Source organism: Rosa chinensis, chromosome 6, assembly GCF_002994745.2.
Source record: "Rosa chinensis cultivar Old Blush chromosome 6, RchiOBHm-V2, whole genome shotgun sequence".
NCBI classification, from domain to species: Eukaryota; Viridiplantae; Streptophyta; class Magnoliopsida; order Rosales; family Rosaceae; genus Rosa; species Rosa chinensis.
This window is the reverse complement of record NC_037093.1, coordinates 42,600,950-42,671,827: the sequence shown is the minus strand read 5'-3', so window position 1 is coordinate 42,671,827 and position 70,878 is coordinate 42,600,950. Positions and strand designations below refer to the sequence as shown.

The following is a 70,878-nucleotide window of genomic DNA, read 5'->3' as shown; positions in this document are numbered from 1 at the left end:
TATTAAAATGTTACAACATTCCCCCACTCATTTTAATATTTTAAAAACAAATATAAACCAAAGTTACCGGCCAAAGACGAACCATTATGCATCATGAAGGTGTGCTCTGCATTGAACCTTCACTTAGTGAAACAGCAATTCCTACTCCAGAGTTGATAGTGGTCTCAGACTTGAACTACAACTGCTTAAGGGAAAATAAGAACTACTGCTCACACATAATAATTCAGGTGTTAATTTGAGCTTTATTAGCCAGCACGTTACGGCCTTGTGCTTATCCCGGTTTTCATGAGTATATTTCAAGAATAAGCCCAATTCTTATAGAGAGCGGCCCCACTCTCACACTCATATAGGTAAAATCCGTCAAGGATGCTCTTGTAACTATGACATCCCACTCATATGAGCTACAAATTTTATTAAGAGTTTTAAGTGAACGCAACCTTCATATACGTTACAAGATTAATGCACTTACATCATAGGGATGAGTAAGAAAATATAGTGCATTTTTCTTACGGCCACCTTATGATTCGTTTTTCCCACTGAACCCAGTTTTTAGGATCTCTAATCACCGGGTTGGGTGTCCTCATATATGGCTCATGATGATATGGGCTTCATTCCCATCCCCCTCGATGTATTCCAGACATTTTCTCTTGCCAAGCCCTTAGTTAAAGGATCTGCAAGATTATCACATGATTTAACATAATTCACATTAATAATTCCATCACTCAAATATGATCTCACAGTACTGTGCTTTCTTCTTATAGGTCTGGATTTACCGTTATAATAACGGTTATTTACTCTACCAATAGCTGCAGTGCTATCACAATGAATCAATATAGGTGGTATAGGTTTTTCTCACAAGGGAATTTCATGCAATAAATCTCTCAACCAATTTGCTTCTTCACTTACTGAAGCTAGAGCAATAAGTTCAGCTTCCATGGTTGAATTAGAGATTATTGTTTGCTTCTTTGATTTCCAACAAATAGCACATCCACCTAATGAAAAAATATAACCAGTGGTAGAGAGAGAATCACCTGACAGAGTATTCCAATCGGCATCACAAAAGCCTTCAAGTACAGCAGGATATTTTTTATAAAATAATCCATAATTTTTAGTACCAAGCAAATATTTCATAACACGCTCAATTGCATGCCAATGTTCTTTACCTGGTTTACTTGTGAACCTGCTAAGTACTCCAACTGCATATGCAATATCAGGTCTAGTGCAGTCAGTTGCATAGCGCAAACTGCCAATTATGCTAGCATATTCCTTTTGATTAATCACATCATTTTCATTTTCAACAGGAAATAAGTGAACACTTGAATCAAAAGGAGTAGACACATGCTTGTGGCCAACATAATCATATTTCTTCAAAATTTTCTCAATATAATGTGACTGATCAAGAAAAATACCATCACATGTTTTTGTTATTTTCATGCCCAAAATAACATTAGCCTCACCAAGATCTTTCATATCAAAATTGCTCTTAAGCATAGTTTTTGTCTCATCAATTACATGCAAATTTGAGCCAAAAATTAACAGATCATCCACATAGAGACTAATAATAACATGTGAATTTTTCCAAGATTTATAATATATGCACTTGTCACATTCATTTGATTTATAACCATTTTCAATCATGCAGGAATCAAATTTTTCATGCCACTGTTTAGGAGCCTGCTTTAAACCATAAAGGGATTTAGATAACTTACATACCTTGTGCTCTTGACCAGGTGTTATAAAACCTTCTGGTTGGTCCATATAGATCTCTTCATCTAAATCACCATTTAGAAAAGCTGTTTTCACATCCATTTAATGAATAATCAAATCATGAATTGCAGCAATAGCAATCAATAATCTAATGGATGTAATCCTTGTAACCGGAGAAAAAGTATCAAAAAAGTCTAGATCATGTTTTTGCTTAAAGCCTTTAGCAACAAGTCTAGCTTTATATTTGTCTACACTTCCATCCGGTTTGAGCTTTTTTCTAAGGACCCATTTACACCCAATGGTTTTAAAACCTGTTGGTAAATCTACTAATTTCCAAATATTATTAGAAATTAGAGACTCCATTTCATCATTTACAGCCTCTTTCCAAAAAATTGCATCTGGTGATGATAAAGCTTCATGTAAAGAAATAGGATTTTCCTCAATATTATAAACATAACAGTCAGGGCCAAAATCTTTTTCAACTCTAGCTCTCTTACTTCTTCTAGGTTCATTTTCATTAGTTTCTTGTATATGCAAATTAGAAGAAGAAGAACTAGGTTGTGAAAAAATATTTTCTCTAGATTCTTGACCCCCACTATTTTTTGATTTAAAAGGAAATTTTTCTTCATGAAAAATTGCATCACCAGATTCAATCACAACATGATTTTCAACATCAAGAAATCTATAGGCTGTACTATTTAAAGCATATCTAACGAAAACACAAGTAGTAGCTCTAGCACCCAATTTTGGTCTTTTAGGGTCAATTAACCTCACAAAGGCTAGACAACCCCAAACTCTAAGATAACCCAAATTTGGTTTATGCCCCTTCCACACCTCAAATGGTGTAATTTTTGTATTTTTATGTGGCTCTCTATTCAACACATAACAAGCAGTTAAAACTGCTTCACCCCAAAGATTAGAGGGAGCACCTGAATCAATCAACATGGCATTTGTTAACTCAATCAAAGTTCTATTTTTTCTTTCTGCCACACCATTAGATGCAGGTGAATAAGGTGGAGTAACTTCATGAATCACTCCTAAAGATTGAACAAAAGAATTGAATTCAGAAGAATCATATTCTCTCCCTCTATCACTTCGGAGTCTTTTAATTTTTCTACCGAATTGATTTTCAACCTCAAGGAGGAACTCTTTAAATTTGGCAAAAGCATCACTTTTATTTTTCAACAAATAGACATGAGCATATTTAGAACAATCATCAATAAAAGTGATAAAATACATGTTACCTCCACAAGTTAAAATTCCCTCAAATTCACACAAGTCTGTATGAATTAATTCCAATAGCTCGGTATTCCTTTCAACATTTTTTTGAGGCCTTCTAGTAATTTTTGCTTTACTGCAAGTCTCACATTTTTCAAAATCTTTTTGCACTGAAGGAATTAAACCCAAGCTACTCATGATTCCCAAATATCTACTATTTATATGACATAAATGTGCATGCCAAAAATTCAAAGAAGAGAGCATATAAACTGAAGTAGATGCTTTATTATTGTTCTCAACATTCAATTTGAACATGCCATCACAAGCATAACCTTTGCCCACAAATACACCTTTTTTGGTGATCACATATTGGTCAGATTCCATAGTTTGTTTAAAACCAGCCTTATTAAAAAGATAACTAGACATCAAATTTTTTCTCATGGAGGGTGTATGCAACACATCTTTCAAAGTTAGCACCCTACCAGAAGTAAATTTGAGTTCCACCTCACCAGTTCCAAGCACATGAGTAGTATGTGAATCTCCAAGCATAACTGTTTTGGGCTCCTTAAAAGGAGTGTATTTCTTGAACCAATCTTTATCATAGCAGATATGCCTATTAGCACCACAATCTGCCCACCATCCTTCAACACTTTGAACCATATTTACATCAGTTATCATTGCCACATATGGTTCTTCAGTGACGTGAGCTTGAGGAACAGACTCACGTTTTCGGTAATTGCAATTTCGAGCAATATGCCCACTTTTGCCACAAACATAACAACAAGTATATTGTTGCTTATTTTCTGAAGGAGGATATTGGTTCTTATTCACATAGCTTGATTTGCCTTTATTCTGTTGGTGAGGTTTACCAACTTTTTTTCATATTTTTCTTCTTTGCCTGCATATGAGAATTTTTATGAAAATGACCATTGGGCATATTATTATTGGAAGATACTAAATTTACCTTGGAGGTGTCATTGTTTGTATCTTGCATAAGAACATCTTGACCTCTTGCTTCCTCCTCAACTCGGATGCAAGTCGTCAAGGTCTCCAAGAAAATCTCCTTTTGTTTGTAACGCATGGATTTTTGGAACTCTCTCCATGTTGATCTACAAAACGTCTCAACATTTCTTTGAATAACAGTGAGTAGTTCATTATAATCATAAACATTACATGAGAAATAAGTCAAGAGATAAAAAAGAATAGTTATACTCATCTTTCTCAAGTTGAGATTTCCCATATTGTCAAACGGTTTCTCTTGTGCATGCTCCATGTTGTTGAATCTCCTTAAAATTGTTGGTGAAATTACAATAAAATTATAATTTCTATATGAGAAACTCGTTGACAAAAGGCTGAGGCTCGGGTATCTCACTCTCTTTAAGGAGATTCAAGCCCTCTGCGGAACAATGCCGGTGCACCAGAAATCTCTTGACTTGTCCCCTCCAGGATACAACAGCCCAACAACAAGTTGTGTGGCTCACACCAATCTGCACAAATTGGAGGAACCCAAAGCTCCACCAAAAGAACACCTTTCTTTAGCCAAAAAACACACAAGACACTTTGGGGGATTTTGGAAAGAAAATTGATGGGCGAATAGTAGTGTTTCGTAACAATATTACGTAAAAGCAATGATGTGTTTGAGCATGCAACTAATGGTGCTATTTATAGGCTCTTAGGACACTCCCTACAATTAATAGGGTAGTAACCAAATGCCATAGGTTACAAAAATTAAAACCCAAAATAAAACACCATGAGTTACAAAATAAAATTCAAAATAAATTCTGAATCTAAACACACAAATAAATTTATAAATTAAACGCAAAATAAATTCACCCAAATTTAATTTCAATAATAAATAAAATATTAAAATGTTACAACATGTTGTACCGACATTGCGTACGTAATTGTTCTTGTATATATGTATTGTTTTGCCCGTATTTGGGGTGAAGGATAGTAAAGTTAACTGAACGTGGTCTTTTTTTTTTTTTTTAATGGTATCTCCTGCGCCCTCATGAACCTTGGACATTCTTTGTGGTTGAGCTTATCCAGAAATCCAAAACTTGCATCATTGACTGTCCTAAATTGACATTTGATTTGCTATTAGTAATCGTACCTCATGAGTCGAATGACACGGTGCAATTTTGAACACTATAGTTCACCACCGTAAGAAATGTCTCAAATTCTATTTGACAAGGTAACTTCTCTTGAAAATGTCTATGATCATTTGATGCAGTGGTATTGGTGCTTACTTTGTAATTGTAAATTATTTTTTTTTTTTGAAAAGGAATGAATTTTATTACTAAGTACAATTTGAATCATACATAAGGGCATCCAGTATAAACTCTCGAGCATTAACAAACCACTCAAGATATACATTAGAATCGAAACTATGATTAGCAAGCCTATGAGCTACTGTATTTGCTTGCCTAGGAGCAAAGATGACTCTAACTCCTACATTAGATTTCAGCAAGTCTTTGATATCAAGAATCAGGGCACTCAAAGGAGATAACGCACATTGCAAAGTATTAAGAGCCTGGTCAGCCAATAAACAATCACTTTCCACCACAGCATGAGAAATTTGCATTGCCTGTAGTAATTCCAGACCATTCTTCATAGCCAGAAGCTCTATATGAAGAGGAGAACTGACAAATTCATCATGTGTGAGAAAGCAGCAAGGAACTGCCCTTGGAGTTACAAAGCACACCCTCTGTACCTCCGAACTGGACATTGGTCAAAAAAGCACGGTCAACATTTAATTTAAGTACATAATCTTTAGGGACCTGCCATCGTTTACAACTCTTTTGACTAGCCGAAGCAGAACTATTGTTAGGCTTATTAGCCTGTAATGTTCCTCGTACCAAGCCATAGACAAGAAGAACAAACTTGGTCTACATTTAGACTGCCCTCTCCAAAGTTTTGTCATTTCGATTGTTCCAAAGGTTCCATAACAAGATGAGAAATTTATCAAACAAACTGGGAGTTAAAGAAGTAGCCTTCTCCAATAATCACTGTTTCCAAGACATACTTGAAGAAGAAAAGGAAAACCCGAGGGGGGGGGGGGGGGGGGGGGGGGGCGTCACCCAAGATCTCTCTAGCAATACCACATTTGCAAAATAAATGCTCAATGGTTTCAAACTTTGTAATTGTGAATAGAAAATTAGGAGTTCGTCTTATAGATTCATTCTTATCCATCCTGTTGTAATACTATCGGTTTGTTTGCAGAAATTTTTTTTTTTTAACAAAAAGTAAAAAAAAAAAAAACAAACAAACTATTGATAATGTAAGCCAGCATTTCAAATTTTCAGGTCAATGAATTTACAGGAAAATCAAAACTATCCCACATTGGGCACCCCGGTACCGGTACTACTCCCCTTGTCCTCAAACTCCTTGATCAAATCGGGGTCGACATTCTCCTCGGGCTCCCACGTGGCCTCATCTATATCCGTCCATTTGACCAAGTACTCCATCTTCCGATCGTCCCCGACTCTCTTCCCCATCACTCCCTCAGCCACAGCGTATTCCAACCCCGCCTCAAAGTCCCTCACCAAGTCCTCCCCAATGAACCGCGCGTTGACCCACTCGTTATCTCCACCGTCCTTCCATTTGACCAAATATTCGACGGCATCCCCCTTCCCTCTCTTCTCCAACAACTGGTGCACCTCCGCGTACTCGAACACCGCCCCCTCCAGCTCCCTAATCACGCTCTCCAACCCCAACCTCCTCGCGAACTGAACCGGGTTCCCCTTGGGAGTCGTGCTCAGTACCTCCTTGGCCAAATCCAACGGCTTCCGTCCTCTGTCGTCCTCCACCTCCGGGTCCGCCCCCAGCTCCACCAATAGCTTCACGACACCTGGCCTCACGTACCCGGCCGCCATGTGCAAGGCCGCTAACCCGCCGACGTTGTCCCTGTGATCGAGGTCCGCTCCGGCCTCCGCCAGCAGCCGGACGCACGGCTCGGATCCCAGACCGGCGACGAACAGAAGAGCCGTGCGGCCGTCGGAGTCGACGGCGTCAACGTCGCGGTCGTCTTCGGCTTCCAGGAGCTCCCTGAGAGCGGCGTCGTCGGCCTTTTTGGCAGCGGTCCACCAGGGGCTGTCGTACTCGGCAACCACGTCTTTGGCTATGGAGTCGGAGGAGACCCAGGAAGGGGCGTGCCCGTCTTTCCACTGGATCAAGTACTGCATTCCGGTGCCACCCTCCACCGCTCTGCTGCCGATTATCTTGTCGACTTCTCCGTACGACTCGTCGGCGGAGTCTGATGAGAGCGGTTTCTGCGTTTCGAGGAATTGGTTTTGTTGGTTTTGGATGACGGAGATGGATGATTTGGGGGCGGGTCTGAGTCTGAGGCGGATGATGAGGTGGGGTTGGGAAGGGAAAGAGGAGGCGGTGAGGTTGGGGGAGAGTTTGAGGCCGCCGGAGATGGAGTACTGGTTGACGAAGAGGGCTTCCATGGAGTCCGGTGGGTTACTGAGCTTTCATCGAGAGAGAGAGAGAGAGTGAAGAGGAGAGAGTGTGGGAGAAAGAAATCGGTTAAGGATAAGAAATCCCATCCAATCCATTTCATCTTGGGGAAATCTTGTTTGTTTTCGCGCGAGTGGGACATGCATTGGGCCTATTTGAATCACAATCACACTTTCGAGTTTTCAACTTTGGGCCTGTATAAGTTTATGATCTGCATGCTTCTAACGTCGAGCTAGCTACATATGGTTTATCCTTTTTTTTTTTTTTTGAAATAATGGTTTATCCTTATCAGGTCCTAGTCTCAAATTTACCTCCTGCATGCTTCATTCAACCATGCATATTTATTAGGGAACATGTACATTCGCCTTGATTTCAGCTACACTAATTTCACTTACTCAAATAAATTATAAACTTTTCCCCTTACCTATAAGATTACTCATTTTATCCCCTAATACTCAATTATGTTGTTTTATTTATTTTTAAGACTATTTTGCCTTTTCTATGTCACATAAAGAGAGTGGAAGAACCTACTGCAAAACTCGGATCGATCGGCGTCTAAAGGTTGCAACTTTCTTCTTGTCCAGCGGCGCTCATGGTCGGCGTTGGTTCGCCTCGCCGGTTAGGGGCTGCTGCCGGATGGGAATTTGAATACTACATGCCTGGGGGCTCCTTGGAGAGAGTTTGAATCGGGTTTTGGCATGGAGGGGTTTGGCGACAAGTCTCGAACGCCATCTTCCTTGCTGTGGTTGTGTGTACAAGCGTGTCTTCCAGAATCTGGGAGGGCTGATGCTTGCTGGATCAGAGGGCATAACAGCATGGTGAAGCTGGTTCGTGGAGGCGCGGCTTGACGTGGGGATTGAGACTGTGTTGAGGTTTGAGGCGCGGCGACTTGAAGCGCTACTGCTTGAGGCGAGGCGATGATTGTCGCGGTGGAGTGGGGAGACGGCTTTGGGACAAGGCGGAGGAACCGTTGGAGCTGCATATGAATTGTGCATCCGGCCAGTGGGGTGGAAAATGAAGTTGGGGCTGGGTCAAGCCACTCTTTCCTGGGCCTAAGTTCGGGCTCTCTTCTTGGGCCTGCCTTCTTGGGCTGGGTGATGTGGGCTGGGGTTTGCTGCCCTAGTCCTTTTTATGTTTTCAGTTAGTCTTTTACAATAATTCCCTTTGTTTAGGGAACTCTATTTCCTTTGTTTTTAGGGCAACTATAAGTTTTTATCTTTAGACTTGCTTATTTACTATGTTATTTCATACTCTGTAGACGTGCTTAACTAAGTGAGCATGGGTACCGTTAAATGATCAGATCTAATCTATGTATCGCTGTGGTTCGCCGCAAACTCTTTATCTACCCAGAGATGGTAAAGGGAGGATATGTAATGGTCTTTTCTAGCCTGAGTATTAATATATATATATATTGACATGATATTCTTCAAAAAAAAATATATAAAAAATAAAGAGAGTGGAAGAGAGATAAGTTATCAGAGACTTTACCAAACTCCAGACTCTGATCATCGAACTCCGGCTACCGGTCACCAGAGTCAGATCACGTTCGCGGTACTTCACCAAAGGTCTCCAAAAACATCGTCGGAGATCATATAGGTCACAAGAGATTTTTATTATTCCCAATAAACTTTTATTGCTCACCAATAAAACCCAATAAATTTTTATTTCCCTCCAATAAAAGTTAAAAGTTTTTTTTTATTGGGGGTGCAATAAAAACTTATTGAATTTTACTGAGGGGCCATAAAATTTAATTAGGGGGAAATATGACTGATCTCCCTAAAATTAGACATTTTATTAACCTCAAATAAAAATTTTATTGCCCCCTAATAAAAATTTATTGCCCCCAATAAAAGTTTAAGTGATGATCAATTTCAGTGAAAAATAAAGAGGTTCTAGATTTTGAAAGTTTGAAGAAGTTTATTGACCCCAATAAAAGTTTTATTGAGGGCCATCAATGTCAAACGAGATCTCCGTAAGTACATATTGTGTGTGCAAACCATCAAACAAAACGTGCCACCACAATTTAATGATCAAAAACACATTCCCACAACAAGTAGGGGTCGTCCACGGGCCGGGCTGGGCCTTACAATATTTTGACATAATGACAGGCCCCTTCATTATAAATTTCAAGATCCAAGTCTGTCCATATAAACAGGGCTTTTTCGGGCAAGGGTGGTAGCCCTCGTTTATCCTGGCCGGGCCGAGCCAAGCCTATGTACTCTAGTTTCAAATAATTTAATCTACAATTAACTTTTTACCTAAGTAAGTTAATTAAATGACGTAGTCGGATTGATAACTAGGTTTACCAGCAATAAACCTAAAACAAAGATTCTGGAGTCCACCAGAGATAAAAGAGAAAACTCTCAATTTTGATTGATAATATGATAAAAGATAGTTCTGCAGCCGTTTAAGGTTGCTTATATATGAGAAAAGAAACCCTAGGGCGACTAACAATGAAACCCTAAAGCCCATAGATTAAAACAAAACAAATCCAAAATAAACTAGAAAACCTAAAATAAAAAGAATGTAAAACTAGCCTAAAAATATTAAATCACGAATCGGATAATTAAGACGATACATTTTGGCCTAAATCTAATAGGGCTCACCAAAGTGAGTCTTGAAGATCCCGTCGTTCCCATTCTGGAAAGGTATCATGCGTCTCAAACGGACATTCTGGCCAAAAGTTAGTCAAATCTGATTCAAAATCAAAACCTGACTTTTCGCACGAGAAACCCGAAAGTCCAAAACCAAATCTTCTTGAATATTCCAGCAGCTAGTAACCTGATTACGCGTGAGTTACCTATTTTCCAATCACTTTTCTTGATTCTATGCCGCTTCTTTACTTTTATCGTTTTTCGGCTAAACTGGGTCCATTCTTGTCCTACATCATCCTCCTCCACCATGAAAGAACTCGTCCTCGAGTTCCTCTTGAATAAAGGACAAGAATAGGGAGACAAAAGACCTGAGAAAAAAATTAGACAATTGAACCTGTAGATTATTGGCCGGATCTTCTGCATATTCTGATGGCACAATCATGAACCCAACGCCAAAGATGAGTTTGTCATATGCATTTTGGCTTTCATAGGCAACCTTAGTATATTCTTCTCGGCTCTCAAGGTTGCATTCTTGAATGACATCTGGTTCTGAATGATTTATTTCAGGCTCCAAAACTTCTTCATTATTAATAACCATGTCAACACGAGCAATTTCATATTTAATCTCTTCTTCGTCATGGATGATTTCCTGTGGGGCTTCTTCTGTTGAAAATTTTTTTATCTTCTCTTCAGTTAAACTATTACTCTCAACGGGCAAAGCAAACTCTTTGGACTTTAACTTCTTCTCAAAAACCTTAGGAGGATAATTCTTGAAACAAAAATCTCTAGGCAAAAATTTTTCGTTAAGAAGACCTTTCATCTTCCTCCATGTTCGAACATGCTCTTTTCCTTGCCTCTAAAGAGAACTCTGCAATTGATCCCACCAATATGCAGCATCTTTTTTTAGCTTCCGAGAAACCATCTTAGCCTGCTTGTGCTTTGGAACCTCCATGATCTCAAAGAATCTATCCACTTCAACCTGCCAATCCAGAAAATCCTCCACACTCATGTGACCAGAAAACTAAGGAATATCAACCTTGACCTTGTAATCCTGATAAGCTTGTCCTTGTTGTTCAGGTTGCACAATTTCTTCTTCAGAACCAGATTCTGAAGTATTAACAACAACTTCACCACGTGGAGCCCTAACTCACTGGCCTCCTTCCCCGCCTCTATTCCGATTATTGTTGTTCCTCTCACCCAACAATCCACGAATTTCTCCAATTTGATTGTTCATGGAATTGATGGCAGCGGCAAACGCTGAGCTTCAATATATGATTTCGTAACCTCACCCATTTCGTACCTGCTCTAATACCATCTGACGCAGTCAGATTGATAATTAGGTTTACCAGCAATAAACCTAAAACAAAGATTCTAGAGTCCACCAGAGATAAAAGAGAAAACTCTCAATTTTGATTGATAATATGATAAAAGATAGTTCTGCAGCCGTTTAAGGTTGCTTATATATGAGAAAAGAAACCCTAGGGCGACTAACAATGAAACCCTAAAGCCCATGGATTAAAACAAAACAAATCCAAAATAAACTAGAAAACCTAAAATAAAAAGAATGTAAAACTAGCCTAAAAATATTAAATCACGAATCGGATAATTAAGACGATACATTTTGGCCTAAATCTGATAGGGCTCACTAAGGTGAGTCTTGAAGATCTCGTCGTTCCCATTCTAGAAAGGTATCATGCGTCTCAAACGGACATTCTGGTCAAAAGTTAGTCAAATCTGATTCAAAATCAAAACCTGACTTTTTGCATGAGAAACCCGAAAAGTCTAAAACCAAATCTTCTTGAATATTCCAGTGGCTAGTAACCTGATTACGCATGAGTTACCTATTTTCCAATCACTTTTCTTGATTCTATGCCGCTTCTTTACTTTTATGGTTTTTCGGCTAAACTAGGTCCATTTTCGTCCTACATCATTAAAACATTCTCAAAAAAAAAAGGTAAGTTAATTAGGGTTCTTGAAGTATAGCTTGCAGTATTTAATTTCGGATATATATGGAGGGGGGGGGGTGTACTCCGTTCTTGATATACATACCCAATGTTCTAAAAAACGGCCTAGGCGGCAAGGAACCGCTCCGATTTTGGCCTAGGCATTTCCCTTAGGCGCTGGGCTACTAGGCGGGCTAGGCGGCGGTGCTAGGCTGGGACTAGGCGGGTTAGGCGGTTCTAGGCGGAGCCTAGGCGGTCATAAACCCTAATTTATTCTATATTTTGACTATTTTTATATTTATAATTAATTTTTAGACTTTAAATATTGTCATTTATATTATTATATGTCATTAAAATAATTTAAAAATTTAAAAAAAAAAACCGCCTAGTCCCCGACTAGCACCTAGCGTTTTTTAGAACCTTGTACATACCAAGAAACTTAATTTCATCTAGGATAAAGAAAACCCTTTTTTCTGCTAAGATGATTCCATGTTGAACTATCAACTTAACGACATCATAAAGGTGTTTCATATGGATGTCATTAATATAGACAACACAAAATTAAGCTACATGTTCGAAGATGTTATCCATCTTTTTTTGGAAGATTGAAGGGGCTTGTTTAAGCCAAAAGGCATTACTAACCATTCGTAATGACCTTGTGGTTTCCCAAATGTAGTGAAAGGAACAATATCTGGATGCATTTTAACTTGCTAAAATCCACCTTTGCATTGAATTTTGAAAAGACTTTAACTCCTTTGTTCTGATTAATGAAGACTCTTACTTTTGCTATTTGGTAACTGTCTTTAACAGTTTTCTTATTGACATCCCTATAGTCAATCACCATTCTTACTTTTCCTCATTTTTAGCATGATTTCTCACATAGAATGCTGGAGCATGATGAGGACTAGTAGATGACCTTATTAAAGTTCTTTTTCATATAATTTTCTATATCTTTCCTAAACTCTTTTTTATCTTCTTCTTTGTATTGAGAAATAGTTTTGACATGACATATAGCATTCATGTCATGTAATCTTAATTTACAGATCACTGGGTCTTTTTCTCAAAATTTTTGAGAGTCGACATCAATATTTTGTTTGAGCATTTTCTTTATTTTTTCCATCGTAGGATTTTCTGGGTTTCAAGCTTGTTTTGAAAGTGCTTGAGGTTATGCTCATGGATAAAACTAGGTTCTTCATCATCACTAGTTTCTTCGAAGATTCTTCAGTGAGCAGTTATTCTTGTTTTTTGAGTATTTCTTCCCGGTTTTTATATTACAACACAGGTTCAAATCTAGACTGATAGTCACCACTATTTCCCTGCAACTTCTGATATTAAGTGGTAAAGTTTGGACCGACCACACTCTTTGCTTGTGTTAGTCTGCCTGCCCAAAACATTTTATCACATTTCTTAAAGCCTATGGCTTCTTCATCTTGAATGACTCTTTGCTGGAGAACGAAATCATTTCGCAGCAGAAAATCTGCTTCTTGGCCTTCTACATGCCAAAGTGTTCTGATGACAAACGTTCCACCACCTATAGTGATTTTGACATCTTTAGATACATTTTTCATGGTAAACTAGCTTCCATCGAATTGAATACCAGTAGCTATTCTTTTAGTATCTTTCTTCCATAAGTATTCTAGAATTGCAAATGTTTTTAGCTTGATCCACTATCTACAGAGGACTGTAGATGTTTTTTTTTGTGATCAGAAAATTTTAATCCAATCCCTATGTAGTTACTGAATCTACTAGTAGAGATGATTTTTGATTGTTGAAGTTTTTCCTGAACTTCTTCATTTTGTACGTATAAATGGTCTACATTCTTCTATCATGCTTGGATTATTTTCTAGTTGTTCTATTTCTTTTTCTTCATCTATTTTTTCTTTTTTTGTTTTCGGAGAAGGTTTTGCTTGTTCCGTGGTATCTTGAGCTAGAATTTCATTTCTTTATTTGATTTCAGAGAAATATTCTTAATATTCTTGCTCTACAATTTGGGTTATTGCTCCTTTTTTTTTTTTTCTTCTAAAAGGGTTATTGCTCCTTTTTTTTTTTCTTCTAACTTCAGCTGTGAAGCATTCCTTGTGATATGGTCATTTTTGACTCTTCACAAAACATATGAAGATCATTCTTTTCATGACATTGGCAGTAGTAGTCATAAACGAAAGTTCCTAGGTTAACTTGTCGATCATTTCTTCAACCAATCCATTGTTTCCATGAGGAATTCTCTTTGTTATATTATTATTCAAGAATATGATCTTACTATGCTCCGTCAAATTTTTGTTAAAGGTAAAATAAAAAAAATGTGATAATATAAAAATAACCGTAGGATCGGTGGCTAACCGGTCACTACTTGATCAAATTATTCCAAAAGTGATATCACATGTGAAGCACATGACCTATGCGTGTGCTATGGAGATCTGTATACTAAAATTTTCCTACGTTAAATGGTTGTTTGTCCATCCTAATCGATCACATCTTCCGCAAAATATTTTCCATGTTCTTGTGTTCTAGAACAAAGACTCTCATGCATGTGATCAGAATACTTTTCCGCCCAATAATTTTATACAAAAAAAACCTTTGACATTTCCATGCATTATTATTACTACATGCACATATGTATATATACACTAGCCATGCATTTAACCAGATAAAATAGCTGTCCGCTCATAGTCAACTATATATATCCATGCACTCATAACAAAACTGGACTATTTGATTTCATAAATTAACGCCATGACTTTGCATGACTGCCAAATTTAATCCCATTACAAATTTCCAGCCCAACACAGTCTTCCACTTTCATTAAGCGAAATCCTAACGAAGCTTCATACACGGTGGTTGTTCCTTTCACAAGCAAAAAAACCAAAAAGGATAAGAGAATGATCAATGATGGTTAAGAATGTCGCGCACGCTTACAGCCAAATACGAGCAAAGCAATTATTGTTTGCGCGTACGTAAATCGCTCTCCCTTATTAGTAATCACTAATACTACTAATAAACCTGTCTTTCTCATTATTCTATTTCGGTCTTTTCTTGGTGCCCACTGAGACTAGAAACAACCTTGCCCTTAATTATTGTTTCATGCACCGAAAAAAAGGCCGCGAACTTTCCTTGAAAAAAAAAAGAAAAAAAAATACAAGTCTACTTGACAATAAAAAATTTCAATCGTAAAGTACAACACTGTAAGACAATAATACTTATTATCTTCCACTGTATTTTCTTGGTTTAGGCTTTTTGGTTTTGATTCGGCGTCTATTCACAGCTATTAGATTACTTAGCAGCTATGTGACTTATATTATTACTGTATACACATAATTGGGGAAATTTCATTAACATAAAATGTATAAAAATCAAAATATCCCATAATTCCATCTGAAACCATTTTTTTTGTCATTTTCTTTCGCCCACCATTACTTCATTTTTTGTCACCGAAAAAATGCCGCAAACTTTCCTTTGAGAAAATATTAATAAATAAATAAAAGTGGCGTGTTTGGTTGGTTAGGAAATAAAACGAAGTGCACATGAAAAAACCGTGTGTCGCGTCAGAAATCACGGATCCTACCCCACTCGCTTCATCCAGCCATGCATTAGTTTGCAAATGCTTTACGCGGTTAGCGCGCCACCAACTTAAGGGCACTCTCGTCATTACTCAGCCCCCACCTGCATTTCCATTCGCTCACATCCTCTGCCCTCATGCGGGGGCGACCGCAGAGGAAACCGAGAACCTCCAATTGCTCACTGACAAGTGGACAGCCCACCGCTAATCAGAGTCCATTACTGCACTCGTTCACTTTAAATACGAGTCCTGGTCAGTTACCTCTCCCCACACCCAAACTCATTATTCATCTGTAACTCTCTCGAAAGAGAAAGAGGGAAGAGACGCTTCTTCACTACTGTTCCTTTCCCCTCGTGTTTAATCTTGTCGTCGGCTTTTCTCCACCGAAACATTAGCTACATTCCGTTCGTCGGTCATGGGTTTTACGTGGCATTTCGGTGCCGTCGTTCTGGTTCTGGCTCTTGTCACACTTGTGAATTGTGAAGACCCTTACAGGTTCTTCGAGTGGAATGTGACCTACGGTGACATTTACCCTCTCGGCGTTAAGCAACGGGTTCGTATTCGACTGATTATTAGTGTGGAGATATTGCGATGCTTTGATCGTTCGTCTTGTGTGATTTCTGGACTGAAAATGAAAATTTTATGGGATTTTTGGTTTGTTTTGCAGGGTATTCTTATAAATGGGCAGTTTCCGGGGCCGGAAATCTACTCCGTCACCAATGACAACCTCATTATCAACGTTTACAACAGCTTGCCGGAGCCTTTCCTCATTACATGGTCGGTTTTTTTTTTTTTCTTTTCCCAACCTTTTACTTTTCTCGTCCTTTTTTTCTCCGGTCACCATTTTCATCACGTTCTTTTTATTTAAAGAAACATGTTTGCTTAATTAAACAACGAATGACATCTGTTAGAAAAATAAATTAAGGATTTTAATGCTAATTAACTCTGCATTCCTTCACATAATTAAAGATAAATTATAACCATTTGTAGATTGCTCTACAAGGAAAAGCACTGTGTATATTTATTACTGCATGATTTATTTCCTTAAAAGTTAAAAGTTACATGGTGATTAATTTTCTTAATTTCCGCATATAATATGACGTACATAAACAAATAGAGGCATACATTATGATTTTTGTTAAAATAAGAGAGTGCTTACGTTGAATGTGACTAGATTTTTGGTGTTATTAATATAATGATTTGGTACATTCCAATTTAGACGGCTTTCCAATTAGAATAGGTTGCCTGCATTATATGGTGAGACTCCAGACAGCTCATAAGCATCAAAACACGAAATTTCTTACATGTGAATTGGTCGGCAAGTGTGAAAAATTGTTGCCGAATAGTTTGGTGCCAAAAGGAATAAATCATCACGCGCATCCAAGATCTGTATGACCAATTCAGCAATAGAAGTAACTAATTTTCATCCAAAATTTGCTTGGGGTAAAGAAAAAAGTGCTTTAATTACTTCCAAATCTGTCCAATTTCAGAATTTCGTACTAAGGTCAAGTCAAAATTAAGTCTCATAATCGTTACAGCTTGGATATATACAACTCCTTTTTGTCTGGCCTATGTTTTTTATTTTATTTTTTCTCCTTTTTGTCTGGCCTATGTTGGATCTTCTTTAATAGGATGTGAAATTGGGTTATGAATTTTGGTCAATGTATTCTAAATGATATGAAGTGACGTGAAACGAGTTTTAAGAGTGATCTTGTTATATATGTTGTTTTAGAATGAGCCTGGTTATATTTTCGACTCTATATATTACATTTTTGAGTTGGTTCAGCAAATAACATTTAGAATTATTGGACGAGTGCGGCCGTGTTCAATTATCTTTTTATATTCAATTTTTGATACTTAGGTTTTGATACGAAACTAATTAAATTTGAATATGGGGAAAACAAAACAGGAATGGAGTTCAACAGAGGAGAAATTCATACCAAGATGGAGTGTATGGGACAACATGCCCCATCCCACCAGGCAAGAACTTCACCTACACACTCCAAATGAAGGATCAAATTGGCAGTTTCTTCTACTTCCCATCTCTTGCATTTCACAAGGCTGCTGGTGGCTTTGGAGCCATTAAAATCCTCAGCAGGCCTAGAATCCCAGTTCCATTCCCAGAACCAGCTAATGATTACTCTGTTCTAATTGGAGATTGGTACAATATTGATCACAAGGTAACAACTTCTCTATGCTATCAGTTTCTAATGCTTCTAATTATGTACACTGATAAAACTGTTTTAACGACATTTTAATTTCTCGAATCAATAGAGGTGGAAAACCCACTTGTTTAAGTAGGTTTCACCCTCTGTTAGTAGCCTACTTCACAAATGTGATCCATGTAAAATTTCTTCTGTAGTTAATTAACGACTTATATGTTTGTTTGGAACATTGCAGAGACTACAAGCTGTTCTTGATTATGGTCATCGGCTTCCCAGCCCACACGGTCTATTAATCAATGGCCGTGGAGGCAATGACACATGGTTCACAGTTGAACAAGGTATATTTCTAGACCATGCGACTAGCTAGAGTCACCACATTACATAATGAAATTTTGTTCACGGTATAGACTAACGATGCTCCTTTTATCCAAATTTTAGCTCACTTCATTTTATTCCTGCAGGTAAAACTTACAGGCTTAGGATATCAAATGTGGGTATGCAGAACTCACTCAACTTCCGGATCCAAGGTCACCGAATGAAGTTGGTTGAAGTTGAAGGAACTCACACTGTCCAGACCACCTATGATTCCCTTGATATCCACGTTGGCCAATCATACTCTGTACTGATCACAGCGGATCAGGCCCCTCAGGACTACTACATTGTCACCTCAACCCGTTTCACCTCCCAAGTCCTCACCTCCACTGCCGTCCTTCACTACAGCAACTCAGGGCGTCAAGTTTCAGGCCCCATTCCCGGTGGGCCTACCACCCAAACCGGCTGGTCCCTTAGCCAGGCTCGTAGCATTAGGTAAATGTTTCCTCCAGTTAATCTAATTTATCCAAGTAATGCTACATGTACTATAATTTTTTGTCACATAACTAAGTAGAAGCATATGGGTCAATTCTGGGCTCTTCTATTCGTGAGTAAGGTGATGCATAAAATCAGATACTTTCATGATAGTGTCTTTTTCTTTGCATTACATGGCAATTGAGAGTTGTCCGTGCAATGTCGCATTTTTGAGTAACAGAATAGTCGAGTTAGACAAGGTTAATATCAAAATTTAGTAACATGCTACAACTTTTGATCGGATTGTTCTTTCACCTGACATTCCCACCAAAAGTTTTTCTCTATCTGGACTCTGGAGCAATGCAACGGTTTTTTATTTTGTTCAAAATGTTGTTCACCAATCAATCTGACCCTTATCTCTATGTATTATGCATTTCAGGACAAACCTAACAGCTAGTGGACCTAGACCAAACCCACAAGGCTCATACCACTATGGTCTTGTAAATGTGAGCAGAACCATCAGACTATCGAGCTCAGCCCGTCAAGTAAATGGGAAACAGAGATATGGAGTGAATGGTGTGTCGTTCATCCCTGCTGACACTCCACTAAAGCTTGCAGACCACTTCAAGATTGATGGAGTTTTCAAAGTTGGAAGCATTCCAGATAATCCCTCCAGCAAGAACTTGCACCTTGACACTGCAGTTATGGGTGCTGACTTTAGAGCCTTTGTGGAAATTGTGTTTGAGAACAATGAGAACATTCTTCAGAGTTGGCACCTTGATGGATACTACTTCTGGGTAGTTGGGTAAGTATCTCAATGATATATATACCATCAGTAATTTATTTTCAAAAAATAAAAAAAATTCCCATTTACGCAATCCCATTTTTAAAAATGGAATAGCATCTATGTCCTTCAGTACTATTACTCACATTTTTTCTTGAATTTCCAGAATGGATGGAGGACAATGGACACCAGCTAGTAGAAAGCAGTACAATCTTATAGATGCAGTTTCAAGACACACCACACAGGTCAGTTCTCCGCCTAGTTATTAAGATTATAACCGGCAGATACAAAAAAATTTAGTTACGCATGCGACGCATCACTGTGTTCATCTAGTACTGATGTTTATGAAATTTTGGTTGATGCAACAGGTGTATCCCAAGTCATGGACTGCAGTTTATGTAGCATTGGACAATGTGGGTATGTGGAACGTGAGGAGTCAGTTTTGGACTCGACAATACCTTGGACAACAATTTTACCTACGAGTTTACTCACCGGTGGAGTCTATTAGAGATGAGTACCCTATTCCAAGGAATGCTTTTCTTTGTGGCCGAGCTGCTGGCAGAACATCTAGATAGTTATAAACAAGCTAGCTGCTGCATGCAGAAGACTATCATATTCGACATTAACCATTCAAATTGAGTGTCATTCTTTTGTAAGAAACATTTTACAGTTTGGCAATAAGGTGAAGCAATATTCAGTTAGTTCTGTGGAATGTAATTGAGCAATTAGAAGCAAAGGTGCATAAAAGTGTTGTAGAATTTTTTAAATCAATGAAGAGAATAAAAGAAAGATTAGTTGTTGAAACTAATTGTTTATTGGGACCTAACTACAAAGGTGAACTAGAAAAATAACTCCAGTAGGACAAATAAACCGGCCAATGGTCTCCTTGTTTCTGTCATATATAAGAACAAATGTGGCTTAGATTATGTATAATTACAAACTTATGACGCGTACGTAATTTAACTTGCTTAAGGCGCAGTTTTGGAGTCAGAAATTTGTAATTGGGGGGCTGGATAAATGAAAAAGAAGTACATGGGCGTGCCCTCAGTATTCTCTAAGAGGCAGCAAATACTTTCTCTCTGTCCTTGGAAGAAAAAACTTGAGAATACTACCAATTTCAAAATGGTTAGTTGGCTCGAAACTGATGGAATGAAACAAAGTTATTGAGGTTACTATCTATTTGTGTCTTGCTTCTGTAATAGGCGATCAGTAAATGTGAAACATAATCTTAATTTATTGAAAATCGTTGAATCAGTAAGAGTGCATCCTAGTTCCTATCATCTATTCTAACAATGCTATTCTAGATTTTGGTCAATGGTCCAAAGATAATAACTAGGACAAATGGACAATCCGCCTAGTGAACCCCTTACATTTGTAAGTGTATATTCTTTCTAGGAAGTGATCGGCCGCCTCACCAGGACTATGTATTGTTCTAAGGCATTCATTATCAATCGTCAATCCCATTTGAAGCTTTTCTTGAAACACATAATTTGTATACCAATATTTTTTTTTTTTTGTCCGATTAATAATTTTATCATGGAGAACAAATGATTTCTTCCTCTAATCCTATCCTTGTTTATGGCTGTTCTTAGTTTAGCAGCAGCAGCTAAGCCTGTTGAAGGAATATCGATTTAGTGTGCCTTATCAAACTAGGAGTAGCAATAGGAGAGAAGGTTCTAGATTTCCCAATCCTACACGGATTGGTATTCCTTGTAACATTAGAACTAGCACTTTGTAATCCCTATATATAGGGCTCCTATTCTCAATAATAAGAACACAATTCTCTCATCAATCTCTCTCAATTCTATTATCCTTAAACACGTTATCAGCACGACTCTAACCACAAAACAGAAAACCAAAACTCATTCACAAAGCAGCCCCTAGCCCGAGCTAGCCGAGCCTTCGCTGCAGCCCGCACGCCCGTGCGCTTGCAACCTTGCACAGCAGCCCCTGCTGCCCCCTTCCTGCAGCCCTGCGTTCCAGCCTGCTGTCATCAAAGCATCACTGCTGCGCAAACAAGCCAACGCACACCCACTGCATCTTTTTCCCGTTCCTGTGCACATCCGTCTTCTTGAAAGCCTCGAAACGTCTAGTTCGGAAGCTCAGATCGAAAAACTTTCTTCATCAAAGTTGTTCGTCTCTGTCTCTTCCATCTAACCTCCTAATTTCAGCCTTATCGGAGTCATATTGAGATCTGTACACCAATCGAGGTACAAGCTGTTCAGAACAGAATCTACTCGGATTGCTTCGCTCCATCACGCCTGCATCGACACGCGCGTGATCCAAATACAAGTAAGTATTCAAAAGAGTAAGTTTTGAAGTTCCTATAATTCGAAATTTAAATATTTCTTCTTTTCTCGGGGACTTGAAAACCTCCCTTCTTCTACATCCCACCTTTCTTATAACGTGGGTTCGATTCTTGAGAAAGCGGAATCGTGGGGATTCACGCAATTAACGAACTAAGAGCGTTCGTAAGACTTCGGACTAAGAGTGTCCGTAAGCATCGATTTAACGAACTAAGAGTGTTCGTAAGCTATGGACTAAGAGCGTTCGTGAGCATAGATTTTGACCATTTAAACATCATTGTTTCGGTCTAATCCAATTATTCTTGGAAATCGATTTCTTGGTAGCATAGCTCGGAAATCTTATTTAGTTTTCGTGGAAGCATTGACTCCGAAACTAACTTGTTTTTGTTTCATCTTTCAGGATGTCAAACACAAACAAACTCGATTTTGTTCCATTGGATTATGCAGGCAAAAGGTACTTAATTTGGGTCACTGATGTCGAGATCCACCTCATTGCCCGTGATTTATTGCATACAATCCAAGAGCTTTGTCCTATAGAAACAGCTCCAGACCCTCAAACTGAGAAAGATAATTCCAAGGCACTTGCCTTTATGAAACGTCACATGGATAGTGACCTACAGTTTGAGTTCATAAATGAGGATAGCGCCATAAAGCTTTGGCATGCGCTTCGCGAACGATATGGCAATGTTCGTGACTCCATACTTCCGAATACAGAAGCAGAATGGAAACATCTTCGCTTCTATGAATTTGACACTGTCATGCAATTTTATTCGGAAGCTCTCAGCATCAAAGCAATGATGCGTCTCTGTGGAAAAACAATCACAGAAGACCAATTGATTGAGAAAACCCTCAATACCTTCCCCATCTATGCTATGAGGTCCTCTGACTTATTCCGGACTCATGTAAATGCAAGACGTACATGAGATGATGGATAGAAATTCTATGGCGATTGATGATGCATTTGCATATCATATTGCAAAAGGAATTATAGAATATGATGATATCGAACCTCGCTCTGTTGAAGAATGTCAACAAAGAGCGGATTGGCCTAAATGGAAAGATGCAATCCAGGTTGAATTGTATTCACTAACAAAGAGACAGGTATTTGGGCCGGTAACGCAGACACCCCCAAGTGTAAAGCCTGTTGGCCATAAATGGGTCTTTGTTAGAAAGCGTAATGAGAAAAACGAGGTTGTTAGATACAAAGCCCGCCTTGTGGCGCAAGGTTTCTCACAACGCCCTGGAATTGACTACGAGGAGACATATTCTCCCGTAATGGACGTTATAACGTTCCGCTACCTTGTCAGTTTGGTAGTTTCCGAAAAACTTGACATGCAGCTTATGGATGTGGTTACAGCATATCTCTATGGGGATCTAGATTCAGAGATATATATGAAGGTTCCAGATGGACTTCAATTACCCAAATCAAGTGGCTCTAAACCACGGAGCGCGTTTTCAATAAGATTAAAACGCTCACTATATGGATTAAAACAATCCGGACGGATGTGGTATAACCGTCTAAGTGACTACTTGATTGGGAAGGGATATATTAACAATGAAATATGCCCATGCGTGTTCATTAAAAGAACAAGTTCCGGATTTGCAATCGTAGCAGTTTATGTCGATGACATGAACCTAATTGGAACTCTAGATGAGTTGAAGGAAACTGCTAAATACTTGAAATCCGAATTTGAGATGAAAGATCTTGGGAAAACACGGTTTTGTCTCGGTTTAGAACTCGAGCACCGTAGTGATGGAATCTTGATCCATCAGTCTGCATATACTCAGAAAATCCTAAGGCGCTTTAATGAAGATAAAGCAAAGCCTACGAGTACTCCCATGATCGACCGTAGTCTTGAGCCCGGAAAATATCCGTTTCGTCCAAGGGATGAGGACGAAGAACCATTAGAGGCCGAGGTGCCCTATTTGAGTGCAATAGGCGCATTATTGTACTTAGCTTAATGCACAAGACCGGATATCTCATTCGCAGTGAACTTGTTAGCTCGACATAGCTCTGCGCCAACACGCCGCCATTGGATTGGTATAAAGACAATCTTTCGATACCTAAGAGGTACGATTGATATGGGCCTATTCTATCCCTACAGAGAGAAAAGGAATGACTTAAAATTGGGATTGGACCCCAAAAGGCAAAACGCCCCCGTCCATGGAATGGCCGCCGGCCATGTTACCGCCGCCGGCGCCGCCACCGCTCATGGTGGCCGGCATTCTCCTATCTCCCTCCATCAAAATGACAATGATGTCTTGATGGGTTTTGCTGATGCAGGGTACCTCTCTGACCCTCACAAAGGTCGCTCCCAAACTGGTTATGTCTTTACCATGGGAAGCACTGCGATATCTTGGAGGTCTACAAAACAGACCCTTGTTGCTACTTCCTCAAATCATGCAGAGATTATTGCTCTACATGAAGCTGTACGTGAATGTGTATGGCTAAGGTCTGTAATTCAACACATTCAAGGAAGTTGTGGTTTGAAGTCTACCACAAATGAACCTACATGCATTTATGAGGATAATGCAGCTTGTATTGAACAAATGAAGTTAGGTTTCATCAAGGGCGACAACACCAAGCATATATCGCCTAAGTTCTTTTATAATCAGCAACAACAATCACTTCTAAAGATTGAAGTGAATCAAATCCGATCAGAGGATAATGTAGCGGACTTATTCACTAAGTCGTTACCTAAATCCACCTTCGAGAAACATGTGAAGAGCATCGGATTGAGAAAGTTATCCGAACTCCCACGATTATAGCAATCAGGGGGAGATATCGACATCAGGGGGAGTTATGATGTCTACATGTTCGATCTCGTAGAGTGAAGGACGTGTTGTGCTCTTTTTGTCCTTCGACCAGGGTTATTTTTATCCCACAGGGTTTTTGTTACCTGGCAAGGTTTTTAACGAGGCAACGGATGAAGCGTCACCACCAAGTTTGAAGCGGCACAAGGGGGAGTGTTGAAGGAATATCGATTTAGTGTGCCTTATCAAACTAGGAGTAGCAATAGGAGAGAAGGTTCTAGATTTCCCAATCCTACACGGATTGGTATTCCTTGTAACATTAGAACTAGCACTTTGTAATCCCTATATATAGGGCTCCTATTCTCAATAATAAGAACACAATTCTCTCATCAATCTCTCTCAATTCTATTATCCTTAAACAAAGCCAGTATTATTGCCACCAATTTTCATACTAGGTGATTCAACTGCTGATATAGGAACCAATAACTTCTTGCCAGGTAGCAAGGCAAGGGCAGACTTCCCCCACAATGGCATTGACTTTCCTAACTCACCAAGACCCACTGGAAGGTTCAGCAATGGCCTCAACAGTGCTGATTTTCTAGGTCGGTATAAGAAAATTTGGAAGAGCTCACTCTCAAGTTTAGTGTGCCTTATCAAACTAGGAATAGGAATAGGAGAGAAGGTTCTAGATTTCCCAATCCTACACGGATTGGTATTCCTTGTAACATTAGATTATGCACTTTGTAATCCCTATATATAGGGCTCCTATTCTCTATAATAAAACACACTTCTCTCATCAATCTCTCAATACCAATATACTTAAACACGTTATCAGCACGACTCTAGCCATAAAGAAAAAAAAGAAAAAAAAACCCCACAAAACTTCCTTTGCCAAAAATCTGCCGCAAGCTCTTGCCTGCAGCCTTCTGTCTACCTGCGTGCCGACTACCCCAGCAGCCCCTAGCCGAGCCCCCACCGCGTCTGCCCTGCGCTACGCGCCCCTGCGCTCGTCTGCCTGCGCGCCCGTGCGCCTGCAGCCCTGCTGCCTGCCTTCCCTGCGCGCCCGTGCGTCTGCAGCCCCGCGTCGCTGCCCTGCTGCTCCTGCAGCTCTGCCGCACATCTGCTGCCCCGCGCACACCTGCCCCCGCAGCCCGTACGCACACCTGCGTTCGCTGCTGCCTTGCCCGCAACAACTGCTGCCCCGCAACCGGCCTGCCTACTTCGCGCCCGTAGCCCCTGCACCCCCTGCTGCCCCTGCAGCACACCTGCAACTCACTGCCACTGCAGCCCCTGCTGCCGTGCACCACTGCACACCTTTACTCGACTCGCTTCGTTCCATCACGCCTGCATCGACACGCGCGTGATCCAAAACCAAAAAGTAAGTATCCAAAAGAGTAAGTTTTAAAGTTCCTACATTGAAATTCTTTCTTTTTCTCGGGGACTTAAAAACCTCCCTTCTTCTTCATCCCACCTTTCTTATAACGTGGGTTCGATCATTGAAAAGCGGAATCGTGGGGATTCACGCAATTAACGAACTAAGAGCGTTCGTAAGACTTCGGACTAAGAGCGTCCGCAAGCATCGATTTATGACCTAATAAACATCATTGTTTCGGTCTAATCCAATTTTCTTGGAAATCGATTTCTTGGTAGCATAGCTCGGAAATCTTAAATATTTAGTTGTCGTGGAAGTTTTAACTCCGAAACTAATATATTTCTTCTTCTTATTTCAGGATGTCGAAACTTGACTTTCCTGCACTTACCTCAACTGGCTCGGAATATCATAGTTGGGCCACGGATGTTGAGCACCATCTCACTTCAAAAGGGATCCTACCCTTAATTCAAGCTCCTAATCCTACTCTCATATTTGAGCGTACGGCTACGAACAATGCCACCGCCCTCATCTTGATGAGGCGCCACATGGATAAATCACTCCGACTGGAGTACATGGCAATCAAGGATGCTAGAGAATTATGGGTCGCGCTAGAAGAGCGATTTGGAAATATCAAGGATACCCTCCTCCCTGACTTGAAAGTTCAATGGGGCAATCTACGATTCGCCGACTTCAAGTCTGTAGCTGAATATAATTCAGAAGTTCTACGCCTCAAAACCATGTTGGGGTTCTGTGGACAACCCGTCACAGAGCAAGAACTAATTGAGAAAACTCTCTCCACCTTCCCCGTCTCAGCAATTTTGCTCTCAAAGCAATATCGAACGGAATTCGATACTAGACGGATCACGAGATTTCATCAGCTCATTACTATTATGTCTGTAGCTGAAAAGCATGATAATATCCTCGTGAAGAATTATAATTCAAGGCCTATCGGAACTAAGAGCGTTCATGAGGTGAATTATAATAATGCACCCAAAGGAGGGCGCAAGGAGCGGAACCCTAAGAATAAGGGACACAACGGACGTTCTGGTCCATATAACCGCCCTACAAAGGAAGGTACTCGTCAGAATGAAGGACGATCACGTGGCAATACATGGCAACGTGGGAGAGGAGGCCGTGGGGCTCCAGGACATGGAGGAACCACCCAGGGCCGTGGGAATGGCGCCAACTCCTATGGGGGACGCCACCCAAGTGCAAACAATGCACCTCAATTAAAGGGAGGAAATCACAATGACATGTGTCATCGATGTGGATCTAGTGAGCACTGGTTCAAACAATGCAACGCAAGCAAACAATTAGCTGCGCATTACAAGGCATTTAGAGACTTCAGAGAGCATGAAGCCAATTTTGCCGAAAATATAGAAGAAGATGGTGATGATGCCGACGTCAATCTCACCATAGCGGACTTCAAATCTGACAAAGAATTGCACAAGGATGTTGCAGATTTTGATTAGTATAGTCCTTTACTTTTCCAAGAATTATGTAATGGCTATTATGCCTTAAATCAATAAAATGACTTATTGTATTAACTTTTTCCCTCTAGGCGTACTCAAGAGTACTTGTGATGTCTAGGCAAGGTTTGATCTGAGAGAACGGTTTTAAAAGTGAGCAACGCTCCACCAAAATCTCGCCTTACCTTACCTGGTCACAACTAAATTGAAATTACCGAAAGGATTGAGTGACTACGATTTGTCTACGGTTTGATTTTTATATTGGATTAGATTTTGGTCAAGAAACTTTGATGTAATCATTGGCTATTATTAATAAAGTATCGATTTATTTTATTCAAATGTCTTGGACATATTCTAAATTCGAACTTTATTATTTTTCAGTATGTTTCCCGGAGAGCTCGAATGCCTCGTGGATAGTGCTACTACACATACCATCCTTCGAAACAGGCAGCTATTCCTATGGATGGCGCCTACTCGATCTTCTGTGACTACGATGGCTGGACCATCTCAATTGATTCATGGTCGAGGACCAGCTCAATTTATGTTGCCTAATGGCACTACCTTGAATGTCACCGAAGCTCTTTATGCTCCTAGGGCAGGAAGAACCCTATTGAGCTTCAAAGATATAAGAGCCAATGGTTTTCATGTGGAAACACATTGTGAGAATGGACAAGAGTTCCTTTGCATCACCTCTAATGACTACGGACATAAACGAGTATTAGAGAAACTTATGTGTCGCTCTAGTGGGTTGTATGCAACCACTATTCGAGTCATTGAATCCAACCATGTCATGAGAGATGATTTATGGGATTCCGACACGTATAGGCTTTGGCACGACCGTTTGGGACACCCAGGTCGTGACATGATGATCCGTATATTAAAGACTTCACACGGACATCCCTTTTTCAGAACGAAAAGAAGTAAAACTCGGTTTTTGGACACCGAAGGAGCCCCTGCGCCTTACGGCGCCGTTCACCCCCAAATCCGGCCATCCTTGGCCGGCGCCGCCTTCCCCCTGCGGCCTCAGGGTGGCATTGACGCCACCAAGGGTCCTTTGTCTCCAACTTTTACTTCTAAAGTCACTTGTGACTTTGTGGCTCAACCAAAATCCTCATTGGTTGTTTCTAAAGCCCATCATTCGTTCTGCAAAGCCTGCTCTTTAGCAAAGTTAGGATCAAGACCATCCTATGCAAAGGACACCAAGGAAAATATACCATTCTTGCAAAGAATTCAAGGTGATATTTGTGGACCTATTCAACCACCATGCGGACCATTTAGATATTTTATGGTGTTGGTTGATGCATCGACACGCTGGTCACATGTCATGCTATTGTCCACAAGGAACGCTGCATTTGCTAAACTCCTAGCACAAATAATTAAGTTACGGGCTCACCACCCTGATCATCCCATTAAGTCTATAAGATTAGACAATGCTGGGGAGTTTACATCAAAGACTTTTGATGATTATTGCATGTCCATTGGGATTGATGTTGAACATCCTGTTCCTCATGTTCATACCCAAAATGGTCTCGCAGAAGCCACCATTAAACGACTTCAAATGGTTGCTCGAGCATTGGTGATGCGCACCAATCTCCCTATTTCTGCTTGGGGCTATGCAATATTGCATGCAGCCGTGCTTATTCGTCTGAGGCCCACTGCCACTCAACCCTTCTCTGCGTCCCAGATGGTTACTGGGTATGAGCCTGATGTCTCACACTTACGCATATTTGGGTGTGCAGTCTATGTGCCTATTGCGCCGCCACAGCGCACCAAAATGGGTCCTCAAAGACGATTAGGCCTTTATGTTGGATATGATTCTCCAACGATTATCCGCTACATAGAACCCTTGACAGGCGATCTCTTTACCGCTAGATTTGCGGATTGTCACTTCGATGAGACAGTCTTCCCATCGTTAGGGGGAGATAAGAACATCAATGTTCAACAGGAACGACCGGAATTGTCGTGGTCTGTCCCCACTCTGTCTCATCTTGATCCCCGAACCGCACAGTCTGAAATTGAAGTGCGGAGAATTCTCGATCTTCAGAACGTAGCAGAATCGATGCCTGATGCGTTTTCTGATATCGCTAAAGTGACGAGATCACACATACCTGCTGCAAACGTGCCTGCAAGGATTGATGTCCCTAAAACTAGAGGACATGACGCTAACTCAAGAGGATTTGAGCATGGCGCCAACGTCCCCTCTCACAGTGATGGTGACGTTGTGGCTAGGCCCATGGCTCCTGCCAGGAAGCGCGGGAGGCCTATAGGTTCGATGGATTCTCGCCCAAGAAAGAAAGCGAGTTTGGCACAGAATAATCCATTAATCATCGATATAAATAATCCATCTCATGAGAATATTCCGGATTATGGTTATGTCCAAGAGACATCATTGGGGGACGCTCCAATGTCAGAACCAACTCCAGAAAATAGAGAGATCTCCATAAATTACACTAGTGTACATGAGATGATGGATAGAAATTCTATGGCGATTGATGATGCATTTGCATATCATATTGCAAAAGGAATTATAGAATATGATGATATCGAACCTCGCTCTGTTGAAGAATGTCAACGAAGAGCAGATTGGCCTAAATGGAAAGATGCGATCCAGGTTGAATTGGATTCACTAACAAAGAGACAGGTATTTGGGCCTGTAACGCAGACACCCCCAAGTGTAAAGCCTGTTGGCCATAAATGGGTCTTTGTTAGAAAGCGTAATGAGAAAAATGAGGTGGTAAGATATAAAGCCCGCCTTGTGGCGCAAGGTTTCTCACAACGCCCTGGAATTGACTACGAAGAGACATATTCTCCCGTAATGGACGTTATAACGTTCCGCTACCTTGTCAGTTTGGTAGTTTCCGAAAAACTTGACATGCAGCTTATGGATGTGGTTACAGCATATCTCTATGGGGATCTAGATTCAGAGATATATATGAAGGTTCCAGATGGACTTCAACTACCCAAATCAAGTGGCTCTAAACCACGGAGCGCGTTTTCAATAAGATTAAAACGCTCACTATATGGATTAAAACAATCTGGACGGATGTGGTATAACCGTCTAAGTGACTACTTGATTGGGAAGGGATATATTAACAATGAAATATGCCCATGCGTGTTCATTAAAAGAACAAGTTCCGGATTTGCAATCGTAGCAGTTTATGTCGATGACATGAACCTAATTGGAACTCTAGATGAGTTGAAGGAAACTGCTAAATACTTGAAATCCGAATTTGAGATGAAAGATCTTGGGAAAACACGGTTTTGTCTCGGTTTAGAACTCGAGCACCGTAGTGATGGGATTTTGATCCATCAGTCTGCATATACTCAGAAAATTCTAAGGCGCTTTAATGATGATAAAGCAAAGCCTGCGAGTACTCCCATGATCGGCCGTAGTCTTGAGCCCGGAAAAGATCCGTTTCGTCCAAGGGATGAGGACGAAGAACCCCTAGAGGCCGAAGTGCCCTATTTGAGTGCAATAGGCGCATTATTGTACTTAGCTCAATGCACAAGACCGGATATCTCATTCGCAGTGAACTTGTTAGCTCGACATAGCTCTGCGCCAACACGCCGCCATTGGATTAGTATAAAGACAATCTTTCGATACCTAAGAGGTACGATTGATATGGGCTTATTCTATCCCTACAGAGAGAAAAGGAATGACGGAAATTTGGGATTGGACCCCAAAAGGCAAAACGCCCCCGTCCATGGAATGGCCGCCGGCCATGTTGCCGCCGCCGGCGCCGCCACCGCTCATGGTGGCCGGCGTTCTCCTATCTCCCTCCATCAAAACGACAATGATGTCTTGATGGGTTTTGCTGATGCAGGGTACCTCTCTGACCCTCACAAAGGTCGCTCCCAAACTGGTTATGTCTTTACCATGGGAAGCACTGCTATATCTTGGAGGTCTACAAAACAGACCCTTGTTGCTACTTCCTCAAATCATGCAGAGATTATTGCTCTACATGAAGCTGTACGTGAATGTGTATGGCTAAGGTCTGTAATTCGACACATTCAAGGAAGTTGTGGTTTGAAGTCTACCACAGATGAACCTACATGCATTTATGAGGATAATGCAGCTTGTATTGAACAAATGAAGTTAGGTTTCATCAAGGGCGACAACACCAAGCATATATCGCCTAAGTTCTTTTATAATCAGCAACAACAATCACTTCTAAAGATTGAAGTGAATCAAATCCGATCAGAGGATAATGTAGCGGACTTATTCACTAAGTCGTTACCTAAATCCACCTTCGAGAAACATGTGAAGAGCATCGGATTGAGAAAGTTATCCGAACTCCCACGATTATAGCAATCAGGGGGAGATATCGACATCAGGGGGAGTTATGATGTCTACATGTTCGATCTCGTAGAGTGAAGGACGTGTTGTGCTCTTTTTGTCCTTCGACCAGGGTTATTTTTATCCCACAGGGTTTTTGTTACCTGGCAAGGTTTTTAACGAGGCAACGGATGAAGCGTCACCACCAAGTTTGAAGCGGCACAAGGGGGAGTGTTGAAGGAATATCGATTTAGTGTGCCTTATCAAACTAGGAGTAGCAATAGGAGAGAAGGTTCTAGATTTCCCAATCCTACACGGATTGGTATTCCTTGTAACATTAGAACTAGCACTTTGTAATCCCTATATATAGGGCTCCTATTCTCAATAATAAGAACACAATTCTCTCATCAATCTCTCTCAATTCTATTATCCTTAAACAAAGCCAGTATTATTGCCACCAATTTTCATACTAGGTGATTCAACTGCTGATATAGGAACCAATAACTTCTTGCCAGGTAGCAAGGCAAGGGCAGACTTCCCCCACAATGGCATTGACTTTCCTAACTCACCAAGACCCACTGGAAGGTTCAGCAATGGCCTCAACAGTGCTGATTTTCTAGGTCGGTATAAGAAAATTTGGAAGAGCTCACTCTCAAGTTTAAAAACCCTATTTTGAAATTATTACATTTCTGCCTATTTTGAAGGTTAACATAGTGCTTCTTTTGGTGATATAGCCAAGCATTTTGGTTACAAGAGAAATCCAAGGCCCTCAGTGCTACTTCTCTTCAAAAGAAAAAGTTCAGAGGTATTAATTTGCTTCTGGAGGGTCTGGTGTTCTTGACATAACTGGACAAACATTGGTAAGTCACTTTCTTGATGCAGAAGTTATTTAATTCATAGAATGGCTTTTCATCATTCTAATGTGTAATCTGGAAAATGAGATGGCTAAAACCGTACATGACAAGTTTCTCTTACTTTTCATTTTGATTGAAGCTGACCAGGAATGTTATTGGTGCCTCATTCAACAACCAAAAAAATGTTATCCCATTAACAGAACAGATACGGCAATTGTCATCCGTCAAGAACAATCTCATGGCCAAAATGGGTGCAGCAGCAACTGAGAAGTTTCTTTCGAAGTCTTTGATCTTCACCAGCAGTGGAAGCAATGACCTTTTCGGATATTATCATTCAAACAGTTCAATTCCCAAAGAAGAATTCTTGTCATCTTTAGGACTTGCTTATGAGAACCACTTGAAGCTGACATATTTATGTTATAGCACACTGTCTAGTGTCACAGATAAACAAGTTTTGAAGGAGCAATTACTGTTCTTGCATTAATCCAGACCAAATATTTAGGCTAAAATCTACCTAATCAGATTCATTGTGTAGCTAGATAAACATGCTATGTTGCCAGACTGTTTGGTAAGAGAACATTTCTCGAGTATAAAATTGGAGTTTCATAACCTGAGCCCTGTTTTAAAATGGCAGACTTTATACACTCTTGGAGCAAGGAAGTTTGGAATCATTAGCGTCGGCCCGATTGGCTGCTGCATGCCCATCTCAAAGGATTTTCAATGCTACTGGGGGATGTTTGGAGGAGTTGAATGATCATGCAATAGCCTTCCATTTAAAGCTGGATGCCCTATTGTGCAAGCTCAGCACCGAACACGAAAGCTTTAAGTACTCCCTTGGAAATTCATATTAAATGACAATAAACGTCATACAGAACCCTCTTCCATTCAGTAAGCAACTAGTAAATAATGAAGTCATAATGCTTAACACTTTGTCATGCATGTGTGTAACATGAAATGGAAGGTGGTCAACTGGTCAAGGAAGAGGTTCACCTTCTAATTCCGTTTCTGTTTTTCAGATTTTACACAAGTGGAAGATGCATGTTGTGGAGCTGGGAAGCTCGGTGGTGAATCCTTCTGTACACCAGATGATAATCTTTGTTCGAACCGCGACCAATACTTGTTCTAGGATCTATTCCATCCAACACAGGCGGCTTCTAAGTTGGCAGCTGTGACCCTCTACTATGGAGGACCACAATTTGTATCCCCAATTAACTTTGCTCAGTTACCCGAGGCTTAACTGCAAACTAACCATTTGTTTAAGACCAATTGTGTCTGTAGTAGCAAAACTAGTTTTTCATCTACGTTTTATTTCTTTTTCCTTTCATTGCAAGCTTATTCTGAAATTGAGTTGGCATTTATGAAAGCAGATATTATTTCTGGTTCTGCAAACCTCAGTCTGTAATGAAGAGTTTATTTTTAATATCAGCAAAAACACAATTCCACACAGATAAGATGTACTTTTCAGCTCCCCCTTGTTCTATAACTATGAAGGTTGAATAGGAACTAGGTCATTATATCAACAAAGAGTCCAATGTTGTTTTGTATATAAGATGTGAAAGTCGACGCAACTTTATAGTTGTCGATGAGTCGTGACCTATTGGTTAGCTGACATAACTAATATTGTGAATGTCATAGGTTTAAATGCAGAATTATGGCATCAGGGTGAGGATTAAAAGAAAATAATTATAAAAAAATATATTGAAGTCTAGTATTCAACTTGTAGGCTTATTTATTCATAGAATGATGATTCTTCTTTAATAAGGAAATTTGAAAGCATTTAGGGAAGAATGTGACTCAAATGTATTAACATGCCAAACTTTAGAATGATGATTTTTTTTTTTTAAAGAGGAAATTTGAAAGCGTTTAGAGAAGAATGTGACTCAAATATATTAACACACAAATGCTGTTCTTCATGTTAAGAATGTTGTTACTGGTTTTGGGCTACAATTTGATCATTAACTTGTGGCATCAAATCAAAAATAGTAATTAATCTTTGGGTTGGGCAGATTAATTCAGTATCGAATTATTCAAAAAAAATTTTTTTTTTATAAAACACAGTACCAGATTAACAGCTCCATCTTTGAGATAATCAAGATAAATATGTAGAGTTAAGTTATGGTAAGTCAATGAGGGAGATTCCGTTTGTAGTTGCTCAAGTAAAGGGATTAAGGTCCTAAACAATTTATTATTCTAGCAGCATAAATTAAAGGATTCTTGAAAAACAATTACCTCAGGGATGATGAATATCATCATGTATGTACTTCTCATGTTGTCAAATGCTATTTGTGGTGACAAACTATCATTCCCGTAGTGTTTTGTTTAAATGTATCAAGAATGGTTCAAATGCACATCTTCCAAAAAATTATCAAATTTTTAGTTCCCTTCAATATTTTAAAAGAGATTGATTGACACTATTTTCTTGAAGTATGTACGTTTAAAGAATTAATATGCACACAATTAATCTTATATCATTACTCATCTAAATCTTACATTTGCGCATTTCGAATGCATTAGTCAAAACACAGGATTTTCATGTGTAAACTTCAAATCTTCAATGTGAAGACTGGGACAGGCTCACTTTTTTTGAAACTAACGTTAATTGGGACCTAAATACAAAGGTGAACTAGAGAAATCATCCAATGAGGACAAATTCAACCGGCCATTGGTTCCCTTGTTTCTGTCAAAGAAACTAATGTGAACTGATCGATTAGTAATGTATTTACAAAGTGACCTCCCATACACAGTACAGATTTGATTCTAGACCGTCCTATTTTTAGCGACGAGTCATGGTTACAATTCATCGAATACCTTTCGTCCTTTCTTTAAAGAAAAAAATTTAAGAATACTGAGACAAAAACTTGCGAGTTAATCCAGATCAAATCAATGGCATGCATGAAACAAAAGTATTGGAGTGGTTTGTCATCGATCTGGCCAGTTCTATCTAAATGGGTCTCAGTCGCATTTCTGTGAGAGATGATTGGTAATGTTATGAGTACATGTGTTTACTCCTAACCTTAAAAGCATATTAAGATTAACAATTAATATGGTTTGGTGACAGCTCAATCCGGCAATAGAATATCACTAGGCCAATCCGCCTGGTGAACCGCTTATATTTGTATGTGTATATTCTTGCTGCAAGTGACCGCCTAACCAGGACTATATATACTTCTAAAACATCCATTCTTTTCTCATCAATCCAACTAGAACTGAATCTTTTTTGCAACATAACCGTCATTCGTTGGAGACCAACAGAATTTTTTGTTTTGGATTTCTTTGTTCTTTTAACCCACATCTATCGATTTTTCTCTTCTCATGGAAAACAAATGGGTTCTTCCTCTAGCCCTATCCTTGTTTATAACTGTTCTTAGCTTGGCAGCAGCAGCTAAGCCAGTACTGCCACCAGTCTTCATATTTGGTGATTCAACAGCAGATGTCGGCACCAATAACTTCTTGCCGGCTAGCAAGGCAAGAGCTGACTTCCCCCCCAATGGCATTGACTTTCCTGGCACCTCAAAACCCACCGGAAGGTTCAGCAATGGCCTTAACAGTGCTGATTTTCTTGGTTAGTCTATATACTACTTACTCCCTTGGTTTCTCATTCATAAGAAAACAATGTGGGAAAGCTCATTTTTAAGCTTAACATTTTATTGCTTCTTTTGGTGATATAGCCCGGTATTTTGGTTACAAGAGAAGTCCAAGCCCCTTTCTTTCTCTGAAAACTACTTCTCTTCAAAAGAAGAAGTTTAATGGTATCAACTTTGCTTCTGGAGGGTCTGGTCTTCTTGACACAACTGGACAGACAATGGCAAGTCACTTTCTTGGGGAACAAGTTACTTTAAGCATAAGATGGCTCTTTGTCAATCTGATGTCTAATCCGGAAAAAACAGATAAATGACTAAGATGATGATTTATTTTTCCTCTTCTTTGTTTTTTATTTCAGCTGACATTGATGAAGTTTGGAACTGGAAATATTCCATTTGGTGCCTCATTCAAAAACCAGAAAAAATTTATCTCATTAACAGAGCAGATACAGCAATTTTCATCTGTCAAGAACAATCTTACGGCCTTGATGGGTTCGGTAGCAACTGAGAAGTTTCTTAAAGATTCTTTGATCTTCATCAGCACCGGCAGCAATGACCTTTTCGGATACTACCATTCAAAGAGTTCCATTCCGAAGGAAAAGTTCTTGTCCTCTTTAGAAGTAGCTTATGAGAATCACTTGAAGGTGACATACTTCGTTCTTTTTATGTTAGGCACATTGTCTTGTGTATGTCATTAATAAGTGGAATTGTAAATAGATAGATAATTCAACTTGATCGTATATGACAAGATTTGAAGGAGTAAATGATCTCGTGTTAAAATGGCAGACTCTATACAATCTTGGAGCAAGGAAGTTTGGCATCATCAGCATTGCCCCGATTGGCTGCTGCCCATCTCAGAGGATTTTCAATGCTACTGGGGGATGTTTGGAAGAGCTGAATGATAATGCAATAGCTTTTCATTCAAGATTGGATGCCCTCTTGTGCAAGCTTAGCTCAGAATACAAGGGCATGAAGTACTCACTTGGAAATTCATATGAAATGACAATCAATGTCATACAGAACCCTCTTCCATTCAGTAAGAAAATTGTCTTCATCAATATTTACAAGCATAATGCTCAGAAATATTTGTCAATCTGATACATTTTCTTATGTTAGAATACGTTGTCTTAGTACATTTATTATACTAAAAACATGAGCACAAAAATCGTAAGGAAAAGGCTTACCTTCAAAGTGCATTTTCGTTTTTCAGATTTTACACAAGTGGCAGCTGCATGTTGTGGAACTGGGAAGCTCAATGCTGAAAACTTCTGTAAACGAGGTGCAAATCTCTGTTTGAATCGCGATCAATACTTGTTCTGGGATCGATTTCATCCAACACAGGCTGCTTCTAAGTTGGCTGCTATTGCCCTCTACAGTGGTGGACCACAATTTGTATCCCCAATTAATTTTTCTCAGTTGGCCAAGGCTTAGAGCAAAGCCTATCTATTTGGTCATGACTTGATATTATGTCTGCAGATGCAACTGTTATTACTTCTGCTTTTTAATTCACGTACTGTTCTTTTATGCATGCATTGGAAATTTTGTTTATAATAATGCAAGTAGATGTTGATTCTGGTTTTGAAAAGTTCAATCTGTAATGAAGAGTTCATTTTTAATATCAGCTAAAAGCCTAAAACCCAATTTCACAGACAGAGGATTGCACTTTTCAGCTTCCACTTTGTTTTACAACTGTAGACTACCAAATTAAACTATGCATTTTGAATCAGGATTCAGTAATATGGTTTCCACTTATAAACACAAGAAGACTGTCATACATAATTAGGTGATAGTATCAAAGAACAATCCAAACTTGCAGTGCAGAGAAGGTGAATGTAAACAAAGCATTAAGCATCTGGAGGGTGAGTGAGCAAGATGAAAAGTCATTTGAACCACTTTTTTCATTTTTAGAATTTTTTTTTTCTCTTTTTTTTTTTTTTTGTATGATAGAAAAAACTATATAAAATTCCTTGTTCTATCGAAAGAAAAAGAATTTTCAGGAAAAGAACGGAGAATTCTAATTGATGTGCACTTTTGGACCTAACTACGAAGATGAGGAAGAAAGTTAAACCCCATGAGGACAAATAAACCGGCCACTTGTCTCCATGTTTCTGTCTTGGGAAAGTGGACTCAGTATCTTGAGTTTATAAGGGAATATATGCTATAAGAACTTTTTTTTTTTTTTTTTTTAAGGACTATTGCCCTCAAGTCTTGATTAATGAAATTGCAGAGAACAAGGAGGGGACGTAGAGCCTGAATCCCAGATTACAATAAGCATAAAGAGAACATCCTGAAATAATACCAGAATTCTCCACAAAATCTATGTATTCTAACAAGCACCAATTAGCAAAGAGTGCACGAATGGCTACTCCATTTGCTTTGACATAGCGGTGACATACCGGAAAGATAACTCTATGACGAAGAAGCATCAATACAAATAGCACAGCTTTCCCACTATGTTCCTTTTTAGGGCTGCATAGAGTGTTAATTAACACATCAATCCGGTCTTAAAATGTAATATTGTCACCTCATGTGGTCACATAATCCGGTCTAGAAATGTAATCCTTATAAAGGTCTACACTAGCTCTAGCCAATTCATTCTGTGTTAAAATGAGTTTCGGTAATTTATGAATGAATGTTGCACCCGAGCTAAACTCTAATAAAGTGGTAAACCTAGTTGAGAAAGCTAAGGTGATTAACAATGGTAATTGTTTGGTCAATGGTCAATCCGGCCATATACATCAGAAAGACAATCACTAGGCCAATTTGCCTACTGAGTAATGAACATATTATACATGTCTCTAGTGTATTCTTGGAAGGAAGTGACCAGCTCTATATGTAATTCTAAAACCTCCATGCATATAAATCCCCATGACAAGTAGAGGTTTCCTGCAATACACATATTTTTGGTACTAACTTGTTCACATCTCTATTTTTTTTTTTATCATGGCAAACAAATGGGGTTTTCCTCTAGTTCTTCTATCCTTGGTCATAGCTGTTCTTAATTTAGCAGAAGCAGCTGTACCAGCAATCTTCATACTAGGTGACTCCACTGCTGATGTTGGCACCAACAACTTCTTGCCAGGTAGCATGGCCAGGGCTGATTTCCCCTACAATGGAATCGACTTTTGTAACTCAACACCCACTGGAAGGTTCAGCAATGGCCTTAATACAGCTGATTTTCTTGGTTAGTTGAAATTAATACATTTTCTGCCTTATTCATGAATATTTAGCAGCATTGCTGCATCATCAAGCTAGCTTAACATATTCTATCTTGTGATGATATGTAGCCAAGCTATTGGGTTACTAGAAAAGTCCAAAGCCCTTTCTTTCCCTCAACTCTACTTCTCTTCTCAAGTGGTTTGGAGGCTTCAGCTTTGCTTCTGGAGGGTCTGGCCTCTTTGATACCACTGGACAAAGAATGACAAAAAATTGTATTCCACTAGCAGAGCAGATACAGCAATTTTCGTCTGTCCGGAGTAATCTCACCGCCTTAATGGGCCCGGTAGCAACTGAGACGTATCTTTCAAAGTCTTTGTTCTTCATCAGCATTGGCAGCAATGACATTTTCGAATACTACAGCTCAAACAGTTCAATTCCTAAGGAACAATTCTTGTCCTCTTTAGTACTCGCTTATGAGAATCACTTGAAGGTAACATACTTTTCTCTATGTTTCTTGTATCTTAGAAATACGGGTTCAATAAGAATATTCGAGGCTGGTTTGGCATTGCTTCTGGAACTTGCAAAAGCACCATCAGATAATGAAAAATGCTTGACTGATGTCTGGCAGAAAAAAGTTACAACTCTTTTCAGGCTTATAGAAGCATTTTTTTAGTGCTTTTTGAGGAATCACCTGACATGAAGCAGTTCCAAGTGCTTCCTGCAGTTGGAATATTAACTGAAAAGATTCTATGAGTTTTTAGCGCTGCTGAAACACTTCTTACAGAAGCAATTTTTAATTATATGTACAAAATGGGGTAATGATTTCTGGGAAACTTGTGAATCTGGCTCAGACGTTAAGCCTAGAATCAACCTAACCATTGGTCCAGATTCACAGACCAATTTTATGTTGTTAGACTGTCTAACAAGAGAAGATTTGCAGTTTAGAATTCTTATAGTTAAGCTGAGGGCTGTATTGAAATTGCAGACGTTACTTAATCTTGGAGCAAGGAAGTTAGGAATTATCAGTGTCGCCCCGATTGGCTGCTGCCCATCTCAGAGATTTTTTAATGCTACTGGCGGCTGTATAGAGGAGCTGAATGATCATGCAAAAGCTTTCCATTCAAAGCTGGATGTGCTTATGCACAAGCTCAGCTCAGAATTTGAGGGCTTGAAGTACTCACTTGGAAATGCATTTGAAATGACTATAAATGTCATACAGAACCCTCTTGCATTCAGTAAGCAATTTTTTCTTGTCAATGGTGTAATTACTGTTAAACATGAGCAAAAGAATAACGGAAAATGCATAACGTACTAATCACCTTGAAACTCTACTTTTGATTTTTCAGATTTTACACAAGTGGCAGCTGCATGTTGTGGAACTGGGAAGCTCAATGCTGAAAACTTCTGTAAACCAGATGCAAATCTCTGTTCGAATCGCGATCAATACTTGTTCTGGGATCGATTTCATCCAACACAGGCTGCTTATAAGTTGGCTGCTGTAACCCTCTATGGTGGTGGACCACAATTTGTAACCCCAATTAATTTTGCTCAGTTGGCTGAGGCTTAATTAACAGTAAAAATTGCCCTTTGGACAATAATCAACTGTATCTCCAGAAACAAACAGACTTTTACTTCTACCTTTTAAATATATGTTCTTTCTTAATGTAAGGTTGAATTAGGAAAGAAAAAAAATATCAAATTGAATGGACATTTATGCAATCAGCTTTTGATTCTATGTTTCTGAAAAGTTCAGTTATGTATGTATAAAGAAATCATCATGAATATCAGCACAAACCCAATTTCTAGCTTACCCTTGTTGTATAAGTTGAATAAGGCACTGATCATAGATTCTTGAAACAATCAAGTAAGTAAAATAGAACTGTACAGATGATATCAAAATGAACATCTAGCATCAGGTATCAGATATCAGATATCAGTTTACAAAGATGAAATAATTATAGCATCAGGTATCAGATATCAGTTTACAAAGATGAAATAATTATTTGAACCTGAAAAGTTTTATTTATAAAAGCTAGCCAAAATCCTTGCAAACAAATCCAATTATGGTTTCAGATATCAGGAGACCAAGCCGTTTACAAAGATGAAATAATTATTTGAACCTGAAAAGTTTTATTTTATAAAAGCTAGCCAAAATCCTTGCAAACATATCCAATTATGGTTTCAGATATCAGGAGACCAAGCAGAGATTTTATAATTGTCTTATTCATTCTACATTTTTCAACAATAAACTTTTGCTACATATCTGTGTATATGTACGGCGATATTGCAGGACGTTGCTTCTGTGGACCACATGGTGAAGTCAAAGTGATCAACAAACATTGAACTGTGTTACATAATTGAGCTTTCAGGTCAAAACAGGGCTGAATCATCTTTTGATTTTGTCCCTTTCAGAAACTCGTCTCTTTCTCTCTGCATCCTTAACCAGTGATCTGGCTCCTCAAACAGCCTAAGTATCTGTTAAAACAATTTGTCACAAAGTTACAGGGAACACATTTGCACACTTAGAAGGAAACAAAATCTTGATTTATAATCTCAAAGTAGCATGCAAATTAAGTTTTGGATTTACTGTTTTCATGGTTGGTCTTCTAGAAGATGAATGCATAAGGCAGAGGCGTGCAGCTACCATCATTACTTCCATCTCTTCCTTGTTGTAGTCCTCAGACAAGTAAGGATCAATAAGACGTTCGCATATGCCACAGCTCAATAGGGACCTTGCCTGCAAGTCAATGAGCAAAGACTACAGCAGCTTCAGGTGAACAGACCAATTTTCAGAAAGTTAGTTATAAAGCTCAACAGTTTCTTCTATTACCCAAAGGACTAAGCTTTCTCGAATCTCCTGGTCGGTTTGAATAGCCTCTTTCCCAGTAATGAGTTCTAGAAGCACCACTCCATATGAGTACACATCTATCTTCTCATCAACCTTGCCATACATCATGTACTCTGGGGCTAAGTATCCAAACGTCCCAACAACATCAAATGGCGCATCTGCATGCTGAGATTGACGAAGTACCATTGCTGCTCCAAAATCGGACAACTGAGAATCAGAAGCAAAAGTAACGGCACGTATCAATATCTCATATATAAGATGTAAAAATAATTTTTGTTGGAAGGTTTTAGAATTCAAGTGATATTATTCTAGAACTCACTATTGGTTCACAATCATGGGAGAGGAGAATGTTAGAAGACTTGACATCCCTATGAATGATGGGAGGGTTGTGAGAATGATGAAGGTACTCCAAAGCTTTTGCCACACCAATTGCAACCTTCATCCTCTCACTCCACCTTAGTTGTCTCAAATTCCTCCTCAAGCTTCCATGTAAAAGATCATACACAATCGCAAGCATCTCTCCACTATCACAGAACCCAATTATCTGAACAATGTTCTTGTGATTCATACTAGATAGAAAATCTACTTCGCGGAAAAGATCACTAACTGAATGGTGTGTGGTTTTGAGGACTTTCACAGCTGCAGCTCGACCATCTTCAAGAGTGGCTCGGTACACCTTGCTATGTCCACCCTCTCCAATCACCATGTCAGAGCTGAAATTATTAGTTGCATAGCGAAGCTCTTGGGAGGCGAAATGCCTGCTGGATCCTTCTGCTTCTAGTAGTCCCAATCTATGAAACAGCTTTTGAGCCACAAAATCGGAAACCTCCACTGTTTTATGTGCAGAAGAGAGTGCCCTTCTAGTAATTCGCCGAATTGATGATACGGGAGGAGCAGATGGTATTGTCAATGACTTGTGCAATTTCCGGTTGGTGTTTGACTGATTATAACAAGCGTACACTGAAGAAAATGACTGAGAAGATTGCAGGGGCAGGGCTACCTTTACAGAACCTTGTTGGCAAGTTCCCTCCCTCTGAAATAAGATTCTTCCAACACTATTCATTACCAGAAGTATGCATGAAGGAGGTAAACCTTTCAGGCAAGCACTGGTAGCTGAAACATTGAGCCTGCATAGTAAATTATAATTAACACAGAGAGAGAGAGAGAGAGAGAGAGAGAGAGAGAGAGAGAGAGAGATTTTAGTAGTTTCATTACCCTGAAGAGCTGCAACCAAGTGCAAGGATTGTAGCATAGCTGACTCTAACTTGGTAAGTTAATTCCGAAATGTATGAATCTCCTATGCAGACCTTTATTTGGAAATCTACCTGTACATAAGAACCATAAGCTCCAAATTTCTTTGATTATTTCACATTAGGGAGAATTAATTAAGACCCTACCTTCTTGGACTTGCAGAGATCTTCATGAATGTGGAAAGTGTTCGGATCAAATGTAACATCTGTTTCTTCAACATGAATAGCTATCACAGTGTCTTCTGGTTTAACAACAGAAGTGAGCAATCCAAGCAGCATTTCTCTACTGCAGGTATCTGAATTTAGGCCAGCAATAATCGTCCTCTTGGTCTTCTCTGTCTTGCACCGGCACGATAGCATTTGGGGTTCAATTGTATGACTTCGAACCATCTCATACAAACTGGCACTTGTTGCTGGAGCACCAGTTCATTGAAAAACTGCAGAACATTGTTCTTCTCTTTTCTTTCTGGTTTGGAATAGCTATAAACTAATTGGTTGGGTTTATCTATTTGGACGTAGTGTCGTTTTGTTTTCGTGAGCTGCAGTAGTTGATGGGTTTAAGAATGTACCAGTAGTTGGTAAGTATTGATGGCTAATATAACTCTTTCCAAAGAGTGTAGCAACTATTTCAGCCAAAATTAAAGAGAGGAAAGTGGAATAGTTAGGCATGCCTTTTATATCAGGATCATTTGTTTGAACAATTTAATTGCACAAGTTAATATCAGATTCAACGGCCGTGCTTTTCTGGTGTTGCATAAATAAATGCCCAAAAAGGGCCAATCACAAGGACTGAATATAGCACTTAACATACTTGGAGCTTCTGTAGGAAGAGGATAGTTGGGGTGACTGGATCCAGATTCATCTTCACCTGGCTAATCATGCCCAAGAGCAGAAGTACAAAATTTTCTATCTTTCCACCATTTGAGGTCTCTCAAGGAATTCGCTCCATGGTGAATTGGCCATCTGAGGTACTAACTTGTGCTAATAGCACACACTAACCCTTACAGATGCTCATACAACAGGAAAGTGCTGTGGCTAAACATGATGATGGGATGGAAGGTCCCCCCATGACATGGATGGAAGCGAGCTGCTAATGTTTTTGCCGATTCTCACTTTAGTCCATGTAATTTCAAGGAATATAAACCCGTAGTTTAAAGTTTGCAATAAGCCCTTTGTTAATCTCCACAATTGACCGTAGGGACTGATGTTGCAAACATTAAACTATAAGCTTTTAACTTAACTTGCCAAGACTACTCGACAGGATGAAACTACAAATCAAGCTAAACTACAGAAATTGAAAATGCATTTTGACCTATCAACAATATGCTTCAGTGATAAGCAAATATCTCGGTGCCACATGGTCAATGATACTGAAAAAACAAAGCACCAGCTTTGCTACTTTTATGCAATACAAAACACAAAATGATAAAAACAAAGCAAACCAATGCTTTGAATTTATAATGGAGCAATCTTAAGCTCTCATCCAGCAGAAGCAACTAAGTATACAAGAATTTATTGATCAGTAAGGCTGGCAAAATTGGCCAAGCCAAACAGTATTTTCTATATTGCTGCAACAACTTATGAAGTGGATATGAAGTATGAACTTCCTCCAAATTTTTAAAACACCTTCCTAGTCAAACCTCACATGAATGAACTTCTTCAGAAATTCTAGATTGCCACAACCACTTGTTAATACTGTCCGATCTGCAACCTCTACAAGATAGCCCCAACAGAAAACCATCACCTACATTACTAAGCCAATGTCACCATTTTAAAATGGTGAATTGCAAAAATAAAATATAAAATTAACGAAGGAAGAGAAGGGTGACACTACTCGCACACAAAAGGCGGAACAAGTTTTATATTCACTCAAAAGAGGGTGCTGACCGTTTATCGACTCCTCGAAACCAAACAAACCATACAAAGTTCACATAAATAAAATATTATGACACGTGATCTGCACCTACACAACTCTACAAAAAAAATCTAGACCAAAGGTTGTTAAATCAGAAGAAAAAAAAATTGTTTTGGAAAATCATGTTCTTCAGTAAACAAGTTTGGAGTGTTGAAACTTCGTGGTCAAAATCTATAGTTAGTATAGACAGAATAGCACATAAACAAATATACCAAAACACTTCTGTACCAAGGCTAGAAGATAAAAGACTGCATTGCTTTATTAAACAGACATAGCATATACAATGGGGTAGAAACCATATATGCATATAAAATTACAAATGTAAGTGGGTCGACATGATGAAATTAGCAAAATAAGCTCAGGAGAAGCCTAACCGCCATTGGATAGTGAACATCCTCAGCGATCACTCAGCACCAACCTGAATATGTGGAAGTAGAAATATCAGGCTTCGTGTACAAACAGATATCCTTTTAAATTGAGATATTGATGCACCAAACTATGAAAATGTCCCTTGGTTTTTAAAGAGTCAAAAGTAATTATAACAAAATTTAAATTAAAAAAAAAAAAAAAAAAAAAAACCTCAACATTGGTGAAAGTAAGACACAGGACAATTGAAATATACCTGATTTAGAGGATTATCGGGAGATTTCTTCCATAGCTTCCATATCATGTCCTTGTATTGATTGTGAGTAAGTCCTGGTTTCTCCTCCTTCAACCTGGGAAGCTCAGCCTCTTCAAATGCCTGCAATGTTTCCAACAATTCGCCACATTAACAATTTATCAACACAGAAAAAACTTAAACTCTCATAGGACCACACCAACAAGATATTAGAGGTTGATTTATCAATGAAGTGCAAAAGCACATCATAAAAACACTCATCTGGCTATAAACAAATGACAACTCCTAAAAGTAATGAGTTGCCTGGGACAAGGGAAGAAGTAAGAAATAAAGCTTCTAGCAATAGCCACATATCTGTACTTTGTAAGCAATTTCTACTGTACTGAACTCGATCAGAGGTTTAATAGAACCAACAGCAGTAAAGACAAATTAAAAAATTGAATTTGTACCTCTATAGGAGGCATTAAGCGTGAGATATTTGGACATTACACACATAAACCAAGAACATTAGAACTGAGAACTTGATCCCTACTACTAGTATGGATAACACATATCCTCTGCCACCAGAAGAGCATAAACTATGTTCTTCATGAGATAAACATTGTGTCATATGATATCCTCATAACATGTACATAGGCAAAAAAATGAAGCCCGGGTTGGAAAAAAGATATGTATATAGAGGTGCAAAATCTATTCACAGCCTTGAATCCATAAAAATCCATATAGCAAAGATGTGTGCGCCAACAAAGCAAGCAAGCTTGTACACTCTCACACTCCCACACCAACTTCTTCTTTTAGAGTAGACATTCTATTGTAATGTGTGTGTTTCATCTATTCCATTGTTCATTTTGGTTACTTAATGATACCTGAAACTTCACCGTCGTCATTCAAGGACATTTTTCAATCCAAAGCAATTCCTAAAGGTCATTCTTCTATCAAAAGCAACAATTCTAGTCATGTAAACTAGGCCTAAGCATATGCTAACTCTACGAATAAAATCAATCCAATTGAACCACGTAAACCATCAATTCCCCCAAACTAGCCACAATTTAGATTAAAACCAATGGCAAAACGCACCTTAAAGGAAGCCTTGAGCCTCCTCTCGGGGTGGCGATCCACCGGCAAGGGCTCCGCCACCGACATCTGAGCAATCGCTTCCTCCACCGACCTCGCCTCAATAGTCGAATCATCACGGTTCGTGTTCGACACAAGCACCATTCTCTCGTACTCCTCCTCCGCCGCCGTGCGCGTCTGCTTCTTCTTCGACTCCTCCGACTTCTTCTCCATCGCCGCCGCCTCCTCCTCCCGGCGCTTCCTCAGCTCGGCCTCCGTCACCTTCGGGACCGGGATCGCGACGCGGCTGACCTTCTTGTCAGGCTTCTTGGCCATCTTCTCCAGCTCCTTCTCCTCCAGCTCGGCCAATCGGCGCGCCTCGGCCTTGCGAGCGGCGGCCTCGGCTCGCTTGTCGGCCTCCTCCTCGCGCTTCTTGGCGGCGCGTGATTTGCTGCCCTCGGCTTCGCGCCAGTACTGCTCCTCCTTGTGGCGAGCCTCGCTCTCCTTGCGCTCGGCTTCGGTGGCGCTCCGCCGAGCCCTAGCGGCTTCCGCCTTGCTGTTCACGCCCATCTTCTTCGGCGGCATCTTGGGGTTCCGATTCGATCTTCTACGGCGAAGACGGTGCTGATATTCTCTGATTCTCTCCTTGCTCTCTCAATAAGGAGGAAGGATGTGAGTCCAGCAATTCGTTAATCTAAAAACAATAAAGGCCGTTACAGTTCTCAGTTACCTTGCATATACGCACCGTTTAGTATTAAGTGGTCTTTTACACTATCATCTTTCGTCCCCTAGAAACTTCAAAAGATGGGCCCGGGCCGGGATGGCTATGATCACAAACTCAAACCCAAACCCGATTCTAACAACGGGACAGGACGGGGTTGAATTTTTTTTTTTTTAAATTGATCATGTCCCGTCTCATTACAGCCCTTTCAGTTTTGGAGTCATTCGGGTCGGGGCCATTGAGCCCGTCTATCTGTATAATCCAACTTAGCATCAATAATCATGCAAAGTTTTTTTTTTTGAGGAGGAAAAGGAGATTACAAACAGAAACCTCTAGAACAACCTAAACTAAACTTGTTAAAATTGAAAGCAGAAAGCGCAGAAAAAGGGAGCTTGTTGGACCAGGTGACCGGCATACTTGAGGAGTGGCCAAGACCAGCAATTTTATCAGCTACGAAATTAGCTTCACGAGGGACAAAGTTGAAGGAGATTTCTTTAAATTGGCTTGCAAGGAAAACAATGTCTCTGATAAGGGTTCGGAGACACCAAGGAACCAAGCACTTTCTGTTGATGGCATCGATAACCAATCTGGAGTCACCCTCAACTTCAAGCTTTTTGGAATTTAGAGTAAGGGCATGGTACAAACCCTCCCGAACTACACTACCTTCAGTCATTGGAACTGAAGAACAGCTGATGGATCTTGAGGCCGCAAAGATAGGAGAAGCATCGTGGTCTCTTAGAACAAAACCTATTGCCGCCTGTTTGTTATCGAGCACGGAACCATCAAAATTGAGCTTGAGAAAACCCGGCTTGGGAGCAATCCAACGAATGGTGCCATACTTAACAGGAAAGGCCTGAGCATGGATGGGATTGTTGGTCCTGTAATTGTCCTCAACGGTTGCAGCAGAATGGACAACCACAGAAGGGATGGGTGTCTTCTGCCTGAAAATGAGATCATTCCTGGCTTTCCAAATCTTCCAGCAGATCATAATAGCATTCTCTGTAAAAGGTTTATCATAATCTTTTCTAAACCAAGAATCAAACCAATCATCAAAGTAGTAGAAATTCACATAGTTAATACCAGCAGTCTGCCAAACTCTGTAAGCAAAGGGGCAGGAGAAGAAGAGGTGATTAATATCCTCATCTCCTTGCCTACAAAGAGGGCAGGAAGTATCCAAACCAAAGGAAAATCTAGCTAATCTTACTCTTGTTTTGAGACGACCTCTGGCCAAAAGCCAAGCAAAAATCTTAGCCTTAGGAGGCATATTGAGTTTCCAAATATTATTCAAAATTTTATGTCTCGAGTGAGGAGTAGCTGAACTATTTTGAATCCAAGTAGCTGACTTAATAGAAAAAATACCAATTGGGGAAGGACCCCAAACAAATTCATCTGGATACTTACCGGCAGGAAGAGGAATACTAACAATCGAATTAACAATATCATCATTAAGAACACTTCTAAGCTTAAACATATCCCAACAACCATTACGGATGAAATCACAGACATTCTCATCAAGGTCAACATTATTTCTACTACCAGGAGGAATAAGGTCTATTATCGAAAGTGGAAAGCCCAGTTGAAAGTCCAAAACTTAACATTCAAGCCATTACCAATAATCCATCTCATGCCTTTCAGAAGGACATCCCTACTATCCAGGATACCCTTCCAAGCCATAGAGTGGTTATTTCGTGTTTTAGTTTCAAAAAAAGAATGCTTTCTTAGATACTTCCTTCGCACTATATCAACCCACCAATTATTCTGGTCAGAAATAATTTTCCAACCAAGTTTGGCCAGGGCAGCATTATTGAACTGAGCTGTAGGCCTAATGCCAAGGCCACCCATGGATTTGGGTAGACAGACTTGAGTCCAGGCAACAGGGGGACAAAGGCAGTCCTTTCCCCATAAAAACTTCCTAGCTTCCTTATCTAAAGCCCTGGAAATTTTAGGAGGGCATTTAAAACAAGACAAGACATGGTTAGGGATGCCAGACAAATTAGACTTAATGAGGGTTAACTTCCCAGCTCGAGAAAGAGTATTTCTTTTCCAACCATTTAGCTTATTAGAAATCTTCAAAAGCAGTTCTTTAGCGTTTAGAGGATCTTTCCAGAAAACAATGTTGTGAATACCTAAATACTTACCAATGGTACTCATATGGGTCGTCTATTCGGCCAACTCAACCAGTAGGCAGCGATCATGACGAAAGTGCTCCTCGACCTCTCCAACTTGTTATCTTTTCTCGAGCGGCAACAAAATTGGCTTATCAGGGAGTAGATCTTTCACTTCTTTGCAGTTACTTTACTTATTTTTCCAAGCCTATTGATTTTCCTAGCCCTAAAAAAGGAACTAGACAAATGATTGAAATGATGGAAACTAGTGAGGATCAGGAACTGGGATCTTCCTCTAACCTTGCTCTTGTACCATGAAGTGTTTAAGTTGGAATAGTCGGGGTAGTTCCTGGCAAGGTTTCCTACCTCAGGTCCAATACTATGTTGTTGGCCTGCAGCTAGATATTTTGTTTATCCTAGATACTAGGATTCCTGACCTTGGTCAGGTTAATAAATTGGTTTCCCGTTTTGCTTTCTACTTTGATAAGTTTGATTATGTGCTTTCTTCTGGCCAATCTGGAGGCCTTTTACTTCTTTGGAATTCTAGTACTGTGAACTTGCATGTTATGGACAAGCATGACAGATACATACATTGTTGTTTGCACGACACTAGTAGAAATCTTGATTGGTTTATCACTTTTGTTTATGCTTACCCCCAAAAAAATTTACAGAGACAACTCTGGAATGAAATTAGTACACTTGAACCTCAAAATAATGAGCCTTGGGCTTTGATTGGAGATTTTAACAATGTTATTGCTGCTTCTGAAAAATCTGGAGGTTCTTCCCCTTTTAATTTGTACATGCAGAACTTTATCAATTTTCTTAATAATGTGCATATGACTTCTTTGACTGCTGAAGGATTGCCCTTCACATGGTCGAACAAACACAGAGATAGTACTGTGATTTATGAAAGATTGGACAGAGTCACTGCTAATCCTAATTGGATTCATATGTTTCCAGATTGTACTCTTCAAAATCTGCCTATTGTGGGTTCTAACCATGGACCAATCCTTCTAACTACACTTTCCCGTCGTATTCCCAGTAGGAGACCTTTTAAGTTAGAAGCTATTTGGTTTGCTCATCCTTAGTTTGTTGAAATTACTAAGCAAATTTGGAATATGAATTCGGATAATGACCCTATCAAGAACTTGTCGGCAATTTTAGGTGTTTTTTCTCATAGAATTTCCAATTGGAGTCGAGAGACTTATGGAAATCTTTTCCGAAATTTAGGAAACTTACAGAAAGACCTTGTGTTTTATCAATATCAATTAATGCTTTCTCCTACCTCATTGTTTTTGCAGGACAAAGTTGCAGAGCTTACTACACAGTTTTTGGAGCTAGAAAAGGCAGAAGAGGTCTTCTGGGCCCAAAGGGCCAAAGCTAATTGGCTTTCTCTTGGAGACAAGAATACCAAATATTTTCAAACCCAAGCTACTTTGAGGAAGAAGAGAAACTATATAAATAAAATTAAAAATAATATGGGGATCTAGTTTGACAACCATGAAGACATCAGTCATGTTTTCATTCAAGAGTTTCAAACAAGATTTCGTTCAGATAATTCTTTTAATAGGACTATTGCTGATAATTTCATTAAAATAATTTATCCTGTTATTTCTGATGCAGATAACATTTCCCTTTTAAGAAGGGTGACCCCAGAAGAAATTCAAATGGCTGTCAACTCAATTGGTGGTCTAAAGGCCCCTGGGCCTGATGGTATTCATGCTATCTTCTATCAGAATTATTGGACTGCTGTTCAAGATAAGATAAGTAATGTGGTTTTTAATTTTTTCTCTAATAATGCCTCCTTGAAGATGCTGAATCACACGAATATTGCTCTCATTCCCAAGATTGACAACCCGGAGACTGTTGGTCATTTTAGACCTATTAGTTTGTGTAACGTTTCTTATAAAATTATTTCTAAAATTCTAGTGGCTAGATTAAAACCTTTGCTCAACAAGTGTATTTCTAGAAACCAGGAAGCTTTTGCTCCTGGGAAATCAATTACAGATAATATTTTAATTGCTCATGAGATCTTCTCAACTTTCAATCGAAAGAAGGCTAATACGAGTTCTATGGCGGTCAAACTTGATTTGGAGAAAGCCTATGATATGCTAGACTGGAATTTCATTAGAATGTGTTTGAGTAGATTTGGTTTCTCCTCGGATTGGATAAACTTGATTATGAATTGTATAACTTCAGTTACTTTCTCTATTATTGTTAATGGTAAGCGGAAAGGTTTTTTCTCTCCCGCTAGAGGAATTAGGCAGGGAGATCCCCTCTCGCCTTATATTTTCATCTTGTGTATGGAACCTTTTATTAGAAATCTTAATGTTCTTTCTGTTAGACCAAAAAATCATATTGGTATTTTAACTTCGCCGAAAGGTCACAGAGTTTCTAATTTAGTGTTCACTGATGACAGCTTGATTTTTGCAAGGGCTTCAAGCAGAGTTGCTGGTCATCTGTCTCAATTTCTGTCCTTTTTTACTCTAGCATATGGTCTGAAGATTAACCTGGAGAAGTCTTCGATCTTTTTCTCAAATGGAGTTCCTAATAATCATGCAAAGTTCAAAATAACCAAATACCAACTTTACATTCTCACAAAAAAAAAAAAAATACCAACAGTAATACAATATAGCATTATCCGCACAAAAACCAAGTTTTATGACATACTACAAGTTTTATGACATACTACAAGTATCCATGCACCACCAGTTTTGGCGGCCCATGCCACCATATGTATTTTCCAGTCATACTTATGGAGGAGTACGGAAGAGGAGTAACATTGTACTTATTCCATTACACTCATGCACCATCATTCCATCATAACTAAATCCTAAACTTTATGGTTCCAAATAAACTCCATCCCTTTTCCCTCTTTCACACACTATCTCTACTCCTTAAATACCCCAAAAGTCTACTTTGAGAACACAAAAATCTGCTATGTAATAGTAGGTTTAATCACCATGTTTTAACAATCATTACCCACTCTAACACTCCTACCATTTGCTTCTTACAAGGCTAGAGCTGCTTCCTTTTGTTTCTCATCATCATTTCACACTTCTCTCTTCCTCTATTTAAGCCATTACATCTGATATATCTAAAAGAAATAAGCAGCTCTCTCTGCCTTCTCTCTAGAAACTAGAGAGAGAAAGTAGATCTGAAACCCTCATCCCCCTTCTCTCTTGCCGAGATCTAGATCCAACCGGATCCTGATCTCCGGCTTGAGAGTTAGGGGAGCACACTCTTGTTCGAGCTTCTTGTCCCAGTTCCTTTGTTGTTTTGTTAGCGGCTGGTTTTTCCCAACCCTCCTATAGAGACATCCCCAGTTCATTGTCGTCTGCAGCCGTAGTCCTCATTCCTATCTGGGTTCTGTGGCTGAGATTGGTGATGCCAGATCGATCTAGATATGGTTGTGTTTCGGGGGCGAGCACCAGCACAATGCTGAGCTAGGGTGTTGGCCGGTGGAGAGCTCTAATGGCGCTACTGAAGTCGGGATCTGGGCAGTGGCAGAGACGGCGATCTCATGGCGGAGAGACACACAGTGAGGTTCTGCTTCTGTTGGGGATTCATCCTCGGTTTTCTGCAGGGCTTTGCGGCAGTCCCCGACATGGCGTAGCAAAGCAGCGGAGTACAGATGTGGTGTGGCGGCGTGGAAGTGCAGGCCGGAGGCGCGGTGATGCTGCGGTGTGTTGGCTGCGTGGTTGGCTGTCGGCGCTGGACCCTTGGATGCTGTGGAGATGGTGGTTGGGCCGGGCTTTAGTTACTTTTGCTTTTGTTGGTTGTTTTCTTTCTTTTGTTGCTTTGCCGGTAATAAACTCCAACCGTGTTCTAGTTGGAGACAGTGGCCTGTGTGCCAGTCTTTGCACCTTGTGTGCCTGTTTTGCTCTAGGTAGGCGGCGAGTTCCTTGCACTTGCAAATGGTCGCTGCCTTTTAGTAGCAGAGTGAAATTAAGTTTCACTGGATGTAGTGTCCAGGGGCATCATGATGGGAAAGTTGTGCGTATGGAAGTTATGCTTTGTTGTAGTCGGGTTGCAGTCCAAGTTATCTTTCCGTTGTGTCACCGCTGCGTTAAAGCAGTTAAAGCAAATAGAGTCGCCATTTGTGCGCTCTTTGCTAGTTGGTGCTTTGTTGAGTACAAACGTTTAGTAGAGACTTAGGATAGTATTTCAGGAGGTTCTGCTTATTGTAATCAGGGGTGTAGGCTCAATGTCCCCCCCTGTATTCGACAGTTTCTTTAATCAAGGCTATCAAGGCTTGAGGGCTGCCGCACCGCCCTTTTTCTCAACAAAAAAAAAAAAAAAGTCATTACATCTTTTTCTCTCTCTGTTCTCTACACAATCAACTGACATACCTCCACAAGCCTCCATCACCATCAATCCATAACCTCCATTACTACCACCACCAAATTCATCAACTTTTTCATCTACCCATTCCATTTCATATACATAAAGCTTCACCACTTGATCATCACTACATCTCATACTCCACCATCAAGCAAGGAGAAGGAAGAAGAGTCTAGCATCACTTGAGGAATCATCATCACCATCACCATTAGCACAATGTTAATACCTCCATGAGTTCATCTACATCATCCTCAACTTAATCATCACTAGTCACTTCTCTACCCCTACTCTTTAGTTTGATGTTCATAAACATGTTGAAGCTTATGTATTTGATTATGATTGAGTAGTTAGTTTGTTGAGACCAGGGTTGAAAGTCCTAGCCAATCTTGTATTACATTGATGTGAATTTTATGTTTGATGCACTTTTCATTAGCACCTCAATAAGCTAGTTTAACAGTATGTTGAATTTGCATAATTTCTTCATCTCAAAGCTTTATGCACTTAGAGTAATGCCTGAGAGGGATGTAAGGAGAGAAATTGGCTAATTAAAATGACATCATTCACTATAGAAGCATCATTGTTTGCAAGAGTGGCTAGAGGTGGAAACCTTAAGTCTTAAATTTGATCCATTTCATTACATCTAATTTAGCTTAACCTAATTTACATTTCAAGTATTCATTTAGTTATTTGCGGATCAAATCATCTCCAAAATAAAAATCAAACCACTACTCTATCTTGCATATAATCACCATGAACTTTGGTTCACTTGTCAGCCCTTGTTTGTGATTTGTATATTTTCATTTTCATCTAGCATCCTTTAGGTTTCCCTAGCTAGAGTGGTTTTTCCAATCCCCTACTCATAATCCTCTAAACTATAACTTGCCCTTATACTTGAAGGTGGCTATTTGGCTAACAAATGGGTAACATTATAACCGAAGGGTCTAGTTAACGTTAGATAGAGAGAGAGAGAGAGAGAGAGAGAGAGAGAGAGAGTAAAAGACACAAAAAGTATAGTGATTCGTCTCCCACCTTCAAGGGATACTACATCCACTTGAAGTGCTGCACTATATGGGTTTGGGCCGCAAGGCCCAATAAGATGGGATGTGGAATAAATGGGAATGAGTCTCCTTTTATAAGGAAGGGAGGCTCCTTCCTTTACATGGTTTTCAATGTTGGACACAAAGTCCCTTTCTAGTCTAGAAAGCTTGTTGTGAAGGCATATTGGTGAGGAAGGGAAAGCGGCTTCCAGGTGAGCTCTTGGCCGCTTTCGACTACTGCGGGGTAGCTTGGATGTCGAGCTTCAGGATGCATGTCGCAATTGGGTCCCACCATGGCTTGTGGGCCCCTAAGAGGGTGTTACATATACTTGGTGACATAGTTATTTCTTCATACTAGTGAACCTAGTTAGTAATTTTTCATATTATACGCGAACAAAACACGTACTTACGTTTTATTTAAAAATACTTCTGTACTTCGTATTTTTGAAATGGACTCGTTAAATTTCCCGTACTTTTGAAGCCAAAAGTATTATACACGTACTATACACGATTTTTACGTTTTTTTTCGTATTTTACACATATTATTGAACAAAAATGAATACAAATTAATATTTTTAATTAAAATTTTTAATTGTTTAATTAATTAAAAAAAATTCCAAACTTTTTAACGAACTATTTGATAAAATGTCCGAATAATACACGTACGTATTTTTCGAGTACCATATACGTCCCTTTTTTTACTAATTATGCTAGTAAAGGTATCTACAAATCCCCGAAATCCCCAAGTAAGAGGAGCTTCTTAGTTGGGGAGTTATAAACATGATGCCATCAAGCATAAGTGATGTCCGGGTGGCACCCAGCCTTTACAAGTCCCCGAACTCCATAAGCAAGAAGGGGCTCTTTAACCTGCAAAACAAAGATAGAAGCATGCGCATGTGGAATGCTTGTTGTATTGGGCAACATATGAGAGTTGCTCTATATGTGTTAGCATGTATGAATGTACGAGGCGTATGATACATGATGATATATATATGTGTGTGTGTGTGTGTGTGTGTGAATGGCGTCAAGTACGATCGATTATGAGCTCGAGAATGCACATGGTTGTGTGAACATATGATGAATGAGTATATGAAGTGCATATGATGCATAACTGCATGATGCGCGCAAGAAAACAAACGAGGTCGGATTGACAAGGTTACGCCCGTGAGGTGTATGTTGCATGAGTGGCGTCGAGTATGATCGGTTATGTCGTATAAGCTCGAGAACGCACATGATTGTATGAGTATACTAAGAATGAGCATATGAATTGCATATGAAAATGAATGTGGTCAAGTTGACGCGGGTATTCCATGAGGTGTTAGTTGCATGAATGAGGTGAAGGTAAGAGTTTGTGACTCATGAACAATGAATATGCGAACGTTTGTGTTAATTGGATTTTCGCTCGTACTAATGGAACTTGAAAAGAATTCGATTGTTGCAAACGATAAATGGTAGAAGAATTCAATGCTCCATTAATGTGTATTATGCTGGGAAGGCGTGAGCATAAAGTTCGAGAATGCCGGGAAGGCAAGAGTGTGAAAGCTCGGAGTGGCGGGAAGGCATGAGTGTGAAGCTCGGGGGTGCAGAGAAGGCGTGAGCGTGAAGCTCGGGGGTGCCAAGAAGGCATGAGCGTGAAGCTCGGGGTGCCAGGAAGGCGTGAATGTGAAGCTTGGGTGCGCCGGAAAGGCGTGAGCGTGAAGCTCGAGGTGTTGGGAAGGCAAGAGGGTGAAAGCTCGGGGGTGCCGAAAAGGAGTGAGGGTGAAGCTCGGGATGCCGGGAAGGCATGAGCGTGAAAGCTTGGGGGTGGCGAGAAGGCGTGAGCGTGAAGCTCGAGGTGCCAGGAAGGCATGAGCTTGAAGCTCGAAGTTGCCGGGAAGGCATGAGTGTGAAGCTCGGGGATGCAATGAGGCATGAACGGGTAGCTCAAAGGTGATGTCATGAGGCATGAGCGTAACCGTTGCTAATTATGCTAGGATGTATGTACAAGTCCCCGAAGTCCCCAGTCAAGGAGGGTTTTCTTGCGGGGTTGAAACCAAAGCATGGCTTTGTGCTATATGTCGAGCATAATTAGCGCAAGTGCGTTGTCCCCCTAAGATTTTGTTAGAGCGAACATTTTTGCATTTTGGCCCTCCAAGGAGTCCCCTACTCCTGGCTATAGACCTCTGTATGGTCAAAAAATTATTTGATGAAGGGAGCTGCGTTTAAGCAATAGGCATTAGGTAGCGAACCTAATCTTTGATACCCAAGCATCGAGGGTTAACTGCCAGATTAATGGCTGCCATGGGCTGTGTTAATAGGTCCCTTTACTCTTTCTCGGAGGGGAAAAGCTAGACTGCAATGCCGTGTAGCGGTCATTGTCATTATGAGGTGTTGTCTTACCTCTTGGTGGTGGGTCGTGGACCATACCATAGATTTGTGGAGTCTAGACCCGTTTAGGTCTTTTACCGTGGAGAGAGTTTGACAAAGTATGGTAGCCAATGGGCTAGGCAAAAATATTTACATATAGAGTACATGTAAATCTTGCTAATTATATGAACAATGACAAATAAGCATGGCAAGTAATATTATGTGGATCTTATGGCTATGTAACATGCACAATAGATAGTGGCAAGTGTAATGGGTGTCCATATAAAATTTTGGGAGTAGCTTTCAATGCATAGTATGAAGCATTATGAATTTGGTGCTTAACTAAAGCATGTTGGATATGTTCGAGCAAGTTAGGTTGTGTTCAAGCAAGTTGGGTGTAGTTGAGCGGATAGACACTGTGCGAGCATGCGCACGGGGCGTGGCCCAAGCAAGTGGTGACCATGTTTGATACCCAAGCGAGTCGTAACCCAAGCAAGTCTTTATTTGAGCATGCTTAATTAAGTCACAAGTGTCACAACGTTTCAAGCATGGCATAGCTTGCTTAAGTGAATTTCACATTAAATTGACTAAGCATGGCATGTGTATAGTATGTACTTGTAGTAAAGTTTGCTAATAACATTTTTGTATTGTTGTAAACATGCCTAGGGATCATTGAGATCAATATTTGAAGCATGACATATCTAGCATGTAAGGCCTAGAAAGCAATGCCAAATCTACGAAATGTTGTAGGCATGCTCAAGAGTTATGAAAGCATGGCATTGACATGACACTAGCTCAAATTGAAAGAGCATAAAAAAGAAGATATAGTTACTTATTTTATGCCGATTTGTAGTGAATTGGAGTTGGAATTGACTTAAGTACCCAAATCATGTTGGAGTTGTCCAAGCATGACGCTTCATTGCTCCAACGAAGTTCCTTAGTAGAAGGATGATTATTACGCTAATTGGAGAGGTGATCGGTGATTATGTCTCCTTGAAACAAAAATAGGTGATTAGTACATGAGTATGTAAAATCAACACTAATATCTTGCATATGTGCTTTGATAAAATAGACAACGTTGTTTTTTTTTTTTTTTTTAATTATGTGTCAATTGAGTGAAGCGTGCAAGCCATGCTGTAACTAGTGACTAATGAAACATGACATGTGTCCCTATTTTGAATGTCAAATTGACAGATAGATATAACAACACCATTTAGGTATTTGAAAAATGTGAGGTTCATAGTGGGAGACCTTTGACTTATTCTTGCTGGAAAGAAAAAAAGAAATATATTTGAATTCCATTACAATTGGATAAATTGAAGGGATGGATACATAGCTCAAATGTATATATAATGATAATTGAAGCATGGATAATGAGCTGGTCTGTCATATACATAGCAGCTAGTTTTCAGAAGAGGACAAGAGAGTGGCATTGATGCTTTGTGCTTGATTGAAAGTTATACGATGAGCAATGCAGTGAGCATATGAATGTGCAGCAAATAGCAAGCCAATGCAATTTAATAGATCATAGGGGAGATCTATGTGTCATATAGCATTGTTTGTTTTATAAGCATGCTTTTTATTTGCCTAAAGGAGCTATGCATGCATTGAAGTATCTAGAGCTTATGTGTCTCTGTCAATTAGCTACACGTGATGGTGCATAAGGCTAATAGAGCCAGTCCTAGTATAGCAATGAATACATATATATTACATGCCTATGGCCGAGTGTAGAAATCATATTACATCGAGGTGAATAAGTGTTAGTAGGTGTGCGATCATGCTTTTTCATAGGACTAAGTGGCATTGAGTTATGCAAAGTATAGGCACGTAGTGCTCATATCCAGTAGGAGGATAACATAGCAGACACATGCTGCTAAACTATAGACCAAAGCGCATACATGTAAACACATATATAGGTGTGTCAAGTTATCTGATAGATAGCTAGTATATAGAATCATGGTTATGTGCAGCAGCTCATGATGTAAAACATGTGTATAATCTGATTGCTTAATATATAAGAAGAGCGGGGAGTATTTGAACTTAGCTTTTTATCTCTTCACTCATATAGGATCGAGAAACCTGAGCGGTGAAGAAGAGTTGCTGATTGATCGCCAAGAAGTCCGAACGTCAAGAAACATGACTGAGCGTCATGAAACATGGCTGAGCGTGAAGCAACCTGATTGAGTGTCAAGCAATCTGAACACAAAGTCAAGAAGATTGAGCGTCACGTAGGTATTCCCTGCGTCAAGACTGGTGTTCGATTAGGGAGACCATTGGTGGTCTCCGCTTGGCAGCAGTTTGGCGGTTGGCATGCTGGCGGTTGGCATGCTAGCGCTGGCATTAGCGCTGGCCTACTAGTAGTGGTGCCCAGCGGAGGATGCCAAGCTGGGGCCGCTGGTGCGCTGGAGCTTTCTAGCGGAGTACGCTGGCCTGCTGGCGATGGTGCCCAGTGGGGGTCACTTGCTAGCACGGCTATCTTGATGTGATAAGTTGCGTTGCACGTGGTGGCCTCTGACGATGGCCAAAGGATGGGAAGGATGATCAAATGATGGGAATGATGATCAAAGGCCTCTGAAGCATGACGCTGACCAAGTGAGTTCGCGTCTTTAGTGTTTGATGCTACTAATGGATGAGAACTTGCCTAGTGGAGGCTCTTGGCGGAGTAATAGAGCCACAGAGAAGGCTGGGTGCCCATAGTAAGCTTCTGGATGTCCATCTTGTACCTCAAATTTTTGTTGCGGGCCTTCTTTGACGCTGATCGGGGGCCTACTTTGACGTTGGTGTACCTAGTGGAGGATAGCTCTAACCTCGCTCGGGGGGCCTACTTTGACGTTGGCATGCCTAACAGTGCCTTGTTTGGCGGGAGATGGCTGCTAGCCTTACTAGCCATCATGCTAAATTTTTTTTTTTTTTTAATACCGCTAGGATAGGATGACATTTTCCATAAAAGGCTAGTGTAGCTTAACCTTGGTGTAAGGCTAAACGTGGAAATTGCTCTTCTTCTTTTTTCTTTTTCTTTTTTTAAGATTGGAGCTGGCATTTGGCGGAGTAAGGAGGTATTTGAATTTTGAGCTGGTGGAGCAAGCTTTATGTAGAGAAGCAAAATTATTTTTTGTTACCACCAAGGATGGGGTTTGCTCATCAAAGAAGATGATGCCCAGTGAATTGATAACTCAAATAAGAAAAGAAAATTCTTTGAACTTCCGTTAAGGTGACTTAACGCATGATAAGTGATGAAGCCATTGTATCGGCTTCCCACAGACTGTACCAATGTTAATGTTAAAACTGAAGGGTCTAGTTAATGTTAGAGAGAGAGAGAGAGAGAGAGTAAACGACACAAAAAAGTCTAGTGGTTCTTCTCCCGCCTTAGAGAGAGACTACATCCACTTGAAGTGTTGCACTATATGAGTTTGGGCCTTGTTTGGGCCGCAAGGCCCAATAGGATTACAAGTGTGTAATGGGATGTGGAATAAATGGGAAGGAGTCTCCTTTTATAGGGAAGGGAGACTCCTTCCTTTACATGGTTTTCAATGTGGGACACAATTAAAGTCCCTTTCTAATCTAGAAAGCTTGTTGTGAAGGCATATTGGTGAGGAAGGGAAAGTGGCTTCCCGGTGAGCTCTTGACCACTTCTGACTACCGTGGAGTAGCTTAGATATCGAGCTACGGGATGAATGTCGTGGTTAGGTCCCACCAAGGCTTGTGGGCGCCCCTTAGAGGGTATTACATATGCGTGGTGACATAGTTATTTCTCCATACTAGTGGAGGTATCTACAAGATGAATAATTAGAAAGAAGCAAAAGAAACAACAAACTACCAGCCAAAGAGCTTGATCTCTCTTCATTCTTCAAGGCTTCAATGCTTCACACATTAATCACCATGTTAAATCGCATTTTCTAACTGAGAGTTTGAGACTCCTTATGAGTAATGAAATTCCAAAGAGAAAAGGATGGGTGTTTGATTTTGGTGGTTAACTCATGGAGATTTGCTGCAGTGCTGTTGCCTTAGTGCCTTACTGTCTTTGGAAAGTTTGGAGAGTCAAATCGCAAGTTAGAGATAAGAGTGGTTGCGCCATTTTTTATTTTTTTTTGTCTAGATAAGTGTTCTGTGTTAGATGCTTAGACAGAAAGAGAAGTTGTTAGATGTATAAATACTAATAATTGACACATATCACAAACAACCTATCACAAATTGACACATTTTAAAATTTTAATTTAAATTATAAATATAACTATTTCGTGATGGGATGGAACCAGCTCAGGAGTGAAATTACAATACCATTTTAACCCCGAAGTATTCGGGACAGGACGAGACCATCTGTATCACTCAAAAATAATAGGGTTTTTGTCCATTTACCCCATTTTAAGGGATTTGTTTCCCACTTACCCCATTAAGTTTTTTAAATTCTCCCTTACTTAAAACACTCTAAGGAAGTCTTCCCTAATATCCCATTAAGTCACTGGCAGACCTAGCATAGGGCTAGGGGGTCTGCCACCCACACTACATCATCATATACACACTGATATATATATATATATATGTATGTAAAAGTAAATGGAGATTGGAATGGTCTACTCATTTCATTTCATAGTCCCTTTATATAGGGAAGAAATAACAACGGAAATATTGATTACAATTATGATATTAAATACTGATTGATCTATCTTTTATGCTAATTGATTGGTAATCACTGATTCCTTGATTCCCTCTTCGTCAGTTACTTTGACGAAGGCACATAATATGTTTTTCCTTTAACACTCCCCCTTGTGCCAAGTCAAAGACAAAATGGTGCATAAGTTGTTGCCTCACTAAAAACCTTGCCAAGTAACAATAAAAACCCTGTGGGACAAAAAATAAAACTTGGTCGAAGGAAAAGAGCACAACGCACCTTCTACATTTGAGAATGACATGTGTGTGTTAGACTCCCCTTGACGTCTACACCTTCCCCTGATACTTACATTAATCAAGGGAGCTTGGAAAGTCTTCGCATTCCTATGCTTTTCACGTGTTTCTCAAATATGGCCTTAGGCAATGATTTGGTGAACAAATCTACCACATTCTCCTCAGACCTTACTTGATTCACTTGAATCTTGAGGAGGGCCTGTTGTTGCTGATTGTAGAAAAATTTTGGCGATATGTGTTTTGTATTATCACCCTTGATATATCCTATCTTCATCTGTTCGATGCAAGCTGCATTATCTTCATAAATGCAAGTAGGCTCTTCAGTGGTAGAACTCAAACCACTAGTCCCTCGAATATGTGTGAAGATAGCTCTTAACCATACACACTCACGAACCGCCTCATGTAGGGCGATGATCTCTGAGTGGTTCGAGGAGGTAGCCACAAGGGTTTGCTTGGTTGATCTTCAAGATATTGCCGTGTTCCCAATGGTAAATACATAACCATTTTGGGAACGACCTTTATGTGGGTCAGAGAGATACCTAGCATCAGCAAAACCAACCAAAACATCATTTGGCGTTTCGGTGTAGTGTGTGGCACTTTCACCATCAATATTTCCTTCAGGGATTGCAGTTCCATCTGCGGTCCCTCTTGTCTCTCTGTAGGGAAAGAACAATCCCAAGTTAATGGTTCCTTTTAGGTATCTGAAAATGTTCTTGATACCATTCCAGTGACGCTGCGTTGGCGCTGAGCTAAATCTAGCTAACAAGTTCACTGAGAATTCAATGTCTGGTCGAGTACATTGGGCTAAGTACAATAATGCGCCTATTGCACTTTGGTAGGGAATTTCAGCTCCCAATACCTCTTCGTCATCTTCCTTTGGACGAAATTGATCTTTCTTTGCATCCAAACTTCGACCGATCATAGGAGTGCTAGCAGGATGCGCTTTGTTCATGTTAAATCGCCTGAGCATCTTTTGGACATACGTAGACTGGTGGATTAGTATTCCACAAACTCGGTGTTCTAGTTCAAGGCCTAGACAGAATCGAGTTTTCCCAAGATCCTTCATCTCAAATTCGGATTTCAAGTAGCTCGCGGTTTCTCTTATTTCATCAAGAGTACCTATTATGTTCATATCATCGACATATACTGCTACAATTGCAAATCCGGAACTTGTTTTCTTTATGAATACGCAGGGGCATAGTTCATCGTTCTAATATCCCTTCCCAATCAAATAGTCACTTAGACGGGTATACCACATCCGCCCAGATTGTTTCAATCCGTAAAGTGAGCGTTTCAACCTAATTGCAAACGCACTCCGTGGTTTAGAGTCACTTGACTTGGGTAATGTAAGGCCATCAGGCAGTTTCATATATATCTCTAAATCTAGAATCCCATAGAGATATGCAGTCACCACATCCATGAGCTGCATTTCCAGTCCTTCGGAAACTACTAGGCTAACTAAGTAGCGGAACGTTATAACGTCCATTACGGGAGAGTATGTCTTCTCGTAGTCAATTCCAGGGCGTTGTGAGAAACCTTGTACCACAAGGCGAGCCTTGTACCTCAGGACTTCATTCTTCTCATTACGCTTTCTAACAAAGACCCATTTATGTCCTACAGGCTTTACACTTGGTGGGGTTAGCACTACCGGACCAAATACCTATCTCTTTGTCAGATAATCTAATTCTGCCTGGATTGCTTCTTTCCATTTAGGCCAATCTGCTCTTTGTTGACATTCTGCAACAGAGCGTGGTTCGATATCATCGTGCTCTATGATTTCTTGAGCAACAGTGTTTGCAAATACATCATCAATGTGTATGGAAGATCTTTCTATCAACTCATACGCACTCTCATAATCCATTGAGATTTCTTTGTTCTCTGGAATCATTTCAAACATCGGAGCGTCCTCCAGTATTGATTCATGGACATAGCTATAATCAGAGACAATCTCATGAGAGGGATTCTCTACATTGATGATCAATGGATCGGTTTGTGCCTTACTCGCCCTCTTCTTCCTTGGGTGAGTGTCAATCGAACCTAGTGGCCTCCCCCTCTTCCTTTGAGGAGCCACAGCCTCAACCATACCTCCACTAAGTGTGGTTGTAGTGCCTCTATCTGCGGCACCGTGACAAGGGGACTTCTAACCTTGCAGGCACATTTGCAGCTGGTATATGTGATCTCGTCACTTTTGCGATATCAGTAAACGCATCAGGCATCGAATCTGCTACGTTTTAAAGATCGATTATTCTTTTCACTTCACTTTCACATTGTGAAGTGCGGGGACCAAAATGAGACAGAGTGGGAATAAACCACGATAATTCCTGTAGTTCCAGTGGAAAATCCTTTTTCCTATCTCCCCCTAACGACGGGAAGACTGTCTCATCAAAGTGACAATCCGCAAATCGAGCGGTAAAGAGATCGCCTGTCAAGGGTTCCAAATAGCGGATAATCGTTGGAGATTCATATCCAACATAAATACTTAATCGTCTCTGAGGACCCATTTTAGTGCGCTGTGGGGGCGCAATAGGCACATATACGGCGCAACCAAATATGCGTAAGTGTGAAATGTCAGGCTCATATCCAGTTACCAACTGGTACGCAGAAAATGGTTGGCTAGCAGTGGGTCTGAATCGAATGAGTAAAGCTGCGTGCAATATTGCATAACCCCATGCAGATATAGGCAAGTTGGTGCGCATAACCAATGCCCTAGCCACCATCTGTAGCCTTTTGATGGTGGCTTCTGCGAGACCATTTTGTGTATGCACATGAGGTACAGGATGCTCTACATCGATCCCAATAGACATGCAATAATTATCAAATACTTTTGATGTAAACTCTCCAGCATTATCAAGCCTTATAGACTTGATAGGGTGATCAGGGTGGTGAGCCCTTAAGCGTATAATCTGCGCTAGGAGTTTTGCAAATGCAGCATTTCTTGTGGACAATAAAACGACATGTGACCAGCGTGTCGAGGCATCCACCAGAACCATAAAGTACTTGAATGGTCCGCATTCTGGATAGATAGGTCCACAGATGTCTCCTTGTATCCTTTGTAAGAATGGAATATTTTGTTTTGTATCTTTAGCATAGGAAGGTCTCGATCCTGTTTTTGCTAAAGAGCAGGCTTTACAAAACGAGTGATGTGCCTTTGAAATAGTCAATGAGGCATAATAAGAGGGAGGTAGTGCTTCTGGTACTTCAGAATGTAATGGCTGTATTTGAGCAATACGAGGACCGACACCTTTCAGTGTGGCAGATTTTTCTCCCATTTTATTTTTCACTCGAAAGAAGGGATGTCCGTGTGAGTTCTTCAAAATGCGGATCATCATGTCATGACCAGGGTGCCCTAGGCGGTCATGCCAAAGCCTGTATGAGTCAGTGTCCCACATTTCATTGTTGGTGACAACATATGATTCAATGATCCGAATCGTAGTGAGGTATAGTCCACTAGATTGACTTATAAGTTTCTCTAAAATGCGTTTCCTTCCACATTCATTAGAGGTAATATAAAGGTATTCAATTCCATTCTCACAGTGTGTTTCTACATGATAACCGTTGGCACGAATATCTTTGAAACTTAACAAGGTTCGATTAGCTCTAGGTGCATCTAGAGCGTCTGTGACTTTAAATGTTGTGCCATTAGGCAGCAAAAATTTGGCAGTTCCTCACCCTTTTATTACTTGTGATGATTCAATCATCGTAGTCACAGAGGAATTATAGGCTATTAATTCAATAAATAATTGCCTATTCCTTAATATGGTGTGGGTAGTCCCACTATCAACTAAGCACTCGATTTCTCCTCGATTCATTCCTACAAATAAATGGGATATATTATTAATTTTGAAAATATAACTCATATTCTTTAGAGCATGACTATTTTAGTAGAATGATAATTTTTTTCATTCTAATAATAATTTTTTTCTCTAGATGTATTGCTTTACATCTTTATAGTGCTTTTTCGAACCATGTGAATATGTGTGGTACATAAAAATCGAATAAATTCAATGCTTCAGAATAAAATCCGAAATTTATTAATAAGCCAACGATAATCAAATCAAGGTCTTGTTCAGAAATCTAATTCAAACAATTATTGAGATAAACTTTAAGACTACATAATAGTCTAATTAAAAATGAGGCATTATGCGTTCACAACTGTTTTGGAAAATAAAATAAATAAAGAAGATCAGTCAAAATCTGAAGCATCCATTGACTGAGCAAGTTCCTTGTTGCTATTGAAGTCTGCAAATGTGAGGTTGACGTCTGGGTCATGGCCTCCTTCTTCCATATAGTGAGTCTCTTGTTCTTTAGACTCCCTATACCTCTTGTAAGTGGCTGCAACCAGGTTGCTTGCTTGGCAATTCTTGTACCGGTGCCCCATGACTCCACATCTATAGCATGGTTCATTACCAACTCTACCAGGTTTGACTGAAGGGTTCTTGGGTGCCCTTTGCACCTTGTTTCCATAACCACTAGGGCCAGCACCACCATCTCTGCGCCATACATTGGGAGGGCCTCCACGGCCCATACCACGACCCCCACGTCCCTTGCCACGTGGTGCATTGGTGCCACGTGGGTAGAGAACAACACGTCCAACCCTCTTTTCATTGGGGTTCTTTCCACCTTTGACTTTGCCATAATTAGCCTCAGGAATTTTCTTTGTCCCAACGGGCCTTGCATTGTTGTTCAAAAGAACCTCATTATGCCTCTCAGCCACTTGCAGTAGGTTGATCAGCTTGTTGAAAGTCGTGATTTTTTTGTTATCATACTCCAGCCTATACTGATTCGCTAGTATAATTGCTGAAGTAGGAAAAGTGGAAAGAGTCTTCTGGATCATATCATCTTCTGTGAGTTCCTTTCCACAGAAATTTAGACGTGCCTTTAGACACAACATGTCCTTGTTGAAGTCATTGACCTTTTTGTAGTCAAGCAAGCGGATTTCATTCCACTGAACGGTTAGTTCTAGGAGCAAGGTGTCATGAATGTTCCCAAAACGTCCCTTAAGGGCATCCCACAGTTCTTTGGGTGTCTTCAACTGAAGGTATTCCCAGCGTAAGCTAGGATCAATATGTCGCCTCAGAAACATTAAGGCATTTGCTTTCACCTTATTAGACGGTCCATCGTCTTTTGGGTCAGTGGGAGTTTGGATGGTGGCAGTGTAGTCTTTTGCCACAAAGACAGTTTCTACATCGGAAACCCAACAGTGGTACTGAAGTCCTTCTGAGTCCAAAATGTCAAATTCAGGTCGAGCTGGATCAACCATCTACATAAACAAGAGAGAAGATATAAATTACGCAGTCATAAAGACATCCACGTGAATTATTTTCTAAAATATGAATTAGATTTCAAGACCAAGATTCGTAATGGTCACATTTTTTTCGATGCTATGTGAAAATACTTTATCACAGTGTGTGTATAATGCGCATGAATTTTCATTATCATGGCCAAACGGTATTGATATGTTGTATTAAAAATAATCATAGCACATTTAAATATAGCATATAAAAATAAACTACATGGCATGCTCAAATTACACAAATATACAACAAATGATATACTACACATAATAGCAAGAATATAGTATGCGTAAAATAAAACAATAGCATAATACAAAGCATGTGTAGGCATAATTTATATAAGCGTAAATAAAAACATGCTTAAAATTTCACAAATAAACCATATATAATTATGCTTAAAGGTAATTATATAAAACATAAAAACAAGGCATGCTTAAAAAAAATAGAAAATATAAATAAAATTCACATCCTTTAGATTCCACGAATATATATCATATATATAACAAGCAATAAAATAGCATGCTCAAAAATAAAAATAAAAATAAAAATTCTAATTATAAATAATTAAATATACCATAGTATGAAAATAAAAGAGAACATACTTGGTTTCGAGAAAAACAATCCTAACGCACGCGCGTGTTGATGCAGGCGTGCGATGTTTGTATGCTTGAGAAAAACTGGGCCGCTTCCTCTCTCTTTAGAGCCTTGTTTTTTTTTTCTTTTTCTCTCTTTTCTGGGCCTCAAGGCCTGTTTTGTTTTTTTTTTTCCGGTCTGGGCCGGGTCTGCTCTCTGGACTGGCCCCTTTACTTTGGGTCAAGTTTTTTTTTTCTGTTTTTGTTTCTGTTTTTTTTTTTTCTGGGCCTTCTGTTCTCTAAGCCTTCTGTTTATTTTTTTGTTTTTTTTTTTTGTTTCTGGGCCTGCTGTTCTTTGGGCCCTTTTTTCTTTCTGGACCGGGTCCTTACTTCTGCCCGAGTTGCCCCTTTTTCTTTTTTTTTCTTTCTTCTTCCTCCTCCGGCTTTCCTTCCTTCTGGTTTAGGAGGGCGGGGCAGGGCTGTTACGTCGTTTGCGATCGGTGGTTGTTGCGATAATGGGGAGCGACGGTGGACTGGAGGTCGGGATCGATCGGGAAATGCAGCAGGAATCGATCGGTGCTGCCATCGTTGTTAGGTTGCAGGGATCTGCCGGTGGGTTGCAGGTGAGAGGCAGCAAGGCTGGGTCGGAGGCGCTGCTGCAGGGCCGGAGGCTGTGGGCTGGTGTCCGGTGGAGCGCTATAGAGGCACTGGGTGTGCAGAGGCGGTGCTTGCAGGGGTCGCTTCACTGGGGCAGGTGAGCGTCTGTGTGGCCGGCAGTCGGAGGGTCGTGACTGAAACTTCGAGTGCGGAGAGCAATTTGCTGGGCTGGGTTGAAGCCGGTCTGTGGAAGGGAGCGGAGCCTAGGGTGGAGGCTGCTGCAATTTTTTTTTTTTGATTGGCAGCAGAAAAGATTTTCTTCTTTAGGGTTTGGGTTTTTTTCTTTCTTTCTTGGTTATTTGCTCTGAGCATGCTGATAACGTGTAAAAGTAAATGGAGATTGGAATGGTCTACTCATTTCATTTCATAGTCCCTTTATATAGGGAAGAAATTACAACGGAAATATTGATTACAATTATGATATTAAATACTGATTGATCTATCTTTTATGCTAATTGATTGGTAATCACTGATTCCTTAATTCCCTCTTTGTCAGTTACTTTGACGAAGGCACATAATCTGACGAAGGCACATAATATGTTTTTCCTTTAACAATATATATATATATATATATATATATATATATATATAAGTTCTAGACAATTTTATGCATTTGAAAGTGTATTATGCAACTTTTGCCCCCACAAGTGTTATGATTTTGCTGATTTCATGCATGTTTAATTTAATATCATAAAATTTCTCCTTATTTTCATATGTTTTATGCATAAATTATTTTTTGGAAATGGGTGGACAAGGATTTCAATTTTCGTTAGCTATTATGGTTTAACTTCGCCCCGCATAACTAATTTTCTAGGTCCGCCACTGCATTAAGTTTTGTTATTTTTTAGATCATTTTACCTTCACCCCTTTGTTACTGAGAGAGAGAGAGAGAGAGAGAGAGAGAGAGAGAATGGAAGAAAGAGAAACCATAGGAGACTTCGCTGGAGCTCGGTCACCGGTCGCCTGATTCCAGTCACTAGTCGCCTGATTCTAGTCACCGGCTGCAGCCCACAAGACTTTTTTGAAAACCTCGCTGGAGGTCCCCAAAGAGGTCTTCGGAAAGGTTTATTGCCCCCAATAGACATATATTGCCCCCAATAGACGTGTATTGCCCTTAATAAATAGGCAATAAACCTCTATTGCCCCCTTATAGAACTTTCAATCGCCGGAATAGGAACTAATCTCCTTAAATTTGGACAAATAAAACTTTGATTAAAGAAAAAAATGAGGAGATTACATTAATTCAAAACGTTTATTGCCTCCCAATAAACCTTTAACAAACCTCTATTGCCCCCATTTTACCCAAAAACAAAAAACAAAGGAAAGAAATAAATTGATTTGTGGCCCAATATAACATTTTTTTTCTTTTTTCTTGCATTATAGGCCTTCTGCCTCCATTTACCAAAAAAAAAAAAAATCAGAACTACACCATCCAATCCCTAACAACAAAACCCGGCAAAGCTGGCGCATGGAGCAGAAGCATCTCGAACCCAGATCGACTCCGGCCTTGAAATTAGAGCTTCCCTTGAACTCAGATTGACTTCGGAATCTAGACGAAATCCCGGCCGTCCGATTAGACCCCCGACGAGGCGTCTGGGTGGTGCAGCTTTGCCAAGCTCCTGTACGCCGACTTGATCTCCATCTGCTATGTTCTTCACCTGCAGAACCTCTTAGAGACTCGAGGATCTGGCTAGATCAGATCGTGAGAGAGAGAGAGAGAGAGAGAGAGAGAGAGAGAGAGAGAGGAATGCTTGTAATTCTTTAATTGGGTTGAGGACAAAATGGTCATTTTCTGTTAAATTGAATAGGTGGGAACAAAAATATGTTTATGGGATAAGTGAGATAATTTTTGTTCATTTTGATGCTTTAGGTCAAGGACCCAAAATAATAATGATCTCGTCCCATATAGCCCAGGAAGAGATGGGTTAGGTTCGGGTTCGGGATTTCGGGTTCATATGCCTACCCCTACTTCATATAAGGCGGAGATTGAATTTGTAGACGTGATAGTGAAAATGTAAGTCACTCTTAGTATTACTTTACAAAATCGTATATCTGATTTTCACCTCATACGATTCCTCGTTTAATATTTTGAAAAATTCTTCAGAAATGAACTATATATGTTATCATTATTATTGGGAAGCCTTTTCTCATCTAGTTTATTGCCTATAAAGCACGTAGTTAAGATTTAGTATTAGAATAATGTACAAAGATTGTTGTACTAGACTCAGGTATG

At 39.9% G+C, this 70,878-nt stretch overlaps 5 protein-coding genes and 2 pseudogenes across 11 annotated transcripts; 4 read left to right on the top strand and 3 right to left on the bottom strand.

Annotated features, from left to right (window-relative positions):
* Positions 1-6,145: 6,145 nt before the first annotated feature.
* On the bottom strand, positions 6,146-7,479 carry LOC112172239 (signal recognition particle 43 kDa protein, chloroplastic). The gene has a single exon (XM_024309504.2). The coding sequence runs from the start codon at positions 7,374-7,376 to the stop codon at positions 6,258-6,260; it is 1,119 nt and encodes a 372-aa protein (XP_024165272.1). The 5' UTR covers positions 7,377-7,479; the 3' UTR covers positions 6,146-6,257.
* Positions 7,480-15,733: 8,254 nt separating this feature from the next.
* On the top strand, positions 15,734-20,024 carry LOC112173836 (L-ascorbate oxidase homolog). Its single transcript, XM_024311524.2, has 8 exons — positions 15,734-16,029; positions 16,144-16,253; positions 17,386-17,656; positions 17,877-17,979; positions 18,103-18,448; positions 18,867-19,232; positions 19,378-19,456; positions 19,580-20,024. Exons 1-8 carry the CDS (start codon positions 15,892-15,894, stop codon positions 19,784-19,786), a joined length of 1,620 nt encoding a protein of 539 aa, XP_024167292.1. The 5' UTR covers positions 15,734-15,891; the 3' UTR covers positions 19,787-20,024.
* Positions 20,025-31,933: 11,909 nt separating this feature from the next.
* Positions 31,934-33,479, top strand: LOC121050021 (annotated as a pseudogene).
* A 2,075-nt stretch (positions 33,480-35,554) lies between these two features.
* LOC112171961 (GDSL esterase/lipase At5g37690-like) lies at positions 35,555-37,254 on the top strand. The gene is made up of 5 exons (XM_024309090.2): positions 35,555-35,804; positions 35,911-36,047; positions 36,183-36,467; positions 36,610-36,859; positions 37,034-37,254. Exons 1-5 carry the CDS (start codon positions 35,555-35,557, stop codon positions 37,252-37,254), a joined length of 1,143 nt encoding a protein of 380 aa, XP_024164858.1.
* Positions 37,255-38,766: 1,512 nt separating this feature from the next.
* On the top strand, positions 38,767-40,951 carry LOC112171964 (annotated as a pseudogene).
* A 224-nt stretch (positions 40,952-41,175) lies between these two features.
* Positions 41,176-44,262, bottom strand: LOC112171960 (receptor-like cytosolic serine/threonine-protein kinase RBK1). 2 transcript variants are annotated; one of them, XM_024309088.2, is made up of 6 exons: positions 43,228-44,262; positions 43,046-43,155; positions 42,150-42,957; positions 41,813-42,037; positions 41,570-41,740; positions 41,176-41,457 (listed from the first exon to the last, which is right to left on the bottom strand). In XM_024309088.2, exons 1-6 carry the CDS (start codon positions 43,468-43,470, stop codon positions 41,353-41,355), a joined length of 1,662 nt encoding a protein of 553 aa, XP_024164856.1. In that variant the 5' UTR covers positions 43,471-44,262; the 3' UTR covers positions 41,176-41,352. The 2 variants fall into 2 exon arrangements, with proteins under 2 accessions (XP_024164856.1, XP_024164857.1); XM_024309089.2 differs by having other exon boundaries at positions 41,570-41,719; positions 43,228-44,247.
* A 189-nt stretch (positions 44,263-44,451) lies between these two features.
* On the bottom strand, positions 44,452-47,404 carry LOC112171962 (coiled-coil domain-containing protein 124). 6 transcript variants are annotated; one of them, XM_040508716.1, is made up of 4 exons: positions 46,692-47,403; positions 45,618-45,737; positions 45,370-45,413; positions 44,452-44,832 (listed from the first exon to the last, which is right to left on the bottom strand). In XM_040508716.1, the coding sequence occupies exons 1-3, from the start codon at positions 47,250-47,252 to the stop codon at positions 45,399-45,401; spliced, it is 696 nt and encodes a 231-aa protein (XP_040364650.1). In that variant the 5' UTR covers positions 47,253-47,403; the 3' UTR covers positions 44,452-44,832; positions 45,370-45,398. The 6 variants fall into 6 exon arrangements, with proteins under 6 accessions (XP_040364650.1, XP_040364648.1, XP_040364649.1 ...); XM_040508714.1 differs by having other exon boundaries at positions 44,452-44,824; XM_040508715.1 differs by having other exon boundaries at positions 44,452-44,793.
* Between the last annotated feature and the right edge of the window lie 23,474 nt (positions 47,405-70,878).

What these genes read in the sequence shown, in the direction of transcription:
- LOC112172239 (XM_024309504.2), bottom strand. Translation starts at nt 7,376, where the DNA reads ATGGAAGCCCTCTTCGTCAACCAGTACTCCATCTCCGGCGGCCTCAAA.
- LOC112173836 (XM_024311524.2), top strand. Translation starts at nt 15,892, where the DNA reads ATGGGTTTTACGTGGCATTTCGGTGCCGTCGTTCTGGTTCTGGCTCTT. An exon ending in GAGCCTTTCCTCATTACATG is followed by an intron (nt 16,254 to 17,385) that starts GTCGGTTTTTTT and finishes AAAACAAAACAG; the next exon opens with GAATGGAGTTCAACAGAGGA. An exon ending in ATGGTTCACAGTTGAACAAG is followed by an intron (nt 17,980 to 18,102) that starts GTATATTTCTAG and finishes TTATTCCTGCAG; the next exon opens with GTAAAACTTACAGGCTTAGG.
- LOC112171961 (XM_024309090.2), top strand. Translation starts at nt 35,555, where the DNA reads ATGGAAAACAAATGGGTTCTTCCTCTAGCCCTATCCTTGTTTATAACT. An exon ending in ACACAACTGGACAGACAATG is followed by an intron (nt 36,048 to 36,182) that starts GCAAGTCACTTT and finishes TTTTTATTTCAG; the next exon opens with CTGACATTGATGAAGTTTGG. An exon ending in CTTATGAGAATCACTTGAAG is followed by an intron (nt 36,468 to 36,609) that starts GTGACATACTTC and finishes TTAAAATGGCAG; the next exon opens with ACTCTATACAATCTTGGAGC.
- LOC112171960 (XM_024309088.2), bottom strand. Translation starts at nt 43,470, where the DNA reads ATGGTTCGAAGTCATACAATTGAACCCCAAATGCTATCGTGCCGGTGC. An exon ending in ATCTCTGCAAGTCCAAGAAG is followed by an intron (nt 43,156 to 43,227) that starts GTAGGGTCTTAA and finishes TCTTATGTACAG; the next exon opens with GTAGATTTCCAAATAAAGGT. An exon ending in CCCATGATTGTGAACCAATA is followed by an intron (nt 42,038 to 42,149) that starts GTGAGTTCTAGA and finishes TCTGATTCTCAG; the next exon opens with TTGTCCGATTTTGGAGCAGC.
- LOC112171962 (XM_040508713.1), bottom strand. Translation starts at nt 47,252, where the DNA reads ATGCCGCCGAAGAAGATGGGCGTGAACAGCAAGGCGGAAGCCGCTAGG. An exon ending in GGCTCAAGGCTTCCTTTAAG is followed by an intron (nt 45,738 to 46,691) that starts GTGCGTTTTGCC and finishes GAAACATTGCAG; the next exon opens with GCATTTGAAGAGGCTGAGCT. An exon ending in CCGATAATCCTCTAAATCAG is followed by an intron (nt 44,825 to 45,617) that starts GTATATTTCAAT and finishes TTAGTAATGTAG; the next exon opens with GTGATGGTTTTCTGTTGGGG.